Consider the following 72,089-nt stretch of genomic DNA (forward strand, 5'->3'; position numbering starts at 1 on the left):
CCAAAGCGCGAGTCTAACTATTTCTATCATAACTCTCAAAATACTTGGAGTTTTTCATCTCCGTTTCTTTCGTTTTAAACGACACTTCGATTCCTTCGAAATGAAACTAATTTCAATAAATTACGAGTTAAATTGGGTGAGTTATGGTCAATCAATCGGAGGTAGGTCAGTAAATTGCTAAACCAAAGCGCGAGTCTAACAATTTTCATCATAACTATCAAAATACTTGGAAATATTCATCTCCGTTTCTTTCGTTTTAAACAACACTTCGATTCCTTCGAAATGGAACTAATTTCAATGAATTACGAGTTAAATTGAGTGAGTTATGGTCAATCAATCGGAAGTATGTCAGTAAATTGCTAAACCAAAGCGCGAGTCTAACTATTTTCATCATAACTCTCAAAATACTTGTAAATTTTCATCTCCGTTTCTTTCGTTTTAAACTACACTTCGATTCCTTAGAAATGAAACTAATTTCAATGAATTACAAGTTAAATTTCGTGAGTTATGGTCAATCAATCGTAAGTATGTCAGCAAATTGCTAAACCAAAGCGCGAGTCTAACTATTTCCATCATAACTCTCAAAATACTTGGAATTTTTCATCTCTGTTTCTTTCGTTTTAAACTTTACTTCGATTCCTTCGAAATGAAACTAATTTCAATGAATTACGAGAAAAATTAAGTGAGTTATTGTCAATCAATCGGAGGTATGTCAGTAAATTGCTAAACCAAAGCGCGATTCTAACTATTTCCATCATAACTCTCAAAATACTTGGAGTTTTTCATCTCTGTTTCTTTCGTTTTAAACTAAACTTCGATTTCTTCGACATGGAACTAATTTTAATGAATTACGAGTAAAATTGAGTGAGTTATGGTCAATCAATCGGAGGTAGGTCAGTAAATTGCTAAACCAAAGCGCAAGTCTAACTATTTCAATCATAACTCTCAAAATACTTGGAGTTTTTCATCTCCGCTTCTTTCGTTTGAAACTACACTTCGATTCCTTTGAAATGAAACTAATTTCAATGAATTACGAGTTAAATTGAGTGAGTTATGGTCAATCAATCGGAGGTATGTCACACTTTTTTACTAAACCAAAGCGCGAGTCTAACTATTTCCATCATAACTCTCAAAATACTTGGAGTTTTTCATCTCCGTTTCTTTCGTTTTAAACGACACTTCGATTTCTTCGAAATGAAACTAATTTCAATAAATTACGAGTTAAATTGGGTGAGTTATGGTCAATCAATCGGAAGTAGGTCAGTAAATTGCTAAACCAAAGCGCGAGTCTAACAATTTTCATCATAACTATCAAAATACTTGGAAATTTTCATCTCCGTTTCTTTCGTTTTAAACAACACTTCGATTCCTTCGAAATGGAACTAATTTAAATGAATTACGAGTTAAATTGAGTGAGTTATGGTCAATCAATCAGAAGTATGTCAGTAAATTGCTAAACCAAAGCGCGAGTCTAACTATTTCCATCATAACTCTCAAAATACTTGGAGTTTTTCATCTCTGTTTCTTTCGTTTTAAACTACACTTCGATTCCTTCAAAATTGAACTAATTTCAATGAATTACGAGTAAAATTTAGTGAGTTATGGTCAATCAATCGGAGGTAGGTCAGTAAATTGCTAAACCAAAGCGCGAGTCTAACTATTTCCATCATAACTCTCAAAATACTTGGAGTTTTTCATCTCCGTTTCTTTCGTTTTAAACTACACTTTGATTCCTTCGAAATGGAACTAATTTCAATGAATTACGAGTCGAATTAACTGAGTTATGGTCAATCAATCGCTGGTAGGTCAATAAATTGCTAAACCAAAGCGCGAGTCTAACCACTTCCATCATAACTCTCAAAATACTTGTAGTTTTTCATCTCCGTTTCGTTCGTTTTAAACTACACTTCGATACCTTCGAAATGGAGCTAATTTCAATGAATTACGAGTTGAATTGAGTGAGTTATGGTCAATCAATCGGAGTTAGGTCAGTAAATTGCTAAACCACAGCGCGAGTCTAACTATTTCCATCATAACTCTCAAAATATTTGAAGTTTTTCATCTTCGCTTCTTTCGTTTTAAACTACACTTCGATTCCTTCGAAATGGAACTAATTTCAATGAATTACGAGTCGAATTGACTGAGTTATTGTCAATCAATCGAAGGTAGGTCAGTAAATTGCTAAACCAAAGCGCGATCTAACCACTTCCATCATAACTCTCAAAATACTTGGAGTTTTTCATCTCCGTTTCTTTCGTTTTAAACTACACTTCGATTTCTTCGAAATGGAACTAATTTCAATGAATTACGAGTTAAATTTCGTGGGTTATGGTCAATCAATCGTAAGTATGTCAGTAAATTGCTAAACCAAAGCGCGAGTCTAACTATTTCCATCATAACTCTCAAAATACTTGGAGTTTTTCATCTCCGTTTCTTTCGTTTTAAACTACACTTCGATTCCTTCGAAATGGAACTAATTTCAATGAATTACGAGTCGAATTGACTGAGTTATTGTCAATTAATCGAAGGTAGGTCAGTAAATTGCTAAACCAAAGCGCGAGTCTAACCACTTCCATCATAACTCTCAAAATACTTGGAGTTTTTCATCTCCGTTTCTTTCGTTTTAAACTATACTTCGATTTCTTCGAAATGGAACTAATTTCAATGAATTACGAGTTAAATTTCGTGGGTTATGGTCAATCAATCGTAAGTATGTCAGTAAATTGCTAAGCCAAAGCGCGAGTCTAACTATTTCTATCATAACTCTCAAAATACTTGGTGTTTTTCATCTCCGTTTCTTTCACTTTAAACTACACTTCGATTCCTTCGAAATAGAACTAATTTCAATGAATTACGAGTAAAATTGAGTGAGTTATGGTCAATCAATCGGACGTAGGTCAGTAAATTGCTAAACCAAAGCGCGAGTCTAACTATTTCCATCATAACTCTCAAAATACTTGGAGTTTTTCATCTCCGTTTCTTTCGTTTTAAACTACACTTTGATTCCTTCGAAATTAAACTAATTTCAATGAATTACGAGTTAAATTGAGTAAGTTATGGTCAATCAATCGGAGGTATGTCAGTAAATTGCCAAACCAAAGCGCGAGTCTAACTATTTCCATCATAACTCTAAAAAATACTTGGAGTTTTTCATCTCTGTTTCTTTCGTTTTAAACTAAACTTCGATTCCTTCGAAATGGAAGTAATTTCAATGAATTACGAGTAAAATTGAGTGAGTTATGGTCAATCAATCGGAAGTAGGTCAGTAAATTGCTAAACCAAAGCGCGAGTCTAACTATTTCCATCATAACTCTCAAAATACTTGGAGTTTTTCATCTCCGTTTCTTTCGTTTTAAACTACACTTTGATTCCTTCGAAATTGAACTAATTTCAATGAATTACGAGTAAAATTGAGTGAGTTATGGTCAATCAATCGGAGGTAGGTCAGTAAATTGCTAAACCAAAGCGCGAGTCTAACTATTTCCATCATAACTCTCAAAATACTTGGAGTTTTTCATCTCCGCTTCTTTCGTTTGAAACTACACTTCGATTCCTTTGAAATGAAACTAATTTCAATGAATTACGAGTTAAATTGAGTGAGTTATGGTCAATCAATCGGAGGTATGTCACTAAATTGCTAAACCAAAGCGCGAGTCTAACTATTTCTATCATAACTCTCAAAATACTTGGAGTTTTTCATCTCCGTTTCTTTCGTTTTAAACGACACTTCGATTCCTTCGAAATGAAACTAATTTCAATAAATTACGAGTTAAATTGGGTGAGTTATGGTCAATCAATCGGAGGTAGGTCAGTAAATTGCTAAACCAAAGCGCGAGTCTAACAATTTTCATCATAACTATCAAAATACTTGGAAATATTCATCTCCGTTTCTTTCGTTTTAAACAACACTTCGATTCCTTCGAAATGGAACTAATTTCAATGAATTACGAGTTAAATTGAGTGAGTTATGGTCAATCAATCGGAAGTATGTCAGTAAATTGCTAAACCAAAGCGCGAGTCTAACTATTTTCATCATAACTCTCAAAATACTTGTAAATTTTCATCTCCGTTTCTTTCGTTTTAAACTACACTTCGATTCCTTAGAAATGAAACTAATTTCAATGAATTACAAGTTAAATTTCGTGAGTTATGGTCAATCAATCGTAAGTATGTCAGTAAATTGCTAAACCAAAGCGCGAGTCTAACTATTTCCATCATAACTCTCAAAATACTTGGAATTTTTCATCTCTGTTTCTTTCGTTTTAAACTTTACTTCGATTCCTTCGAAATGAAACTAATTTCAATGAATTACGAGAAAAATTGAGTGAGTTATTGTCAATCAATCGGAGGTATGTCAGTAAATTGCTAAACCAAAGCGCGATTCTAACTATTTCCATCATAACTCTCAAAATACTTGGAGTTTTTCATCTCTGTTTCTTTCGTTTTAAACTAAACTTCGATTTCTTCGACATGGAACTAATTTTAATGAATTACGAGTAAAATTGAGTGAGTTATGGTCAATCAATCGGAGGTAGGTCAGTAAATTGCTAAACCAAAGCGCAAGTCTAACTATTTCCATCATAACTCTCAAAATACTTGGAGTTTTTCATCTCCGCTTCTTTCGTTTGAAACTACACTTCGATTCCTTTGAAATGAAACTAATTTCAATGAATTACGAGTTAAATTGAGTGAGTTATGTTCAATCAATCGGAGGTATGTCACACTTTTTTACTAAACCAAAGCGCGAGTCTAACTATTTCCATCATAACTCTCAAAATACTTGGAGTTTTTCATCTCCGTTTCTTTCGTTTTGAACGACACTTCGATTTCTTCGAAATGAAACTAATTTCAATAAATTACGAGTTAAATTGGGTGAGTTATGGTCAATCAATCGGAAGTAGGTCAGTAAATTGCTAAACCAAAGCGCGAGTCTAACAATTTTCATCATAACTATCAAAATACTTGGAAATTTTCATCTCCGTTTCTTTCGTTTTAAACAACACTTCGATTCCTTCGAAATGGAACTAATTTAAATGAATTACGAGTTAAATTGAGTGAGTTATGGTCAATCAATCAGAAGTATGTCAGTAAATTGCTTAACCAAAGCGCGAGTCTAACTATTTCCATCATAACTCTCAAAATACTTGGAGTTTTTCATCTCTGTTTCTTTCGTTTTAAACTACACTTCGATTCCTTCAAAATTGAACTAATTTCAATGAATTACGAGTAAAATTTAGTGAGTTATGGTCAATCAATCGGAGGTAGGTCAGTAAATTGCTAAACCAAAGCGCGAGTCTAACTATTTCCATCATAACTCTCAAAATACTTGGAGTTTTTCATCTCCGTTTCTTTCGTTTTAAACTACACTTCGATTCCTTCGAAATGGAACTAATTTCAATGAATTACGAGTCGAATTAACTGAGTTATGGTCAATCAATCGCTGGTAGGTCAGTAAATTGCTAAACCAAAGCGCGAGTCTAACCACTTCCATCATAACTCTCAAAATACTTGTAGTTTTTCATCTCCGTTTCGTTCGTTTTAAACTACACTTCGATACCTTCGAAATGGAGCTAATTTCAATGAATTACGAGTTGAATTGAGTGAGTTATGGTCAATCAATCGGAGTTAGGTCAGTAAATTGCTAAACCACAGCGCGAGTCTAACTATTTCTATCATAACTCTCAAAATATTTGAAGTTTTTCATCTTCGCTTCTTTCGTTTTAAACTACATTTCGATTCTTTCGAAATGGAACTAATTTCAATGAATTACGAGTCGAATTGACTGAGTTATTGTCAATCAATCGAAGGTAGGTCAGTAAATTGCTAAACCAAAGCGCGAGTCTAACCACTTCCATCATAACTCTCAAAATACTTGGAGTTTTTCATCTCCGTTTCTTTCGTTTTAAACTACACTTCGATTTCTTCGAAATGGAACTAATTTCAATGAATTACGAGTTAAATTTCGTGGGTTATGGTCAATCAATCGTAAGTATGTCAGTAAATTGCTAAACCAAAGCGCGAGTCTAACTATTTCCATCATAACTCTCAAAATACTTGGAGTTTTTCATCTCCGTTTCTTTCGTTTTAAACTACACTTCGATTCCTTCGAAATGGAACTAATTTCAATGAATTACGAGTCGAATTGACTGAGTTATTGTCAATTAATCGAAGGTAGGTCAGTAAATTGCTAAACCAAAGCGCGAGTCTAACCACTTCCATCATAACTCTCAAAATACTTGGAGTTTTTCATCTCCGTTTCTTTCGTTTTAAACTATACTTCGATTTCTTCGAAATGGAACTAATTTCAATGAATTACGAGTTAAATTTCGTGGGTTATGGTCAATCAATCGTAAGTATGTCAGTAAATTGCTAAGCCAAAGCGCGAGTCTAACTATTTCCATCATAACTCTCAAAATACTTGGTGTTTTTCATCTCCGTTTCTTTCACTTTAAACTACACTTCGATTCCTTCGAAATAGAACTAATTTCAATGAATTACGAGTAAAATTGAGTGAGTTATGGTCAATCAATCGGACGTAGGTCAGTAAATTGCTAAACCAAAGCGCGAGTCTAACTATTTCCATCATAACTCTCAAAAATACTTGGAGTTTTTCATCTCTGTTTCTTTCGTTTTAAACTAAACTTCGATTCCTTCGAAATGGAAGTAATTTCAATGAATTACGAGTAAAATTGAGTGAGTTATGGTCAATCAATCGGAAGTAGGTCAGTAAATTGCTAAACCAAAGCGCGAGTCTAACTATTTCCATCATAACTCTCAAAATACTTGGAGTTTTTCATCTCCGTTTCTTTCGTTTTAAACTACACTTTGATTCCTTCGAAATTGAACTAATTTCAATGAATTACGAGTAAAATTGAGTGAGTTATGGTCAATCAATCGGAGGTAGGTCAGTAAATTGCTAAACCAAAGCGCGAGTCTAACTATTTCCATCATAACTCTCAAAATACTTGGAGTTTTTCATCTCCGCTTCTTTCGTTTGAAACTACACTTCGATTCCTTTGAAATGAAACTAATTTCAATGAATTACGAGTTAAATTGAGTGAGTTATGGTCAATCAATCGGAGGTATGTCACTAAATTGCTAAACCAAAGCGCGAGTCTAACTATTTCTATCATAACTCTCAAAATACTTGGAGTTTTTCATCTCCGTTTCTTTCGTTTTAAACGACACTTCGATTCCTTCGAAATGAAACTAATTTCAATAAATTACGAGTTAAATTGGGTGAGTTATGGTCAATCAATCGGAGGTAGGTCAGTAAATTGCTAAACCAAAGCGCGAGTCTAACAATTTTCATCATAACTATCAAAATACTTGGAAATATTCATCTCCGTTTCTTTCGTTTTAAACAACACTTCGATTCCTTCGAAATGGAACTAATTTCAATGAATTACGAGTTAAATTGAGTGAGTTATGGTCAATCAATCGGAAGTATGTCAGTAAATTGCTAAACCAAAGCGCGAGTCTAACTATTTTCATCATAACTCTCAAAATACTTGTAAATTTTCATCTCCGTTTCTTTCGTTTTAAACTACACTTCGATTCCTTAGAAATGAAACTAATTTCAATGAATTACAAGTTAAATTTCGTGAGTTATGGTCAATCAATCGTAAGTATGTCAGTAAATTGCTAAACCAAAGCGCGAGTCTAACTATTTCCATCATAACTCTCAAAATACTTGGAATTTTTCATCTCTGTTTCTTTCGTTTTAAACTTTACTTCGATTCCTTCGAAATGAAACTAATTTCAATGAATTACGAGAAAAATTAAGTGAGTTATTGTCAATCAATCGGAGGTATGTCAGTAAATTGCTAAACCAAAGCGCGATTCTAACTATTTCCATCATAACTCTCAAAATACTTGGAGTTTTTCATCTCTGTTTCTTTCGTTTTAAACTAAACTTCGATTTCTTCGACATGGAACTAATTTTAATGAATTACGAGTAAAATTGAGTGAGTTATGGTCAATCAATCGGAGGTAGGTCAGTAAATTGCTAAACCAAAGCGCAAGTCTAACTATTTCCATCATAACTCTCAAAATACTTGGAGTTTTTCATCTCCGCTTCTTTCGTTTGAAACTACACTTCGATTCCTTTGAAATGAAACTAATTTCAATGAATTACGAGTTAAATTGAGTGAGTTATGGTCAATCAATCGGAGGTATGTCACACTTTTTTACTAAACCAAAGCGCGAGTCTAACTATTTCCATCATAACTCTCAAAATACTTGGAGTTTTTCATCTCCGTTTCTTTCGTTTTAAACGACACTTCGATTTCTTCGAAATGAAACTAATTTCAATAAATTACGAGTTAAATTGGGTGAGTTATGGTCAATCAATCGGAAGTAGGTCAGTAAATTGCTAAACCAAAGCGCGAGTCTAACAATTTTCATCATAACTATCAAAATACTTGGAAATTTTCATCTCCGTTTCTTTCGTTTTAAACAACACTTCGATTCCTTCGAAATGGAACTAATTTAAATGAATTACGAGTTAAATTGAGTGAGTTATGGTCAATCAATCAGAAGTATGTCAGTAAATTGCTAAACCAAAGCGCGAGTCTAACTATTTCCATCATAACTCTCAAAATACTTGGAGTTTTTCATCTCTGTTTCTTTCGTTTTAAACTACACTTCGATTCCTTCAAAATTGAACTAATTTCAATGAATTACGAGTAAAATTTAGTGAGTTATGGTCAATCAATCGGAGGTAGGTCAGTAAATTGCTAAACCAAAGCGCGAGTCTAACTATTTCCATCATAACTCTCAAAATACTTGGAGTTTTTCATCTCCGTTTCTTTCGTTTTAAACTACACTTCGATTCCTTCGAAATGGAACTAATTTCAATGAATTACGAGTCGAATTAACTGAGTTATGGTCAATCAATCGCTGGTAGGTCAATAAATTGCTAAACCAAAGCGCGAGTCTAACCACTTCCATCATAACTCTCAAAATACTTGTAGTTTTTCATCTCCGTTTCGTTCGTTTTAAACTACACTTCGATACCTTCGAAATGGAGCTAATTTCAATGAATTACGAGTTGAATTGAGTGAGTTATGGTCAATCAATCGGAGTTAGGTCAGTAAATTGCTAAACCACAGCGCGAGTCTAACTATTTCCATCATAACTCTCAAAATATTTGAAGTTTTTCATCTTCGCTTCTTTCGTTTTAAACTACACTTCGATTCCTTCGAAATGGAACTAATTTCAATGAATTACGAGTCGAATTGACTGAGTTATTGTCAATCAATCGAAGGTAGGTCAGTAAATTGCTAAACCAAAGCGCGATCTAACCACTTCCATCATAACTCTCAAAATACTTGGAGTTTTTCATCTCCGTTTCTTTCGTTTTAAACTACACTTCGATTTCTTCGAAATGGAACTAATTTCAATGAATTACGAGTTAAATTTCGTGGGTTATGGTCAATCAATCGTAAGTATGTCAGTAAATTGCTAAACCAAAGCGCGAGTCTAACTATTTCCATCATAACTCTCAAAATACTTGGAGTTTTTCATCTCCGTTTCTTTCGTTTTAAACTACACTTCGATTCCTTCGAAATGGAACTAATTTCAATGAATTACGAGTCGAATTGACTGAGTTATTGTCAATTAATCGAAGGTAGGTCAGTAAATTGCTAAACCAAAGCGCGAGTCTAACCACTTCCATCATAACTCTCAAAATACTTGGAGTTTTTCATCTCCGTTTCTTTCGTTTTAAACTATACTTCGATTTCTTCGAAATGGAACTAATTTCAATGAATTACGAGTTAAATTTCGTGGGTTATGGTCAATCAATCGTAAGTATGTCAGTAAATTGCTAAGCCAAAGCGCGAGTCTAACTATTTCTATCATAACTCTCAAAATACTTGGTGTTTTTCATCTCCGTTTCTTTCACTTTAAACTACACTTCGATTCCTTCGAAATAGAACTAATTTCAATGAATTACGAGTAAAATTGAGTGAGTTATGGTCAATCAATCGGACGTAGGTCAGTAAATTGCTAAACCAAAGCGCGAGTCTAACTATTTCCATCATAACTCTCAAAATACTTGGAGTTTTTCATCTCCGTTTCTTTCGTTTTAAACTACACTTTGATTCCTTCGAAATTAAACTAATTTCAATGAATTACGAGTTAAATTGAGTAAGTTATGGTCAATCAATCGGAGGTATGTCAGTAAATTGCCAAACCAAAGCGCGAGTCTAACTATTTCCATCATAACTCTAAAAAATACTTGGAGTTTTTCATCTCTGTTTCTTTCGTTTTAAACTAAACTTCGATTCCTTCGAAATGGAAGTAATTTCAATGAATTACGAGTAAAATTGAGTGAGTTATGGTCAATCAATCGGAAGTAGGTCAGTAAATTGCTAAACCAAAGCGCGAGTCTAACTATTTCCATCATAACTCTCAAAATACTTGGAGTTTTTCATCTCCGTTTCTTTCGTTTTAAACTACACTTTGATTCCTTCGAAATTGAACTAATTTCAATGAATTACGAGTAAAATTGAGTGAGTTATGGTCAATCAATCGGAGGTAGGTCAGTAAATTGCTAAACCAAAGCGCGAGTCTAACTATTTCCATCATAACTCTCAAAATACTTGGAGTTTTTCATCTCCGCTTCTTTCGTTTGAAACTACACTTCGATTCCTTTGAAATGAAACTAATTTCAATGAATTACGAGTTAAATTGAGTGAGTTATGGTCAATCAATCGGAGGTATGTCACTAAATTGCTAAACCAAAGCGCGAGTCTAACTATTTCTATCATAACTCTCAAAATACTTGGAGTTTTTCATCTCCGTTTCTTTCGTTTTAAACGACACTTCGATTCCTTCGAAATGAAACTAATTTCAATAAATTACGAGTTAAATTGGGTGAGTTATGGTCAATCAATCGGAGGTAGGTCAGTAAATTGCTAAACCAAAGCGCGAGTCTAACAATTTTCATCATAACTATCAAAATACTTGGAAATATTCATCTCCGTTTCTTTCGTTTTAAACAACACTTCGATTCCTTCGAAATGGAACTAATTTCAATGAATTACGAGTTAAATTGAGTGAGTTATGGTCAATCAATCGGAAGTATGTCAGTAAATTGCTAAACCAAAGCGCGAGTCTAACTATTTTCATCATAACTCTCAAAATACTTGTAAATTTTCATCTCCGTTTCTTTCGTTTTAAACTACACTTCGATTCCTTAGAAATGAAACTAATTTCAATGAATTACAAGTTAAATTTCGTGAGTTATGGTCAATCAATCGTAAGTATGTCAGTAAATTGCTAAACCAAAGCGCGAGTCTAACTATTTCCATCATAACTCTCAAAATACTTGGAATTTTTCATCTCTGTTTCTTTCGTTTTAAACTTTACTTCGATTCCTTCGAAATGAAACTAATTTCAATGAATTACGAGAAAAATTGAGTGAGTTATTGTCAATCAATCGGAGGTATGTCAGTAAATTGCTAAACCAAAGCGCGATTCTAACTATTTCCATCATAACTCTCAAAATACTTGGAGTTTTTCATCTCTGTTTCTTTCGTTTTAAACTAAACTTCGATTTCTTCGACATGAAACTAATTTTAATGAATTACGAGTAAAATTGAGTGAGTTATGGTCAATCAATCGGAGGTAGGTCAGTAAATTGCTAAACCAAAGCGCAAGTCTAACTATTTCCATCATAACTCTCAAAATACTTGGAGTTTTTCATCTCCGCTTCTTTCGTTTGAAACTACACTTCGATTCCTTTGAAATGAAACTAATTTCAATGAATTACGAGTTAAATTGAGTGAGTTATGGTCAATCAATCGGAGGTATGTCACACTTTTTTACTAAACCAAAGCGCGAGTCTAACTATTTCCATCATAACTCTCAAAATACTTGGAGTTTTTCATCTCCGTTTCTTTCGTTTTGAACGACACTTCGATTTCTTCGAAATGAAACTAATTTCAATAAATTACGAGTTAAATTGGGTGAGTTATGGTCAATCAATCGGAAGTAGGTCAGTAAATTGCTAAACCAAAGCGCGAGTCTAACAATTTTCATCATAACTATCAAAATACTTGGAAATTTTCATCTCCGTTTCTTTCGTTTTAAACAACACTTCGATTCCTTCGAAATGGAACTAATTTAAATGAATTACGAGTTAAATTGAGTGAGTTATGGTCAATCAATCAGAAGTATGTCAGTAAATTGCTAAACCAAAGCGCGAGTCTAACTATTTCCATCATAACTCTCAAAATACTTGGAGTTTTTCATCTCTGTTTCTTTCGTTTTAAACTACACTTCGATTCCTTCAAAATTGAACTAATTTCAATGAATTACGAGTAAAATTTAGTGAGTTATGGTCAATCAATCGGAGGTAGGTCAGTAAATTGCTAAACCAAAGCGCGAGTCTAACTATTTCCATCATAACTCTCAAAATACTTGGAGTTTTTCATCTCCGTTTCTTTCGTTTTAAACTACACTTCGATTCCTTCGAAATGGAACTAATTTCAATGAATTACGAGTCGAATTAACTGAGTTATGGTCAATCAATCGCTGGTAGGTCAGTAAATTGCTAAACCAAAGCGCGAGTCTAACCACTTCCATCATAACTCTCAAAATACTTGTAGTTTTTCATCTCCGTTTCGTTCGTTTTAAACTACACTTCGATACCTTCGAAATGGAGCTAATTTCAATGAATTACGAGTTGAATTGAGTGAGTTATGGTCAATCAATCGGAGTTAGGTCAGTAAATTGCTAAACCACAGCGCGACTCTAACTATTTCCATCATAACTCTCAAAATATTTGAAGTTTTTCATCTTCGCTTCTTTCGTTTTAAACTACCCTTCGATTCCTTCGAAATGGAACTAATTTCAATGAATTACGAGTCGAATTGACTGAGTTATTGTCAATCAATCGAAGGTAGGTCAGTAAATTGCTAAACCAAAGCGCGAGTCTAACCACTTCCATCATAACTCTCAAAATACTTGGAGTTTTTCATCTCCGTTTCTTTCGTTTTAAACTACACTTCGATTTCTTCGAAATGGAACTAATTTCAATGAATTACGAGTTAAATTTCGTGGGTTATGGTCAATCAATCGTAAGTATGTCAGTAAATTGCTAAACCAAAGCGCGAGTCTAACTATTTCCATCATAACTCTCAAAATACTTGGAGTTTTTCATCTCCGTTTCTTTCGTTTTAAACTACACTTCGATTCCTTCGAAATGGAACTAATTTCAATGAATTACGAGTCGAATTGACTGAGTTATTGTCAATTAATCGAAGGTAGGTCAGTAAATTGCTAAACCAAAGCGCGAGTCTAACCACTTCCATCATAACTCTCAAAATACTTGGAGTTTTTCATCTCCGTTTCTTTCGTTTTAAACTATACTTCGATTTCTTCGAAATGGAACTAATTTCAATGAATTACGAGTTAAATTTCGTGGGTTATGGTCAATCAATCGTAAGTATGTCAGTAAATTGCTAAGCCAAAGCGCGAGTCTAACTATTTCTATCATAACTCTCAAAATACTTGGTGTTTTTCATCTCCGTTTCTTTCACTTTAAACTACACTTCGATTCCTTCGAAATAGAACTAATTTCAATGAATTACGAGTAAAATTGAGTGAGTTATGGTCAATCAATCGGACGTAGGTCAGTAAATTGCTAAACCAAAGCGCGAGTCTAACTATTTCCATCATAACTCTCAAAATACTTGGAGTTTTTCATCTCCGTTTCTTTCGTTTTAAACTACACTTTGATTCCTTCGAAATTAAACTAATTTCAATGAATTACGAGTTAAATTGAGTAAGTTATGGTCAATCAATCGGAGGTATGTCAGTAAATTGCCAAACCAAAGCGCGAGTCTAACTATTTCCATCATAACTCTAAAAAATACTTGGAGTTTTTCATCTCTGTTTCTTTCGTTTTAAACTAAACTTCGATTCCTTCGAAATGGAAGTAATTTCAATGAATTACGAGTAAAATTGAGTGAGTTATGGTCAATCAATCGGAAGTAGGTCAGTAAATTGCTAAACCAAAGCGCGAGTCTAACTATTTCCATCATAACTCTCAAAATACTTGGAGTTTTTCATCTCCGTTTCTTTCGTTTTAAACTACACTTTGATTCCTTCGAAATTGAACTAATTTCAATGAATTACGAGTAAAATTGAGTGAGTTATGGTCAATCAATCGGAGGTAGGTCAGTAAATTGCTAAACCAAAGCGCGAGTCTAACTATTTCCATCATAACTCTCAAAATACTTGGAGTTTTTCATCTCCGCTTCTTTCGTTTGAAACTACACTTCGATTCCTTTGAAATGAAACTAATTTCAATGAATTACGAGTTAAATTGAGTGAGTTATGGTCAATCAATCGGAGGTATGTCACTAAATTGCTAAACCAAAGCGCGAGTCTAACTATTTCTATCATAACTCTCAAAATACTTGGAGTTTTTCATCTCCGTTTCTTTCGTTTTAAACGACACTTCGATTCCTTCGAAATGAAACTAATTTCAATAAATTACGAGTTAAATTGGGTGAGTTATGGTCAATCAATCGGAGGTAGGTCAGTAAATTGCTAAACCAAAGCGCGAGTCTAACAATTTTCATCATAACTATCAAAATACTTGGAAATATTCATCTCCGTTTCTTTCGTTTTAAACAACACTTCGATTCCTTCGAAATGGAACTAATTTCAATGAATTACGAGTTAAATTGAGTGAGTTATGGTCAATCAATCGGAAGTATGTCAGTAAATTGCTAAACCAAAGCGCGAGTCTAACTATTTTCATCATAACTCTCAAAATACTTGTAAATTTTCATCTCCGTTTCTTTCGTTTTAAACTACACTTCGATTCCTTAGAAATGAAACTAATTTCAATGAATTACAAGTTAAATTTCGTGAGTTATGGTCAATCAATCGTAAGTATGTCAGTAAATTGCTAAACCAAAGCGCGAGTCTAACTATTTCCATCATAACTCTCAAAATACTTGGAATTTTTCATCTCTGTTTCTTTCGTTTTAAACTTTACTTCGATTCCTTCGAAATGAAACTAATTTCAATGAATTACGAGAAAAATTGAGTGAGTTATTGTCAATCAATCGGAGGTATGTCAGTAAATTGCTAAACCAAAGCGCGATTCTAACTATTTCCATCATAACTCTCAAAATACTTGGAGTTTTTCATCTCTGTTTCTTTCGTTTTAAACTAAACTTCGATTTCTTCGACATGGAACTAATTTTAATGAATTACGAGTAAAATTGAGTGAGTTATGGTCAATCAATCGGAGGTAGGTCAGTAAATTGCTAAACCAAAGCGCAAGTCTAACTATTTCCATCATAACTCTCAAAATACTTGGAGTTTTTCATCTCCGCTTCTTTCGTTTGAAACTACACTTCGATTCCTTTGAAATGAAACTAATTTCAATGAATTACGAGTTAAATTGAGTGAGTTATGGTCAATCAATCGGAGGTATGTCACACTTTTTTACTAAACCAAAGCGCGAGTCTAACTATTTCCATCATAACTCTCAAAATACTTGGAGTTTTTCATCTCCGTTTCTTTCGTTTTGAACGACACTTCGATTTCTTCGAAATGAAACTAATTTCAATAAATTACGAGTTAAATTGGGTGAGTTATGGTCAATCAATCGGAAGTAGGTCAGTAAATTGCTAAACCAAAGCGCGAGTCTAACAATTTTCATCATAACTATCAAAATACTTGGAAATTTTCATCTCCGTTTCTTTCGTTTTAAACAACACTTCGATTCCTTCGAAATGGAACTAATTTAAATGAATTACGAGTTAAATTGAGTGAGTTATGGTCAATCAATCAGAAGCATGTCAGTAAATTGCTTAACCAAAGCGCGAGTCTAACTATTTCCATCATAACTCTCAAAATACTTGGAGTTTTTCATCTCTGTTTCTTTCGTTTTAAACTACACTTCGATTCCTTCAAAATTGAACTAATTTCAATGAATTACGAGTAAAATTTAGTGAGTTATGGTCAATCAATCGGAGGTAGGTCAGTAAATTGCTAAACCAAAGCGCGAGTCTAACTATTTCCATCATAACTCTCAAAATACTTGGAGTTTTTCATCTCCGTTTCTTTCGTTTTAAACTACACTTCGATTCCTTCGAAATGGAACTAATTTCAATGAATTACGAGTCGAATTAACTGAGTTATGGTCAATCAATCGCTGGTAGGTCAGTAAATTGCTAAACCAAAGCGCGAGTCTAACCACTTCCATCATAACTCTCAAAATACTTGTAGTTTTTCATCTCCGTTTCGTTCGTTTTAAACTACACTTCGATACCTTCGAAATGGAGCTAATTTCAATGAATTACGAGTTGAATTGAGTGAGTTATGGTCAATCAATCGGAGTTAGGTCAGTAAATTGCTAAACCACAGCGCGACTCTAACTATTTCCATCATAACTCTCAAAATATTTGAAGTTTTTCATCTTCGCTTCTTTCGTTTTAAACTACCCTTCGATTCCTTCGAAATGGAACTAATTTCAATGAATTACGAGTCGAATTGACTGAGTTATTGTCAATCAATCGAAGGTAGGTCAGTAAATTGCTAAACCAAAGCGCGAGTCTAACCACTTCCATCATAACTCTCAAAATACTTGGAGTTTTTCATCTCCGTTTCTTTCGTTTTAAACTACACTTCGATTTCTTCGAAATGGAACTAATTTCAATGAATTACGAGTTAAATTTCGTGGGTTATGGTCAATCAATCGTAAGTATGTCAGTAAATTGCTAAACCAAAGCGCGAGTCTAACTATTTCCATCATAACTCTCAAAATACTTGGAGTTTTTCATCTCCGTTTCTTTCGTTTTAAACTACACTTCGATTCCTTCGAAATGGAACTAATTTCAATGAATTACGAGTCGAATTGACTGAGTTATTGTCAATTAATCGAAGGTAGGTCAGTAAATTGCTAAACCAAAGCGCGAGTCTAACCACTTCCATCATAACTCTCAAAATACTTGGAGTTTTTCATCTCCGTTTCTTTCGTTTTAAACTATACTTCGATTTCTTCGAAATGGAACTAATTTCAATGAATTACGAGTTAAATTTCGTGGGTTATGGTCAATCAATCGTAAGTATGTCAGTAAATTGCTAAGCCAAAGCGCGAGTCTAACTATTTCTATCATAACTCTCAAAATACTTGGTGTTTTTCATCTCCGTTTCTTTCACTTTAAACTACACTTCGATTCCTTCGAAATAGAACTAATTTCAATGAATTACGAGTAAAATTGAGTGAGTTATGGTCAATCAATCGGACGTAGGTCAGTAAATTGCTAAACCAAAGCGCGAGTCTAACTATTTCCATCATAACTCTCAAAATACTTGGAGTTTTTCATCTCCGTTTCTTTCGTTTTAAACTACACTTTGATTCCTTCGAAATTAAACTAATTTCAATGAATTACGAGTTAAATTGAGTAAGTTATGGTCAATCAATCGGAGGTATGTCAGTAAATTGCCAAACCAAAGCGCGAGTCTAACTATTTCCATCATAACTCTAAAAAATACTTGGAGTTTTTCATCTCTGTTTCTTTCGTTTTAAACTAAACTTCGATTCCTTCGAAATGGAAGTAATTTCAATGAATTACGAGTAAAATTGAGTGAGTTATGGTCAATCAATCGGAAGTAGGTCAGTAAATTGCTAAACCAAAGCGCGAGTCTAACTATTTCCATCATAACTCTCAAAATACTTGGAGTTTTTCATCTCCGTTTCTTTCGTTTTAAACTACACTTTGATTCCTTCGAAATTGAACTAATTTCAATGAATTACGAGTAAAATTGAGTGAGTTATGGTCAATCAATCGGAGGTAGGTCAGTAAATTGCTAAACCAAAGCGCGAGTCTAACTATTTCCATCATAACTCTCAAAATACTTGGAGTTTTTCATCTCCGCTTCTTTCGTTTGAAACTACACTTCGATTCCTTTGAAATGAAACTAATTTCAATGAATTACGAGTTAAATTGAGTGAGTTATGGTCAATCAATCGGAGGTATGTCACTAAATTGCTAAACCAAAGCGCGAGTCTAACTATTTCTATCATAACTCTCAAAATACTTGGAGTTTTTCATCTCCGTTTCTTTCGTTTTAAACGACACTTCGATTCCTTCGAAATGAAACTAATTTCAATAAATTACGAGTTAAATTGGGTGAGTTATGGTCAATCAATCGGAGGTAGGTCAGTAAATTGCTAAACCAAAGCGCGAGTCTAACAATTTTCATCATAACTATCAAAATACTTGGAAATATTCATCTCCGTTTCTTTCGTTTTAAACAACACTTCGATTCCTTCGAAATGGAACTAATTTCAATGAATTACGAGTTAAATTGAGTGAGTTATGGTCAATCAATCGGAAGTATGTCAGTAAATTGCTAAACCAAAGCGCGAGTCTAACTATTTTCATCATAACTCTCAAAATACTTGTAAATTTTCATCTCCGTTTCTTTCGTTTTAAACTACACTTCGATTCCTTAGAAATGAAACTAATTTCAATGAATTACAAGTTAAATTTCGTGAGTTATGGTCAATCAATCGTAAGTATGTCAGTAAATTGCTAAACCAAAGCGCGAGTCTAACTATTTCCATCATAACTCTCAAAATACTTGGAATTTTTCATCTCTGTTTCTTTCGTTTTAAACTTTACTTCGATTCCTTCGAAATGAAACTAATTTCAATGAATTACGAGAAAAATTGAGTGAGTTATTGTCAATCAATCGGAGGTATGTCAGTAAATTGCTAAACCAAAGCGCGATTCTAACTATTTCCATCATAACTCTCAAAATACTTGGAGTTTTTCATCTCTGTTTCTTTCGTTTTAAACTAAACTTCGATTTCTTCGACATGGAACTAATTTTAATGAATTACGAGTAAAATTGAGTGAGTTATGGTCAATCAATCGGAGGTAGGTCAGTAAATTGCTAAACCAAAGCGCAAGTCTAACTATTTCCATCATAACTCTCAAAATACTTGGAGTTTTTCATCTCCGCTTCTTTCGTTTGAAACTACACTTCGATTCCTTTGAAATGAAACTAATTTCAATGAATTACGAGTTAAATTGAGTGAGTTATGGTCAATCAATCGGAGGTATGTCACACTTTTTTACTAAACCAAAGCGCGAGTCTAACTATTTCCATCATAACTCTCAAAATACTTGGAGTTTTTCATCTCCGTTTCTTTCGTTTTGAACGACACTTCGATTTCTTCGAAATGAAACTAATTTCAATAAATTACGAGTTAAATTGGGTGAGTTATGGTCAATCAATCGTAAGTATGTCAGTAAATTGCTAAACCAAAGCGCGAGTCTAACTATTTCCATCATAACTCTCAAAATACTTGGAGTTTTTCATCTCCGTTTCTTTCGTTTTAAACTACACTTCGATTCCTTCGAAATGGAACTAATTTCAATGAATTACGAGTCGAATTGACTGAGTTATTGTCAATTAATCGAAGGTAGGTCAGTAAATTGCTAAACCAAAGCGCGAGTCTAACCACTTCCATCATAACTCTCAAAATACTTGGAGTTTTTCATCTCCGTTTCTTTCGTTTTAAACTATACTTCGATTTCTTCGAAATGGAACTAATTTCAATGAATTACGAGTTAAATTTCGTGGGTTATGGTCAATCAATCGTAAGTATGTCAGTAAATTGCTAAGCCAAAGCGCGAGTCTAACTATTTCTATCATAACTCTCAAAATACTTGGTGTTTTTCATCTCCGTTTCTTTCGTTTTAAACTACACTTCGATTCCTTCGAAATTGAACTAATTTCAATGAATTACGAGTCGAATTAACTAAGTTATGGTCAATCAATCGCTGGTAGGTCAGTAAATTGCTAAACCAAAGCGCGAGTCTAACCACTTCCATCATAACTCTCAAAATACTTGTAGTTTTTCATCTCCGTTTCGTTCGTTTTAAACTACACTTCGATACCTTCGAAATGGAGCTAATTTCAATGAATTACGAGTTGAATTGAGTGAGTTATGGTCAATCAATCGGAGGTAGGTCAGTAAATTGCTAAACCAAAGCGCGAGTCTAACTATTTCCATCATAACTCTCAAAATATTTGAAGTTTTTCATCTTCGCTTCTTTCGTTTTAAACTACACTTCGATTCCTTCGAAATGGAACTAATTTCAATGAATTACGAGTCGAATTGACTGAGTTATTGTCAATCAATCGAAGGTAGGTCAGTAAATTGCTAAACCAAAGCGCGAGTCTAACCACTTCCATCATAACTCTCAAAATACTTGGAGTTTTTCATCTCCGTTTCTTTCGTTTTAAACTACACTTCGATTTCTTCGAAATGGAACTAATTTCAATGAATTACGAGTTAAATTTCGTGGGTTATGGTCAATCAATCGTAAGTATGTCAGTAAATTGCTAAACCAAAGCGCGAGTCTAACTATTTCCATCATAACTCTCAAAATACTTGGAGTTTTTCATCTCCGTTTCTTTCGTTTTAAACTACACTTCGATTCCTTCGAAATGGAACTAATTTCAATGAATTACGAGTCGAATTGACTGAGTTATTGTCAATTAATCGAAGGTAGGTCAGTAAATTGCTAAACCAAAGCGCGAGTCTAACCACTTCCATCATAACTCTCAAAATACTTGGAGTTTTTCATCTCCGTTTCTTTCGTTTTAAACTATACTTCGATTTCTTCGAAATTGAACTAATTTCAATGAATTACGAGTTAAATTTCGTGGGTTATGGTCAATCAATCGTAAGTATGTCAGTAAATTGCTAAGCCACAGCGCGAGTCTAACTATTTCCATCATAACTCTAAAAAATACTTGGAGTTTTTCATCTCTGTTTCTTTCGTTTTAAACTAAACTTCGATTCCTTCGAAATGGAAGTAATTTCAATGAATTACGAGTAAAATTGAGTGAGTTATGTTCAATCAATCGGAAGTAGGTCAGTAAATTGCTAAACCAAAGCGCGAGTCTAACTATTTCCATCATAACTCTCAAAATACTTGTAGTTTTTCATCTCCGTTTCTTTCGTTTTAAACTACACTTTGATTCCTTCGAAATTGAATTAATTTCAATGAATTACGAGTAAAATTGAGTGAGTTATGGTCAATCAATCGGAGGTAGGTCAGTAAATTGCTAAACCAAAGCGCGAGTCTAACTATTTCCATCATAACTCTCAAAATACTTGGAGTTTTTCATCTCCGCTTCTTTCGTTTGAAACTACACTTTGATTCCTTTGAAATGAAACTAATTTCAATGAATTACGAGTTAAATTGAGTGAGTTATGGTCAATCAATCGGAGGTATGTCACTAAATTGCTAAACCAAAGCGCGAGTCTAACTATTTCTATCATAACTCTCAAAATACTTGGAGTTTTTCATCTCCGTTTCTTTCGTTTTAAACGACACTTCGATTCCTTCGAAATGAAACTAATTTCAATAAATTACGAGTTAAATTGGGTGAGTTATGGTCAATCAATCGGAGGTAGGTCAGTAAATTGCTAAACCAAAGCGCGAGTCTAACAATTTTCATCATAACTATCAAAATACTTGGAAATATTCATCTCCGTTTCTTTCGTTTTAAACAACACTTCGATTCCTTCGAAATGGAACTAATTTCAATGAATTACGAGTTAAATTGAGTGAGTTATGGTCAATCAATCGGAAGTATGTCAGTAAATTGCTAAACCAAAGCGCGAGTCTAACTATTTTCATCATAACTCTCAAAATACTTGTAAATTTTCATCTCCGTTTCTTTTGTATTAAACTACACTTCGATTCCTTAGAAATGAAACTAATTTCAATGAATTACAAGTTAAATTTCGTGAGTTATGGTCAATCAATCGTAAGTATGTCAGTAAATTGCTAAACCAAAGCGCGAGTCTAACTATTTCCATCATAACTCTCAAAATACTTGGAATTTTTCATCTCTGTTTCTTTCGTTTTAAACTTTACTTCGATTCCTTCGAAATGAAACTAATTTCAATGAATTACGAGAAAAATTTAGTGAGTTATTGTCAATCAATCGGAGGTATGTCAGTAAATTGCTAAACTAAAGCGCGATTCTAACTATTTCCATCATAACTCTCAAAATACTTGGAGTTTTTCATCTCTGTTTCTTTCGTTTTAAACTGAAGTTCGATTTCTTCGACATGGAACTAATTTTAATGAATTACGAGTAAAATTGAGTGAGTTATGGTCAATCAATCGGAGGTAGGTCAGTAAATTGCTAAACCAAAGCGCAAGTCTAACTATTTCCATCATAACTCTCAAAATACTTGGAGTTTTTCATCTCCGCTTCTTTCGTTTGAAACTACACTTCGATTCCTTTGAAATGAAACTAATTTCAATGAATTACGAGTTAAATTGAGTGAGTTATGGTCAATCAATCGGAGGTATGTCACACTTTTTTACTAAACCAAAGCGCGAGTCTAACTATTTCCATCATAACTCTCAAAATACTTGGAGTTTTTCATCTCCGTTTCTTTCGTTTTAAACGACACTTCGATTTCTTCGAAATGAAACTAATTTCAATAAATTACGAGTTAAATTGGGTGAGTTATGGTCAATCAATCGGAGGTAGGTCAGTAAATTGCTAAACCAAAGCGCGAGACTAACAATTTTCATCATAACTATCAAAATACTTGGAAATATTCATCTCCGTTTCTTTCGTTTTAAACAACACTTCGATTCCTTCGAAATGGAACTAATTTAAATGAATTACGAGTTAAATTGAGTGAGTTATGGTCAATCAATCGTAAGTATGTCAGTAAATTGCTAAACCAAAGCGCGAGTCTAACTATTTCCATCATAACTCTCAAAATACTTGGAATTTTTCATCTCTGTTTCTTTCGTTTTAAACTTTACTTCGATTCCTTCGAAATGAAACTAATTTCAATGAATTACGAGAAAAATTGAGTGAGTTATTGTCAATCAATCGGAGGTATGTCAGTAAATTGCTAAACCAAAGCGCGATTCTAACTATTTCCATCATAACTCTCAAAATACTTGGAGTTTTTCATCTCTGTTTCTTTCGTTTTAAACTAAACTTCGATTTCTTCGACATGGAACTAATTTTAATGAATTACGAGTAAAATTGAGTGAGTTATGATCAATCAATCGGAGGTAGGTCAGTAAATTGCTAAACCAAAGCGCAAGTCTAACTATTTCCATCATAACTCTCAAAATACTTGGAGTTTTTCATCTCCGCTTCTTTCGTTTGAAACTACACTTCGATTCCTTTGAAATGAAACTAATTTCAATGAATTACGAGTTAAATTGAGTGAGTTATTGTAGACACCCCATTTTGACCGGACCCAAGTTCGCTATGCTTGGACGTGTAGACACCCCATTTTGCTCTGCCTTAAGAAATTAGGGTTTTTCCATCGGTTTTCCAATGTCTTTCCTTTCCGCGTCCGTTTGTTACATTTCTAAATATTTTTGGTCGTTTCCGCCATGTTTCGTATTTTTCTGTTGAATATTGAGAAGGGTTATTCATGAGAATCCGAGCAAAAGAGAATGTGGGACCCACTGGTGTGGGACCCGTTTGTGTGGGACCCGCTAGTGTGGGACCCGTTTGTGTGGGACCCGCTGATATGGGACCCGCTGGTGTGGGACCCGTTTGTGTGGGACCCGCTTGTGTGGGACCCGCTGATGTGGGACCCGCTTGTGCGGAACCCACAAAGTGGGACTCACCATTAGCATGACTTAACTTTCTCTACCATTTCCACCAACTTCATTTTTCCCTTTAAAATAACACCATTATCTCCATTACCATTATATATTCCATTATTCCCACCACCATTCCCACCATTACCATTATATATTCCATTATTCCCACCACCATTCCCACCATTACCATTATATATTCCATTATCCCCACCACCATTCCCACCATTACCATTATACATTCCATTATCCCCACCACCATTCCCACCATTACCATTATATATTCCATTATCCCCACCACCATTCTCACCATTACCATTATATATTCCATTATTCCCACCACCATTCCCACCATTACCATTATATATTCCATTATCCCCACCACCATTCCCACCATTACCATTATATATTCCATTATTCCCACCACCATTCCCACCATTACCATTATATATTCCATTATTCTCCACCACACCCACCATTCTCATTATTTATTTCCACCTCTCCACTAAGTTTTTCACTATATAAAGAGAGGTGATGAGAGAAAAAAAAGAGGAGAGAAGGAAGAGGGAAAAAAAAAGAAGAAAAAAAAGAAAAGAGGAGAATAAAAAAAAAAAAGAAGAGAGGGAGAGAAAATAAGAGAGAAAGAGAGAGAGGAAAATATAAAAACAAAGAAGGAAGCGGAGCGGATCGCACGTCGGCCGGATTTTTGGATTTCTTTGGCTCTTGGATTCGGCGAGGAACTCATCACAGGTAGGTACACTGTTTTCGGAATTTTTTAGAATTATTTGGTATATTTTCGGATTTTTGCATGATTTTTAACAAAGAAAACTAAAAGATATACTAAACAGATTCCACAAATAATGAAATTTCGTGGGAAAATAATATGATAATGATACATTCTACCATGAATTTGTGAGAATTTTTGGATTTTGTTTGGTATATTATTTTATGCATTCTTTGAAAATTATCAGATTTTGGGAGAATTGTTACTGATGTCAAATCACAGATACAATTCTCCAAATTTTTACAGTAGTCTTAAATTCTATACTTCTTGCTTCTGTAAAATTTTCAAGTGATTTTGATCTTGTTTCATATGAGCTGTAGTGTTAATTCATAATCTGGTTTGAAATTTAAAAAATCCGAAACTGATAGTAAATAGTTTTCTAAATTCATGGAAATCTTACAGCATGCTATTTTCACTTATATCTTACTAATGTAGAAATTTCATGGAATTTAGATTTCTATTTCTAGTAGTTTCTGTGTTATTTTTGCAATCTGGTCTTATTGTTGTTAAATCAAAATTAAATATGAGCTTAATGTACAAATCCACAAAATTCATCCCGTAAGCTGCATGGATACCCATCTTACTGCTGTAGAAATTTTGATTCATTTCGAATTCGTTTGCTACAGTTTCACTTGTAAAAACACTCATATGTTTAAAATTGATAAAATCCATTGAAAATCCGAAATTAATTGAAAATCATCTGAAAATTTCTAAAGAACCTTAAATCTCTGTCACATGTTAACTCATTAATCCATTGAAACAGAAATCTTAGGGTCTTTAGATTTCCCTCGAAAAATGGCCAGTGCATCCATAATCGTATCCCAATTGCAACCAATCTTTGACAATTTAGATATTTAAGCTATAACATGTTATTGGCTCCGAGGTTACTGTCCACGGAAATCCTGAGATCTGCCAGGCAATAAGATGCTATAACCTAAGTATTAAATTGCGCAAGGAAAGAGCGCACGATTCCCTCCCTTGGATGCCATTCTGGGCCGAAATTGGTGTACCCATAGGAGGCATGCTTTGCCTCATATAAGAGTCTTTGACTCATTTGTTTGTGTGATGTTGTTGTCAGTGAGTCTTTGACTTGTGTTTCCATCTCTTTTAGGGAGTCTTTGACTCGTCTATCCTTTAGTTGTTATCAGTGGAGTCTTTGACTCGTTTTTCCACCGCTATTAGAGAGTCATTGACTCATTTGCTCATTTGTACCCTTCTTTAATATTTTTAGTTAGGAGTTTCTCCTTTAGAGTTGTTGATTACTTCGTTTTAATTAGAGGCTAACTCAGTCTTATTAGAGCTTTGCTTGCTTGGGATCTTGGATCGTTTTCTCTCTTCTTGGGACGCTATCTTTCTTGTTATGGTTCGTCTCTTTGAGACGTTAGTTGTTTGTTCGGGGTTTCCCCTTTTGGATTTAGGGCTTTGCCCTAGTTTGTGGTTGTTCTTGCGTGTTCCCTTTAAGATTGAAAACATCTAAAGGTCCTGAGCATTGAAAAAGCTTTAAAATCCAAAAACATTAGAAATTTAAAACTCAAAAACATTTGAAAACTTTAAAAATATCAAAAACATTTGAAAATATAAAAAAACCTTAAAAAATCTGAAGTGTGAGTGTTTCTTTTAGAAGCGTAGTTTGAGAGTTCGTTTTCGAACTACGTTGGCTTGATCCTCTTCCGAGGTACGTAGTGCAGCTTGGGATTTACATCCCAAGTCCAGCCAAACTTTTTTTGTAAATAAACGTTTTAAACCTTCTTCAAAAACCTTTAAAATATTGTTTTCAAAAGACCTTCCTCTAGAGTTAGGAGTTTCTCCTCGATAGAGAATTTTAGAGTTAGGGTTTTTCTTTTGATAGGTTGTTTGATTGATTGTTTGCTGTGTGCTTGTTTTAGAGTTAGAGGTCTGTCCTAGAGTTATAGGAGCGCCTTCGTCCGGTCAGTTGGCGATCCACATCGCCGAGTGATGACTAGAGTAGGATACGCTAGTCCACCCTTGGTTTTCCTTAGGAAATACAGCCTAGTCACACATAGGTTGTAAGAACCACCTGCATCAGCGTAGGGCTAATCTGCATTTAGTTAGGGCATATAGGGTGTCCTAAAATTCACAATTCACTGGAATTTAAATAATTGTACAATAAACTTTAATAATTGGTCCGGTCTTTTAGATCGAGTTTAGGATAGAGGGCTAGGTGTCTTAGGCATCATAACTTAGAATAGGCGCGAAGAACTACGTTGCCTTGATTCTCGTGGAGGCGGGGATACGTAGGCTTCTTTGGATGAATACCAGACCATCTGAGGACTCGGGCTAATCACTTTTAAAACTGTTGAAACAATCAAATCACTTAGGATTTTCCATGAAATTAGAATTTTAGGAGAACTTTCACTTAGATTGAATCCAAACCAATTAAGAAATCAAGATACACATTTAGGATTCACATTGAAATTAGATCATAGGATGCATGTCACATAGATAGCACATTAACAAGAGAGTTGAATGAGCCATTAAAAATGAGTTTAAAAGAGTTAACTTTTGGAATTGAAGACCGATTATCGGGCAGGAATGGTGCATGTGGTGGATAAATCCCCATACCTTCCATTCTTGTAACCAGGTAGTGAGTCTAGATTTCTGGTTAATTATGGGTCCTAGATCCCACATCTAGGTGGCGACTCTGTCAGTCTCTTTTGTGTGGAATTCGGATTGCCTTAGTGATCCCAAGTTCACATAAAAGATGAATTAAAATTAATAATAAAAGGCACACGCCAATCGCGTGGGTACGAGAGACCAAGAGATAGTGCGTGGCGACTCTCGCGCCACCACCCCTCTCGCGGGATCGGGTCCCACAGACTGGCGACTCTGCTGGGGACCACCTAACTTCATTACAATTCCAAAGGATAACTCATTTGAATCTATTTCAACTGGCTCATGAAAACTCTATCTCTTTTATGCTTGTTAGATTAGTTTGTATGCTTTATTTTCTCATCACATTTACTCAAACTTAATCTAACAAAACCTGAAGGCATCATAGATTGCGCGAACTTATTGCACACACTTACATCACTTTCATCTAAACCCCTGCATCTCACATGCACACACGTCCTATTTTAGGAACCCGGAGTGTTATCTAGCATGGTTGACTGGGATTTCATCACCTGGTGCCTCTGTGCTAGAGAAGCATTCCACCCTTAGCCTAGTACCTTTATGGTACGTAAACGGATCTCTTGTTCACGTACTGATACGCCGGACACTGGTACAGTATATCGAACATGGATTCGCGCTAAGGGAACTCTTGGCCTTACCCCTAGATTAACCCACACATGCATGTAGTATACGAACACATGTGCATCACGTGTGTGAGCCTAGTTTAGGATATCTTACCCAATTGTGTGTGTGAGCCTAGTTTAGGATATCCTACCCATTTGTGTCTAGATTAGGCCGTAGTCCATCTTTCAATGGCTACGATCGGTCCTAGGTACACAAACAAAGTCATGAGTCGAGATCCTCTCTCCACTCCGCTAGATTAGGGTTAGGGTTGATGCCTTCAGGTAACACTGATAAAATGTGCGAAAATTAAAAAACTTTTCCTTTGGGGTTAGGATGTAAATCCCATTCATTTCCAAAGATCTCATAGGATTAGTCATTCATGATCCATCTGTTGAAAGCAATCTTATGCTATCTCATCTCATCTTGATCTCATCTTGTTGTTGATATCCATCATTCAGATTTTAGATCTGGTCCTTGACCCGACTTTTGTCATTCTTATGGCCATGGTCTATTATCTGAGCCATTGATTTTTCATTGATCAATGTTTACCTATCATATATCTTTTACCTCTGGATCATATCGAAATCATTGATGAAAAAGTTTGATCTCACCTGTATTCTTTGAGTGCATGATCGTTGCTGAGATCGAAACTTATTTTGATTAGGGATGTTTATCGTTCCTGACTCTTTCATTCCCAAAAGAAGAACGGTTATACCCTTAAGGAATAGATTGAGGATTCTTTCCAAATTAACATACCCGTTGATGTATTTCAAGATTACTCTTTTCTCTATTTGTTCAGAATCTTTATCTCATGATTATTGATCTAGTATGTTAACTTCCAATCAGGATTCTGAAAGATAGCAACCATCGCTTCAAAAAAGGGCACCCAAGCTAAACCTACCTGGTCTAGACCTACCTCAATATCTAGACTTGTTCGTCACTTTGATCCCACTGTGTCACCAACAGCACCTTTACCATCTTCACCAGAGTTGTCAGGTTCTTTTGAAGTCAACCAAATGGCTAATGATCCAGTGGACCCCATGATAACTATACAGGAAATGTTGAGAAATATGTGTCGAGATATAGCAGGGTTGAAAGATGAGGTGACTCATCTAAAAGACCAGAGTACTCAAAAGGTCTCTACTTCTAAAGATCCCGCCATTCAGCCTCCTCCGGCCACATCTCCTAACCTCACCAGACCAGTCATCTCTCCCGTAGAGATCGATCTAAAAGATGAGCAATATGCTGGGGAATACTTTGTCCCTCCGGTTAACAAGGAGAATGAGTTGTTCGATAAGTATGAGAAGATGGCTCGTGACATTGAGAGCATGAAGGTTCAAGCGTCCAAGGGATTCGATATTTCTGAATTTCTGATGTCCCCTAATGCCATATTCCCGCCTAAGTTCAAGGCACCAGACTATGACAAATATGATGGAACTGGGTGTCCGAGAAACCACGTCAGATGGTTCATCACTCTTTCCCAGCAGCATGGCTTAAGTCGAGAGCAGATGGCTCATTTGTTTCCTATGTCTCTTATAGGGGTAGCCAAAAGATGGTTTTTGAGGTTGAAACCAGAAGAGATTAGGACATTAGAAGAAATCTCTAACCGATTCGTAGAACAATTCTCCATGGAGGAAGGGATCGAGGTCACTAAAAGAGATCTGAAGCTGTTGAAGCAGAATCCTCAGGAGACATTCACATCTTTCATTAGGCGCTGGAGGCGCAAGTCTGCCCAACTGAGCCATAGAATGTCAGAGGAAGACCAGATAAAGTTGGTCCTCAAGAGCTTGTCCCCGCAGTACTTTCACTTCATGGCGCCGCAGCACTATCAGAATTTCGATCATTTGATTAAGACCGGCACCCAGATCGAGGATGCTATTGCTAAGGGCCTCCGAGCCAAAACGCTATCTGATGTCCGAGAGGGGAAGAGGCCTATGATCCAACCGAAGGAAGTACAAGCAGTCAGTTATACCAGACCAGTGACCAAGCCTGTTGATGAAGTTGTTAGACCAATGGTGACGAAGCAGTTCAGGCAGTTTGACCCATTACCATTTCCACTGCCCATGATACTTAAGAAGTTGATCAGAGACAAGAAGATCAGACTTCCGGATGTCAAACCTGTACCTAATCCGCTGCCCGGAAACTGGAGAAGGGATCAATACTGTGAATATCACAGGGGCCCGGGACACATGACTGAGAACTGTTTGGCCTTGAAGCACGCGATTCAGAACATGATCGATAAAGATGAGCTTGCAGTTGAAAGGCCGAATATCACTCAGAATCCTCTCCCCAACCACCGTGCTGTTGCTCCTCCCACTACAAACGCTATCTTTGTAGATGAGCCCATCCTTGATCCCTCTGCTCTCATTTGCGCTATTACATCTGATAAAACATATGTTTTGAACTTTGACGATGAAGAGCTCAGAGAATTCAGAGAAAAAGAACCTTATGTGCTGTCGTTTGACGATGCTGAACTCGCTGAGTCATCTTCAGCCCAGTCATATGCGCTTCAGAATGTTGGTCTGGAAGAAGCAAAGGAAGCCACCTATGTTCTAAGGATGGAGGACTTTGAAGAGGATGTCAGTAATGCACCTTATGTTTTCAGAACGGACGAAGACGAACTGCTATTGCTGGATGATCAGTGTAACGAGATGCGTCACATGACCCGAGGTGGGCGAGTGTTCAAACCACCAGAATTGAGTGTAGAAAACCCGGCAGGGGTTGCAAGAAACTCAGAAAATCAGAGGCAGAATAAAGTGAGCGCAGACGAAGAAGATGAGAGCCTGTTAAAGCAGCTGAAGAAGACTCAGGCTAATATCTCGGTATGGGGTTTACTAATGGCCTCATCGAAGCACAGAAAGCTAGTCCTTCAAGAGCTTAATGCAGCACAAGTTTCTGTTAATACCTCACCTGACGAGCTTGTCAGTCTCGTAGCCATGGCCAGAGCTGCGAAAACATTGTCATTCGCTGATGACGATTTACCTCCTGAGGGCCGAGACCATACTAAGCCTCTTAAAATCACAGTCTTCTGTAACAAGAAGAAGGTGCCAGAGGTGTTGGTTGACAACGGCTCTGCACTGAATGTTTGCCCATTAAGCACCGCAGCAACCCTGGGGTTCAGTCCTGAGAATTTTATTCCATCCGAGCAGGGTATTCTAGCATATGATGGCACTCGCCGAGATGTAATCGGGACTTTGGTCACTGAGATACAGATTGGCGGAGAAGACTTTGAGGTAGAATTTCAAGTCTTAGATATTAAGGCTTCATTCTTACTGTTGCTTGGCCGTCCTTGGATGCACAAGGTCGGGGTTGTTCCGTCTACTCTCCACCAAAAACTGAAGTTCATTCGCAGGAACAGAGTGATAACAGTAAAGGGGGATCCTGATCTCGAGATAGGGCAGATCACTCCGGACATAACTGGGGAAAGATCCAAAGATGTCAATTTGACGGGGTTTTCACTAGAGGTAACTACGATCACTTTCAAAGAGGCTTTGAATGAGGAAATTTGTTTCCTGACCAGTACAAATTCGAATGTCATCAGAATGATTCGCCGACAGGGCTATATGCCAGGCGCCGGGTTAGGCAAATATCATCAAGGTTTGACCGAGTTTCCTGTGTTCAAAACATTCAATGGTTTGTTCGGACTGGGTTACAAGCCTACAAAGAAGGAAATTGTAGAGATGAAGCAGTTGATGCTGAAATGGGCAGAAAACCGTCGTCGGGGCTTGGGGCTACCAATGGCACCCATTGATTTGAAAATGAACGGTCGATTCCGAAAAGAAGGCGCAGCCTTTCCTTTCTGTGGCTTTGCAGAGTTTTGGTTGGATGAGAGCACAGGTCAGATGCTTCCGGGGTTTGAGATTTTCTTCGATCTTGAGCTAGAAGATGAGCCAGTGGGTATGCAGATTGTAGAGACAGAGTCTGAGGCTGATTGGACAGAGCACATAGAGCCGAGTCTTCTGAATTCACTTTTCCAAGAAGGGTCACAGACTGTGGCCGTGATTGGCAGGAGCCCGCTGATACTTGACCCAACTCGTCTTATCACCCCGGCTGAGGAACCTCTGACTAACTGGACTTCTCAAGTCCTACCCCAGGTTATTTTCCAGTACAAACGAATCCCTTCAGAAGAGTCAGTCGTCCATAAATACGTGTCAGTCTCCGGGTTTGATTCAGAGTCTATATCTTCTAATGAGTCTTTTGATGCAGGTACCATAGAGGACCATTCACCTAAGATCGGCGACGTTTCTTCCTTTTCAAGCGAGATTGAGTTGGAGTCTGTTCATAATAAAGCATCTGTTGCTGTTTCCTTTTATAGTTCTGAGTCAGTTGACGCAGGTGTCAACATTTCCATCGAGTCTGTAAAAATGAGTCCAAAGTTCATTGTACCCCCCGATGAGGGTAATTCGTCTGTTGATGTATATGATTCAAATTTCAATGAAATGAAGGATTCTTCTTTTGAGTACATTCCTGTCTCTATTTCATCTGCTGAATCTGCTATAAAATCTGATAATCTTAATAATAACAATCAAGACTCCCCCTCTGATGAGGATGCCGACAAAACTCCCCCTGAAATCAGACATATGATCCAACAGGAGGAGAGTCGCCGAGCAAAACCACTTGATGAGGAAGTTGAAACTGTGAATATTGGTGATGAAACCTCAATTAAGGAAATAAAGATTGGCAAAACTTTATCCCCTGAAGAACGCAAGGAATTGATCACCCTGCTTAAAGAGTTCAAAGAAGTTTTTGCTTGGTCTTACGATGATATGCCAGGATTAAGTGAGGAAATCGTCCAGCACAGATTACCCTTAATCCTTGGTGCTAAGCCAAAGAAGCAAAAACTCCGAAAGCTCAAAACAGAATGGGAGTTGAAAGTCTATGAAGAAGTGAAGAAATTGTTAGAAGTAAAATTCATCCAGGTGGTGGAATATCCTGAATGGCTCGCTAACATAGTACCGGTGCCCAAAAAGGACGGGAAAGTCAGAATGTGTGTTGATTTTAGAGATTTAAACAAAGCAAGTCCTAAAGATGACTTTCCTCTTCCAAGCATTGATCTCCTGGTGGATAACACTGCTGGGCATGCTCTTTTATCCTTTATGGATGGATTCTCAGGGTACAATCAGATTAAAATGGCACCTGAAGACATGTTGAAGACAGCGTTCATCACTCAGTGGGGTACATATTGCTACAGAGTGATGCCGTTTGGCTTGAAAAATGCTGGTGCTACATATCAGAGAGCCGCCACGACTCTTCTTCATGATATGATTCACAAAGAGGTTGAAGTTTACGTTGATGACATGATCGTAAAAGGGAAGACTCGGCCTGAGCACACTGTTGCCCTGAGAAAGTTTTTTGAGCGGATCAGGAAGTATCAGCTTCGTCTGAACCCGAGTAAATGTGTATTTGGCGTTACGTCAGGGAAACTCTTGGGGTTTATGGTCAGCGAAAGAGGGATCGAAGTGGACCCGCAGAAGATCAAGGCGATTCAAGAAATGCAGCCGCCGAAGACAGAAAGGCAGATCAGAGGTTTCCTTGGCAAAGTTCAGTATCTGAGACGGTTCATAGCACATCTGACGATGACATGTGAACCCATTTTCAAGCTTCTGAAGAAGAATTCCTCGAAGAAGTGGAATGAAGAGTGTCAGGAGGCTTTTGAAAAGGTTAAGCAATGCCTATCCTTGCCCCCTGTTCTTTCACCAGTTATTCCAGGCCAGCCGTTGCTGTTGTACTTATCTATCACGGATACAGCGATGGGTTGCATGCTTGCTCAGCAGGATCTTGAGTCTAAGAAAGAAAGACCCATTTACTACATCAGCAAGAAGATGCTAGAGTATGAATTAAAATACACTGTTTTGGAGAAGACTTGTCTCGCATTAGTTTGGGCAACCCAGAGGCTTAGACATTATTTGCTTTCAAACAAGGTTCTTCTGCTTTCACGAATGGACCCTCTAAAGTACTTGTTTGAGAAACCTGCCCTTACAGGAAGGACTGCAAGGTGGTTATTGTTATTGTCTGAGTTCGACATCAGTTATGTCACTCAGAAATCAGTTAAGGGGCGGGTTATAGCTGAACAATTGGCCGATGCTCCAGTTGAGGAGAATGCTGTTCTAAGAGCCGAATTCCCTGATGAAGAAATTATGGATATCGAAGAAGAAGAGGTTCTCAGTACCAAGTGGTTAATGTACTTTGATGGAGCCGTAAACAGTCGTGGGCAAGGAGTAGGTGCAGTCTTGGTCTCTCCGAAGAAAGAATACATTCCTATCTCCATCAAGTTGCAGTTCGAGTGCACCAACAACATGGCAGAGTACGAAGCCTGTATTGCCGGACTTGAAGCAGCCTTAGCATTGCAGATTCAAGATATTGATGTGTTCGGGGATTCCATCCTGATCATTTACCAGATTAATGGGCAATGGAAAACTCGAGAAGATAGATTGATCCCTTATAATATGTATTTGGAATCTCTAGTCCAAAAATTCAAGAGCGTCACATTTACTCACTTATCAAGGACCAGAAATCATTTTGCTGATGCTTTGGCCACTTTGGCCTCGATGTTAGATATCTCCGCTACAATGGAAGTTCAACCGTTAGCCATCAGACTGCAATGGGCCCCTGCGCACGTAAATGCTATAGAGATTTCAGCTAGATGTCCAGATGGGAAGCCTTGGTACACAGATATCAGAAACCTCATTTCAGGCAAGGGTCATCCTCCGGAAGCTTCAAGCAAGGAAAGGAAAACTCTCCAGAAGTTATCTGCGAATTTCATCATTTGCGGTGAAGAGCTATATAGAAGGTCATTTGATGGCATACAACTCCTTTGTGTTGATGAAGATAAAGCTGCAGAACTTATTGAGCAGACTCATGAGGGTGTTTGTGGACCTCATATGAACGGGAAGATGCTATCTAGAAAGATCCTTAGACTTGGATTCTATTGGCCTACAATGGAAACAGACTGCTTCGCATTTGTAAGAAAATGCCATAAGTGTCAAGTCTATGCGAATCTTATTCATGTTCCTCCTTCGGAGTTGCACTCCCTGACTTCGCCGTGGCCGTTTTCGGTATGGGGAATAGACATCATTGGGAAGATTTATCCGAGATCCTCGAGCGGACATGAGTACATTCTGGTGGCTATTGATTATTTCACAAAGTGGATAGAGGCTGCATCTTATGCTTCCATCACTTCGAACACAGTTGCGAAGTTCATCCGTACCAATATAATTTGCAGATACGGAGTACCTCACGAGTTGATTTCAGATAATGGATCACATTTCAAGAAAGAAGTGTTACACCTGTGTGAAGAGTTCAGGATAAGGCATCACAAGTCGTCTCCTTACAGGCCGCAGACGAATGGGGCCGTTGAAGCAGCAAATAAGAACATCAAAGTCATTATCAGTAAGATGACTGAGACATATAAGGACTGGTCGAACAAACTTCCTTATGCCTTATGGGCTTATAGAACATCGATCAGGTCTTCAACAGGCGTGACTCCGTATTCTTTGGTGTACGGAATGGAGGCTGTTCTCCCTGTTGAGTTAAGAATCCCCTCTTTGAGAGTGATGGTGGAGGCCGATCTGCCAGAGTCAGAATGGGCGAAGGCCAGACACAATGAGCTACAGATGATAGATGAGAAGAGGCTGAGAGCCTTATATCATATCCAAGGATATCAGAGACGGATTGAGAGAGCTTTCAATAAGAAGGTTCGTGTCCGAGATTTGAAGCCTGGAGATCTTGTATTGAAGTCCTACAGGGCACCGGTATTTGACCCAAGAGGAAAGTTCAGGCCAAACTGGTCTGGTCCTTACATTGTTGATGAAGTCCTGCCTGGAAAAGCCGTAAGACTGCTCAATGAAAATGGAGAAAAATTAAATGAACCTACAAACCTGGATCAATTAAAAAAATATTATGCTTAAGTACACCAGGAGGCCATCCTTGGACGATTTGAGCTTCAAGCCAATACCCAAATGTTTTAAACTATTTGCAAACCCGTTGGGCCTAGAAAAAAATGAATAATGAAACCCCTTTCCGCTAAAAGAACCTGTGAGCCAAAAGCAAAATCAAAATTTCTTTGTTAAACTTAAACCAGGGGCATCTTTTATGACTTTCGTCATAAAAGATTTTAAACCCGAACTACGCGTGACCTGATTCCCAATTTCTTTAAGGATACGTAGGCAGTCTGGAGGATCCAGATTCGGTCCAGATACATGCAAACATACCAAAGTCTAACCGGTTTGAACCTAAGCCCACCCGAAAGTCCTTCTGGTGTACTCAGGCCCAGGTTTGTAGAGAAACAAAAAGAAAGAAAAATGATGGAGTCTTAGACCCGCTAGACTGAAAACCCGCAAGGGCTGTCTAGGCAAAAGTTAGGGTCATTCACCCGCTAAGCTGAAAACCCGAAAGGGCGGCTTAGGCAAAAATCAGGGTGCTGAGCCTGCTGGATGGAAAATCTGCAAGGGCAGACAGTCCAGGCAAAAATTAAGGCATATGGTCCGCCGAATCGAAAACCTGAAAAGGCGATTTGGTCATGGCAGTGACTTCATGGAGAGAGGACAAGGCTTTAAAAAGCCAGCTAAACTTTCGATTTTCTCTGGCACCTTCTCAAAGTCTAAGTAAGCACCATCAAGACTTCTTTTGGTACTCTTTGAGCCAGAGAAGTTGAAATCGAGCAATCTGAAGGGAGGATAACCATGGCAGAAATCCTGAAAAGAGGGTTGAAACACCTTTAAACACGGTATTCAAAAGACTCTAAGAGAGTGGCTTTTACCATTTTTTTTGTTTAAAAAAAAAAAAAAAAAAAAAAACCCTATCAGACTAAGAAGCAGATTTCAGTCTATCTTGGTATTTGAGTCAGGTGTCCGTCAATGTCCTCGTTCGTTGTTTGTCAAAGTCTTTCCTTTGTCAAGTCGAGTTCAATTCTTCAGAGTCCTGTTCCTCCCCAAGCCGGGGTGGCAAAAAAAAAAAAAAAAAAAAAAAGAGAGAGGAGGGAAAGCAGAACTCTCAGAGAAGCAGAGAATTTATGGCCCCTGTGAACAAGTGCAAAGCAGAGCAATTCAGAGGTTGATAGGCTTTCAGCCCAATTCCAGCATTAGCAGATGGTAGTGATGAAGCAGGATTTTGAGCAGAACCATGTTCTTGTATTTTTAAGAGCCTTATAAGCCCAAGTGTTCATCAGAAAAGTTTGTAACCCCAAGTGTACATTAATGAAAGCCTTTGGCCCATTTTTCTTGTGTTGCTCTCCAAATGAATTTTGTTATGGAAGTAATCATACTAGGGACATCTTTTATGACTCACGTCATAAAAGATGTCAAATACACATTGATATTTGAAATGGACATTCTCCTCAAATAAGACTAGAGAGTTTGAACACGCTCTTTTTGTTCAAGCTCTCCTGTCGAGTATTTGGCTCGTGTTGCTTTGGTAAAGCTTCAATCTCTAAAAATAAAAAAAAAATAAAAATAATAAAAAAAATAATAATAAGAATGACTCTTTGAGTGTGGAATTTGGGACTTTTTAAGTGTCCGCAGCGTGTCCCTACCTAACAAGTTGGGAGTCAGGCATACCTGCGAGGGGGTTTGTATGGATCCGTGTTGCATGACGGGCATACAAATCTGGATTTATATGGAACCGTGTTACACCACGGGCATATAAATCTGGGGTCTTATGAGATAATTTAGCAATTCCTTTGTTGATGTGAGACTCTTTGAGTAGTTGAGACCCTTCGAGTGTTACAGACTCTTCGGGTAGTTGAGACTCTTTGAGTATAAATGTTTTGGTGTATTTAAGACTCTTTGAGTAGTTGAGACCCTTTGAGTGTTACAGACTCTTCGGGTAGTTGAGACTCTTTGAGTATAAATGTTTTTGTGTTGGTTTGAGACTCTTTGAGTAGTTGAGACCCTTTGAGTGTTACAGACTCTTCGGGTAGTTGAGACTCTTTGAGTATAAATATTTTCGTGTCGGTTTGAGACTCTTTGAGTAGTTAAGACCCTTTGAGTGTTACAGACTCTTCGGGTAGTTGAGACTTTTTTGAGTATAAAGGTTTTTTGTGTGTATTTGAGACTCTTTGAGTAGTTGAGACCCTTTGAGTGTTACAGACTCTTCGGGTAGTTGAGACTCTTTGAGTATAAATGTTTTTGTGTTGATTTGAGACTCTTTGAGTAGTTGAGACCCTTTGAGTGTTATAGACTCTTCGGGTAGTTGAGACTCCTTGAGTATAAATGTTTTGTGTTGGTTTGAGACTCTTTGAGTAGTTGAGACCCTTTGAGTGTTACAGACTCTTCGGGTAGTTGAGACTCTTTGAGTATAAATAGTTTCTTTGATGTGTTTGAGACTCTTTGAGTAGTTGAGACCCTTTGAGTGTTACAGACTCTTCGGGTAGTTGAGGCTCTTTGAGTATAAAGGTTTCTCTATGTAGTTGAGACTCTTTCGAGTATAAAGGTTTTTGCATGTGTTTGAGACTCTTTGAGTAGTTGAGACCCTTTGAGTGTTACAGACTCTTCGGGTGGTTGAGGCTCTTTGAGTATAAAGATTTCTATGTGTTTGAAGCTCTCTGAGTGTTTGATTTGAGACTCTATGAGTGTTACATACTCTTTGAGTAATTTGATTTGATATTCTTTGAAGGGTTGATTTACGTCTGCATCGATAGTGGTCTGCTTTCTTTGAGGTAATTTTATTGGGTTCGTTTTCTTAAAAGCTTTGTTTTAACAGAGTATGTTTGTGTTTGCTTTAATAGAGTCTTTGCGTATTGATTTAAACAGTTGAGTCATGAGTATTAGGGAGAGACTATCTCTTTGAGTTGTCGTTGCCGAGTTAAGAGTCGGTGAGAGGCTATCTCCCTATTGTTGGTAGAGTTTTATCTCTGTGAATATCGTTTTAAAACTAAAAACCCAAAAATTTGCTTTGCTTTCGGGTCAGTCAAAATGTGTCGTCTGTTCAGCTTTGCCATTCGCGTGTTACACACGCTTTGCCAAAGAGGGGCATCTGTAGACACCCCATTTTGACCGGACCCAAGTTCGCTATGCTTGGACGTGTAGACACCCCATTTTGCTCTGCCTTAAGAAATTAGGGTTTTTCCATCGGTTTTCCAATGTCTTTCCTTTCCGCGTCCGTTTGTTACATTTCTAAATATTTTTGGTCGTTTCCGCCATGTTTCGTATTTTTCTGTTGAATATTGAGAAGGGTTATTCATGAGAATCCGAGCAAAAGAGAATGTGGGACCCACTGGTGTGGGACCCGTTTGTGTGGGACCCGCTAGTGTGGGACCCGTTTGTGTGGGACCCGCTGATATGGGACCCGCTGGTGTGGGACCCGTTTGTGTGGGACCCGCTTGTGTGGGACCCGCTGATGTGGGACCCGCTTGTGCGGAACCCACAAAGTGGGACTCACCATTAGCATGACTTAACTTTCTCTACCATTTCCACCAACTTCATTTTTCCCTTTAAAATAACACCATTATCTCCATTACCATTATATATTCCATTATTCCCACCACCATTCCCACCATTACCATTATATATTCCATTATTCCCACCACCATTCCCACCATTACCATTATATATTCCATTATCCCCACCACCATTCCCACCATTACCATTATACATTCCATTATCCCCACCACCATTCCCACCATTACCATTATATATTCCATTATCCCCACCACCATTCTCACCATTACCATTATATATTCCATTATTCCCACCACCATTCCCACCATTACCATTATATATTCCATTATCCCCACCACCATTCCCACCATTACCATTATATATTCCATTATTCCCACCACCATTCCCACCATTACCATTATATATTCCATTATTCTCCACCACACCCACCATTCTCATTATTTATTTCCACCTCTCCACTAAGTTTTTCACTATATAAAGAGAGGTGATGAGAGAAAAAAAAGAGGAGAGAAGGAAGAGGGAAAAAAAAAGAAGAAAAAAAAGAAAAGAGGAGAATAAAAAAAAAAAAGAAGAGAGGGAGAGAAAATAAGAGAGAAAGAGAGAGAGGAAAATATAAAAACAAAGAAGGAAGCGGAGCGGATCGCACGTCGGCCGGATTTTTGGATTTCTTTGGCTCTTGGATTCGGCGAGGAACTCATCACAGGTAGGTACACTGTTTTCGGAATTTTTTAGAATTATTTGGTATATTTTCGGATTTTTGCATGATTTTTAACAAAGAAAACTAAAAGATATACTAAACAGATTCCACAAATAATGAAATTTCGTGGGAAAATAATATGATAATGATACATTCTACCATGAATTTGTGAGAATTTTTGGATTTTGTTTGGTATATTATTTTATGCATTCTTTGAAAATTATCAGATTTTGGGAGAATTGTTACTGATGTCAAATCACAGATACAATTCTCCAAATTTTTACAGTAGTCTTAAATTCTATACTTCTTGCTTCTGTAAAATTTTCAAGTGATTTTGATCTTGTTTCATATGAGCTGTAGTGTTAATTCATAATCTGGTTTGAAATTTAAAAAATCCGAAACTGATAGTAAATAGTTTTCTAAATTCATGGAAATCTTACAGCATGCTATTTTCACTTATATCTTACTAATGTAGAAATTTCATGGAATTTAGATTTCTATTTCTAGTAGTTTCTGTGTTATTTTTGCAATCTGGTCTTATTGTTGTTAAATCAAAATTAAATATGAGCTTAATGTACAAATCCACAAAATTCATCCCGTAAGCTGCATGGATACCCATCTTACTGCTGTAGAAATTTTGATTCATTTCGAATTCGTTTGCTACAGTTTCACTTGTAAAAACACTCATATGTTTAAAATTGATAAAATCCATTGAAAATCCGAAATTAATTGAAAATCATCTGAAAATTTCTAAAGAACCTTAAATCTCTGTCACATGTTAACTCATTAATCCATTGAAACAGAAATCTTAGGGTCTTTAGATTTCCCTCGAAAAATGGCCAGTGCATCCATAATCGTATCCCAATTGCAACCAATCTTTGACAATTTAGATATTTAAGCTATAACATGTTATTGGCTCCGAGGTTACTGTCCACGGAAATCCTGAGATCTGCCAGGCAATAAGATGCTATAACCTAAGTATTAAATTGCGCAAGGAAAGAGCGCACGATTCCCTCCCTTGGATGCCATTCTGGGCCGAAATTGGTGTACCCATAGGAGGCATGCTTTGCCTCATATAAGAGTCTTTGACTCATTTGTTTGTGTGATGTTGTTGTCAGTGAGTCTTTGACTTGTGTTTCCATCTCTTTTAGGGAGTCTTTGACTCGTCTATCCTTTAGTTGTTATCAGTGGAGTCTTTGACTCGTTTTTCCACCGCTATTAGAGAGTCATTGACTCATTTGCTCATTTGTACCCTTCTTTAATATTTTTAGTTAGGAGTTTCTCCTTTAGAGTTGTTGATTACTTCGTTTTAATTAGAGGCTAACTCAGTCTTATTAGAGCTTTGCTTGCTTGGGATCTTGGATCGTTTTCTCTCTTCTTGGGACGCTATCTTTCTTGTTATGGTTCGTCTCTTTGAGACGTTAGTTGTTTGTTCGGGGTTTCCCCTTTTGGATTTAGGGCTTTGCCCTAGTTTGTGGTTGTTCTTGCGTGTTCCCTTTAAGATTGAAAACATCTAAAGGTCCTGAGCATTGAAAAAGCTTTAAAATCCAAAAACATTAGAAATTTAAAACTCAAAAACATTTGAAAACTTTAAAAATATCAAAAACATTTGAAAATATAAAAAAACCTTAAAAAATCTGAAGTGTGAGTGTTTCTTTTAGAAGCGTAGTTTGAGAGTTCGTTTTCGAACTACGTTGGCTTGATCCTCTTCCGAGGTACGTAGTGCAGCTTGGGATTTACATCCCAAGTCCAGCCAAACTTTTTTTGTAAATAAACGTTTTAAACCTTCTTCAAAAACCTTTAAAATATTGTTTTCAAAAGACCTTCCTCTAGAGTTAGGAGTTTCTCCTCGATAGAGAATTTTAGAGTTAGGGTTTTTCTTTTGATAGGTTGTTTGATTGATTGTTTGCTGTGTGCTTGTTTTAGAGTTAGAGGTCTGTCCTAGAGTTATAGGAGCGCCTTCGTCCGGTCAGTTGGCGATCCACATCGCCGAGTGATGACTAGAGTAGGATACGCTAGTCCACCCTTGGTTTTCCTTAGGAAATACAGCCTAGTCACACATAGGTTGTAAGAACCACCTGCATCAGCGTAGGGCTAATCTGCATTTAGTTAGGGCATATAGGGTGTCCTAAAATTCACAATTCACTGGAATTTAAATAATTGTACAATAAACTTTAATAATTGGTCCGGTCTTTTAGATCGAGTTTAGGATAGAGGGCTAGGTGTCTTAGGCATCATAACTTAGAATAGGCGCGAAGAACTACGTTGCCTTGATTCTCGTGGAGGCGGGGATACGTAGGCTTCTTTGGATGAATACCAGACCATCTGAGGACTCGGGCTAATCACTTTTAAAACTGTTGAAACAATCAAATCACTTAGGATTTTCCATGAAATTAGAATTTTAGGAGAACTTTCACTTAGATTGAATCCAAACCAATTAAGAAATCAAGATACACATTTAGGATTCACATTGAAATTAGATCATAGGATGCATGTCACATAGATAGCACATTAACAAGAGAGTTGAATGAGCCATTAAAAATGAGTTTAAAAGAGTTAACTTTTGGAATTGAAGACCGATTATCGGGCAGGAATGGTGCATGTGGTGGATAAATCCCCATACCTTCCATTCTTGTAACCAGGTAGTGAGTCTAGATTTCTGGTTAATTATGGGTCCTAGATCCCACATCTAGGTGGCGACTCTGTCAGTCTCTTTTGTGTGGAATTCGGATTGCCTTAGTGATCCCAAGTTCACATAAAAGATGAATTAAAATTAATAATAAAAGGCACACGCCAATCGCGTGGGTACGAGAGACCAAGAGATAGTGCGTGGCGACTCTCGCGCCACCACCCCTCTCGCGGGATCGGGTCCCACAGTTATGGTCAATCAATCGGAGGTATGTCACACTTTTTTACTAAACCAAAGCGCGAGTCTAACTATTTCCATCATAACTCTCAAAATACTTGGAGTTTTTCGTCTCCGTTTCTTTCGTTTTGAACGACATTTCGATTTCTTCGAAATGAAACTAATTTCAATAAATTACGAGTTAAATTGGGTGAGTTATGGTCAATCAATCGGAAGTAGGTCAGTAAATTGCTAAACCAAAGCGCGAGTCTAACAATTTTCATCATAACTATCAAAATACTTGGAAATTTTCATCTCCGTTTCTTTCGTTTTAAACAACACTTCGATTCCTTCGAAATGGAACTAATTTCAATGAATTACGAGTTAAATTGAGTGAGTTATGGTCAATCAATCGGAAGTATGTCAGTAAATTGCTAAACCAAAGCGCGAGTCTAACTATTTCCATCATAACTCTCAAAATACTTGGAGTTTTTCATCTCTGTTTCTTTCGTTTTAAACTACACTTCGATTCCTTCAAAATTGAACTAATTTCAATGAATTACGAGTAAAATTTAGTGAGTTATGGTCAATCAATCGGAGGTAGGTCAGTAAATTGCTAAACCAAAGCGCGAGTCTAACCACTTCCATCATAACTCTCAAAATACTTGTAGTTTTTCATCTCCGTTTCGTTCGTTTTAAACTACACTTCGATACCTTCGAAATGGAGCTAATTTCAATGAATTACGAGTTGAATTGAGTGAGTTATGGTCAATCAATCGGAGTTACGTCAGTAAATTGCTAAACCACAGCGCGAGTCTAACTATTTCCATCATAACTCTCAAAATATTTGAAGTTTTTCATCTTCGCTTCTTTCGTTTTAAACTACACTTCGATTCCTTCGAAATGGAACTAATTTCAATGAATTACGAGTCGAATTGACTGAGTTATTGTCAATCAATCGAAGGTAGGTCAGTAAATTGCTAAACCAAAGCGCGAGTCTAACCACTTCCATCATAACTCTCAAAATACTTGGAGTTTTTCATCTCCGTTTCTTTCGTTTTAAACTACACTTCGATTTCTTCGAAATGGAACTAATTTCAATGAATTACGAGTTAAATTTCGTGGGTTATGGTCAATCAATCGTAAGTATGTCAGTAAATTGCTAAACCAAAGCGCGAGTCTAACTATTTCCATCATAACTCTCAAAATACTTGGAATTTTTCATCTCTGTTTCTTTCGTTTTAAACTTTACTTCGATTCCTTCGAAATGAAACTAATTTCAATGAATTACGAGAAAAATTTAGTGAGTTATTGTCAATCAATCGGAGGTATGTCAGTAAATTGCTAAACTAAAGCGCGATTCTAACTATTTCCATCATAACTCTCAAAATACTTGGAGTTTTTCATCTCTGTTTCTTTCGTTTTAAACTAAAGTTCGATTTCTTCGACATGGAACTAATTTTAATGAATTACGAGTAAAATTGAGTGAGTTATGATCAATCAATCGGAGGTAGGTCAGTAAATTGCTAAACCAAAGCGCAAGTCTAACTATTTCCATCATAACTCTCAAAATACTTGGAGTTTTTCATCTCCGCTTCTTTCGTTTGAAACTACACTTCGATTCCTTTGAAATGAAACTAATTTCAATGAATTACGAGTTAAATTGAGTGAGTTATGGTCAATCAATCGGAGGTATGTCACACTTTTTTACTAAACCAAAGCGCGAGTCTAACTATTTCCATCATAACTCTCAAAATACTTGGAGTTTTTCATCTCCGTTTCTTTCGTTTTAAACGACACTTCGATTTCTTCGAAATGAAACTAATTTCAATAAATTACGAGTTAAATTGGGTGAGTTATGGTCAATCAATCGGAGGTAGGTCAGTAAATTGCTAAACCAAAGCGCGAGACTAACAATTTTCATCATAACTATCAAAATACTTGGAAATATTCATCTCCGTTTCTTTCGTTTTAAACAACACTTCGATTCCTTCGAAATGGAACTAATTTAAATGAATTACGAGTTAAATTGAGTGAGTTATGGTCAATCAATCGGAAGTATGTCAGTAAATTGCTAAACCAAAGCGCGAGTCTAACTATTTTCATCATAACTCTCAAAATACTTGTAAATTTTCATCTCCGTTTCTTTCGTTTTAAACTACACTTCGATTCCTTAGAAATGAAACTAATTTCAATGAATTACAAGTTAAATTTCGTGAGTTATGGTCAATCAATCGTAAGTATGTCAGTAAATTGCTAAACCAAAGCGCGAGTCTAACTATTTCCATCATAACTCTCAAAATACTTGGAATTTTTCATCTCTGTTTCTTTCGTTTTAAACTTTACTTCGATTCCTTCGAAATGAAACTAATTTCAATGAATTACGAGAAAAATTGAGTGAGTTATTGTCAATCAATCGGAGGTATGTCAGTAAATTGCTAAACCAAAGCGCGATTCTAACTATTTCCATCATAACTCTCAAAATACTTGGAGTTTTTCATCTCTGTTTCTTTCGTTTTAAACTAAACTTCGATTTCTTCGACATGGAACTAATTTTAATGAATTACGAGTAAAATTGAGTGAGTTATGGTCAATCAATCGGAGGTAGGTCAGTAAATTGCTAAACCAAAGCGCAAGTCTAACTATTTCCATCATAACTCTCAAAATACTTAGAGTTTTTCATCTCCGCTTCTTTCGTTTGAAACTACACTTCGATTCCTTTGAAATGAAACTAATTTCAATGAATTACGAGTTAAATTGAGTGAGTTATGGTCAATCAATCGGAGGTATGTCACACTTTTTTACTAAACCAAAGCGCGAGTCTAACTATTTCCATCATAACTCTCAAAATACTTGGAGTTTTTCATCTCCGTTTCTTTCGTTTTGAACGACACTTCGATTTCTTCGAAATGAAACTAATTTCAATAAATTACGAGTTAAATTGGGTGAGTTATGGTCAATCAATCGTAAGTATGTCAGTAAATTGCTAAACCAAAGCGCGAGTCTAACTATTTCCATCATAACTCTCAAAATACTTGGAGTTTTTCATCTCCGTTTCTTTCGTTTTAAACTACACTTTGATTCCTTCGAAATGGAACTAATTTCAATGAATTACGAGTCGAATTGACTGAGTTATTGTCAATTAATCGAAGGTAGGTCAGTAAATTGCTAAACCAAAGCGCGAGTCTAACCACTTCCATCATAACTCTCAAAATACTTGGAGTTTTTCATCTCCGTTTCTTTCGTTTTAAACTATACTTCGATTTCTTCGAAATGGAACTAATTTCAATGAATTACGAGTTAAATTTCGTGGGTTATGGTCAATCAATCGTAAGTATGTCAGTAAATTGCTAAGCCAAAGCGCGAGTCTAACTATTTCTATCATAACTCTCAAAATACTTGGTGTTTTTCATCTCCGTTTCTTTCGTTTTAAACTACACTTCGATACCTTCGAAATGGAGCTAATTTCAATGAATTACGAGTTGAATTGAGTGAGTTATGGTCAATCAATCGGAGTTAGGTCAGTAAATTGCTAAACCACAGCGCGAGTCTAACTATTTCCATCATAACTCTCAAAATATTTGAAGTTTTTCATCTTCGCTTCTTTCGTTTTAAACTACACTTCGATTCCTTCGAAATGGAACTAATTTCAATGAATTACGAGTCGAATTGACTGAGTTATTGTCAATCGATCGAAGGTAGGTCAGTAAATTGCTAAACCAAAGCGCGAGTCTAACCACTTCCATCATAACTCTCAAAATACTTGGAGTTTTTCATCTCCGTTTCTTTCGTTTTAAACTACACTTCGATTTCTTCGAAATGGAACTAATTTCAATGAATTACGAGTTAAATTTCGTGGGTTATGGTCAATCAATCGTAAGTATGTCAGTAAATTGCTAAACCAAAGCGCGAGTCTAACTATTTCCATCATAACTCTCAAAATACTTGGAGTTTTTCATCTCCGTTTCTTTCGTTTTAAACTACACTTCGATTCCTTCGAAATGGAACTAATTTCAATGAATTACGAGTCGAATTGACTGAGTTATTGTCAATTAATCGAAGGTAGGTCAGTAAATTGCTAAACCAAAGCGCGAGACTAACAATTTTCATCATAACTATCAAAATACTTGGAAATATTCATCTCCGTTTCTTTCGTTTTAAACAACACTTCGATTCCTTCGAAATGGAACTAATTTAAATGAATTACGAGTTAAATTGAGTGAGTTATGGTCAATCAATCGGAAGTATGTCAGTAAATTGCTAAACCAAAGCGCGAGTCTAACTATTTTCATCATAACTCTCAAAATACTTGTAAATTTTCATCTCCGTTTCTTTCGTTTTAAACTACACTTCGATTCCTTAGAAATGAAACTAATTTCAATGAATTACAAGTTAAATTTCGTGAGTTATGGTCAATCAATCGTAAGTATGTCAGTAAATTGCTAAACCAAAGCGCGAGTCTAACTATTTCCATCATAACTCTCAAAATACTTGGAATTTTTCATCTCTGTTTCTTTCGTTTTAAACTTTACTTCGATTCCTTCGAAATGAAACTAATTTCAATGAATTACGAGAAAAATTGAGTGAGTTATTGTCAATCAATCGGAGGTATGTCAGTAAATTGCTAAACCAAAGCGCGATTCTAACTATTTCCATCATAACTCTCAAAATACTTGGAGTTTTTCATCTCTGTTTCTTTCGTTTTAAACTAAACTTCGATTTCTTCGACATGGAACTAATTTTAATGAATTACGAGTAAAATTGAGTGAGTTATGGTCAATCAATCGGAGGTAGGTCAGTAAATTGCTAAACCAAAGCGCAAGTCTAACTATTTCCATCATAACTCTCAAAATACTTGGAGTTTTTCATCTCCGCTTCTTTCGTTTGAAACTACACTTCGATTCCTTTGAAATGAAACTAATTTCAATGAATTACGAGTTAAATTGAGTGAGTTATGGTCAATCAATCGGAGGTATGTCACACTTTTTTACTAAACCAAAGCGCGAGTCTAACTATTTCCATCATAACTCTCAAAATACTTGGAGTTTTTAATCTCCGTTTCTTTCGTTTTGAACGACATTTCGATTTCTTCGAAATGAAACTAATTTCAATAAATTACGAGTTAAATTGGGTGAGTTATGGTCAATCAATCGGAAGTAGGTCAGTAAATTGCTAAACCAAAGCGCGAGTCTAACAATTTTCATCATAACTATCAAAATACTTGGAAATTTTCATCTCCGTTTCTTTCGTTTTAAACAACACTTCGATTCCTTCGAAATGGAACTAATTTCAATGAATTACGAGTTAAATTGAGTGAGTTATGGTCAATCAATCGGAAGTATGTCAGTAAATTGCTAAACCAAAGCGCGAGTCTAACTATTTCCATCATAACTCTCAAAATACTTGGAGTTTTTCATCTCTGTTTCTTTCGTTTTAAACTACACTTCGATTCCTTCAAAATTGAACTAATTTCAATGAATTACGAGTAAAATTTAGTGAGTTATGGTCAATCAATCGGAGGTAGGTCAGTAAATTGCTAAACCAAAGCGCGAGTCTAACCACTTCCATCATAACTCTCAAAATACTTGTAGTTTTTCATCTCCGTTTCGTTCGTTTTAAACTACACTTCGATACCTTCGAAATGGAGCTAATTTCAATGAATTACGAGTTGAATTGAGTGAGTTATGGTCAATCAATCGGAGTTACGTCAGTAAATTGCTAAACCACAGCGCGAGTCTAACTATTTCCATCATAACTCTCAAAATATTTGAAGTTTTTCATCTTCGCTTCTTTCGTTTTAAACTACACTTCGATTCCTTCGAAATGGAACTAATTTCAATGAATTACGAGTCGAATTGACTGAGTTATTGTCAATCAATCGAAGGTAGGTCAGTAAATTGCTAAACCAAAGCGCGAGTCTAACCACTTCCATCATAACTCTCAAAATACTTGGAGTTTTTCATCTCCGTTTCTTTCGTTTTAAACTACACTTCGATTTCTTCGAAATGGAACTAATTTCAATGAATTACGAGTTAAATTTCGTGGGTTATGGTCAATCAATCGTAAGTATGTCAGTAAATTGCTAAACCAAAGCGCGAGTCTAACTATTTCCATCATAACTCTCAAAATACTTGGAATTTTTCATCTCTGTTTCTTTCGTTTTAAACTTTACTTCGATTCCTTCGAAATGAAACTAATTTCAATGAATTACGAGAAAAATTTAGTGAGTTATTGTCAATCAATCGGAGGTATGTCAGTAAATTGCTAAACTAAAGCGCGATTCTAACTATTTCCATCATAACTCTCAAAATACTTGGAGTTTTTCATCTCTGTTTCTTTCGTTTTAAACTAAAGTTCGATTTCTTCGACATGGAACTAATTTTAATGAATTACGAGTAAAATTGAGTGAGTTATGATCAATCAATCGGAGGTAGGTCAGTAAATTGCTAAACCAAAGCGCAAGTCTAACTATTTCCATCATAACTCTCAAAATACTTGGAGTTTTTCATCTCCGCTTCTTTCGTTTGAAACTACACTTCGATTCCTTTGAAATGAAACTAATTTCAATGAATTACGAGTTAAATTGAGTGAGTTATGGTCAATCAATCGGAGGTATGTCACACTTTTTTACTAAACCAAAGCGCGAGTCTAACTATTTCCATCATAACTCTCAAAATACTTGGAGTTTTTCATCTCCGTTTCTTTCGTTTTAAACGACACTTCGATTTCTTCGAAATGAAACTAATTTCAATAAATTACGAGTTAAATTGGGTGAGTTATGGTCAATCAATCGGAGGTAGGTCAGTAAATTGCTAAACCAAAGCGCGAGACTAACAATTTTCATCATAACTATCAAAATACTTGGAAATATTCATCTCCGTTTCTTTCGTTTTAAACAACACTTCGATTCCTTCGAAATGGAACTAATTTAAATGAATTACGAGTTAAATTGAGTGAGTTATGGTCAATCAATCGGAAGTATGTCAGTAAATTGCTAAACCAAAGCGCGAGTCTAACTATTTTCATCATAACTCTCAAAATACTTGTAAATTTTCATCTCCGTTTCTTTCGTTTTAAACTACACTTCGATTCCTTAGAAATGAAACTAATTTCAATGAATTACAAGTTAAATTTCGTGAGTTATGGTCAATCAATCGTAAGTATGTCAGTAAATTGCTAAACCAAAGCGCGAGTCTAACTATTTCCATCATAACTCTCAAAATACTTGGAATTTTTCATCTCTGTTTCTTTCGTTTTAAACTTTACTTCGATTCCTTCGAAATGAAACTAATTTCAATGAATTACGAGAAAAATTGAGTGAGTTATTGTCAATCAATCGGAGGTATGTCAGTAAATTGCTAAACCAAAGCGCGATTCTAACTATTTCCATCATAACTCTCAAAATACTTGGAGTTTTTCATCTCTGTTTCTTTCGTTTTAAACTAAACTTCGATTTCTTCGACATGGAACTAATTTTAATGAATTACGAGTAAAATTGAGTGAGTTATGGTCAATCAATCGGAGGTAGGTCAGTAAATTGCTAAACCAAAGCGCAAGTCTAACTATTTCCATCATAACTCTCAAAATACTTGGAGTTTTTCATCTCCGCTTCTTTCGTTTGAAACTACACTTCGATTCCTTTGAAATGAAACTAATTTCAATGAATTACGAGTTAAATTGAGTGAGTTATGGTCAATCAATCGGAGGTATGTCACACTTTTTTACTAAACCAAAGCGCGAGTCTAACTATTTCCATCATAACTCTCAAAATACTTGGAGTTTTTAATCTCCGTTTCTTTCGTTTTGAACGACATTTCGATTTCTTCGAAATGAAACTAATTTCAATAAATTACGAGTTAAATTGGGTGAGTTATGGTCAATCAATCGGAAGTAGGTCAGTAAATTGCTAAACCAAAGCGCGAGTCTAACAATTTTCATCATAACTATCAAAATACTTGGAAATTTTCATCTCCGTTTCTTTCGTTTTAAACAACACTTCGATTCCTTCGAAATGGAACTAATTTCAATGAATTACGAGTTAAATTGAGTGAGTTATGGTCAATCAATCGGAAGTATGTCAGTAAATTGCTAAACCAAAGCGCGAGTCTAACTATTTCCATCATAACTCTCAAAATACTTGGAGTTTTTCATCTCTGTTTCTTTCGTTTTAAACTACACTTCGATTCCTTCAAAATTGAACTAATTTCAATGAATTACGAGTAAAATTTAGTGAGTTATGGTCAATCAATCGGAGGTAGGTCAGTAAATTGCTAAACCAAAGCGCGAGTCTAACCACTTCCATCATAACTCTCAAAATACTTGTAGTTTTTCATCTCCGTTTCGTTCGTTTTAAACTACACTTCGATACCTTCGAAATGGAGCTAATTTCAATGAATTACGAGTTGAATTGAGTGAGTTATGGTCAATCAATCGGAGTTAGGTCAGTAAATTGCTAAACCACAGCGCGAGTCTAACTATTTCCATCATAACTCTCAAAATATTTGAAGTTTTTCATCTTCGCTTCTTTCGTTTTAAACTACACTTCGATTCCTTCGAAATGGAACTAATTTCAATGAATTACGAGTCGAATTGACTGAGTTATTGTCAATCGATCGAAGGTAGGTCAGTAAATTGCTAAACCAAAGCGCGAGTCTAACCACTTCCATCATAACTCTCAAAATACTTGGAGTTTTTCATCTCCGTTTCTTTCGTTTTAAACTACACTTCGATTTCTTCGAAATGGAACTAATTTCAATGAATTACGAGTTAAATTTCGTGGGTTATGGTCAATCAATCGTAAGTATGTCAGTAAATTGCTAAACCAAAGCGCGAGTCTAACTATTTCCATCATAACTCTCAAAATACTTGGAGTTTTTCATCTCCGTTTCTTTCGTTTTAAACTACACTTCGATTCCTTCGAAATGGAACTAATTTCAATGAATTACGAGTCGAATTGACTGAGTTATTGTCAATTAATCGAAGGTAGGTCAGTAAATTGCTAAACCAAAGCGCGAGTCTAACCACTTCCATCATAACTCTCAAAATACTTGGAGTTTTTCATCTCCGTTTCTTTCGTTTTAAACTATACTTCGATTTCTTCGAAATGGAACTAATTTCAATGAATTACGAGTTAAATTTCGTGGGTTATGGTCAATCAATCGTAAGTATGTCAGTAAATTGCTAAGCCAAAGCGCGAGTCTAACTATTTCTATCATAACTCTCAAAATACTTGGTGTTTTTCATCTCCGTTTCTTTCATTTTAAACTACACTTCGATTCCTTCGAAATAGAACTAATTTCAATGAATTACGAGTCGAATTAACTGAGTTATGGTCAATCAATCGCTGGTAGGTCAGTAAATTGCTAAACCAAAGCGCGAGTCTAACCACTTCCATCATAACTCTCAAAATACTTGTAGTTTTTCATCTCCGTTTCGTTCGTTTTAAACTACACTTCGATATCTTCGAAATGGAGCTAATTTCAATGAATTACGAGTTGAATTGAGTGAGTTATGGTCAATCAATCGGAGTTAGGTCAGTAAATTGCTAAACCACAGCGCGAGTCTAACTATTTCCATCATAACTCTCAAAATATTTGAAGTTTTTCATCTTCGCTTCTTTCGTTTTAAACTATACTTCGATTCCTTCGAAATGAAACTAATTTCAATGAATTACGAGTCGAATTTACTGAGTTATTGTCAATCAATCGAAGGTAGGTCAGTAAATTGCTAAACCAAAGCGCGAGTCTAACCACTTCCATCATAACTCTCAAAATACTTGGAGTTTTTCATCTCCGTTTCTTTCGTTTTAAACTACACTTCGATTTCTTCGAAATGGAACTAATTTCAATGAATTACGAGTTAAATTTCGTGGGTTATGGTCAATCAATCGTAAGTATGTCAGTAAATTGCTAAACCAAAGCGCGAGTCTAACTATTTCCATCATAACTCTCAAAATACTTGGAGTTTTTCATCTCCGTTTCTTTCGTTTTAAACTACACTTCGATTCCTTCGAAATGGAACTAATTTCAATGAATTACGAGTCGAATTGACTGGGTTATTGTCAATTAATCGAAGGTAGGTCAGTAAATTGCTAAACCAAAGCGCGAGTCTAACCACTTCCATCATAACTCTCAAAATACTTGGAGTTTTTCATCTCCGTTTCTTTCGTTTTAAACTATACTTCGATTTCTTCGAAATGGAACTAATTTCAATGAATTACGAGTTAAATTTCGTGGGTTATGGTCAATCAATCGTAAGTATGTCAGTAAATTGCTAAACCAAAGCGCGAGTCTAACTATTTCCATCATAACTCTCAAAATACTTGGAATTTTTCATCTCTGTTTCTTTCGTTTTAAACTTTACTTCGATTCCTTCGAAATGAAACTAATTTCAATGAATTACGAGAAAAATTTAGTGAGTTATTGTCAATCAATCGGAGGTATGTCAGTAAATTGCTAAACCAAAGCGCGATTCTAACTATTTCCATCATAACTCTCAAAATACTTGGAGTTTTTCATCTCTGTTTCTTTCGTTTTAAACTAAAGTTCGATTTCTTCGACATGGAACTAATTTTAATGAATTACGAGTAAAATTGAGTGAGTTATGATCAATCAATCGGAGGTAGGTCAGTAAATTGCTAAACCAAAGCGCAAGTCTAACTATTTCCATCATAACTCTCAAAATACTTGGAGTTTTTCATCTCCGCTTCTTTCGTTTGAAACTACACTTCGATTCCTTTGAAATGAAACTAATTTCAATGAATTACGAGTTAAATTGAGTGAGTTATGGTCAATCAATCGGAGGTATGTCACACTTTTTTACTAAACCAAAGCGCGAGTCTAACTATTTCCATCATAACTCTCAAAATACTTGGAGTTTTTCATCTCCGTTTCTTTCGTTTTAAACGACACTTCGATTTCTTCGAAATGAAACTAATTTCAATAAATTACGAGTTAAATTGGGTGAGTTATGGTCAATCAATCGGAGGTAGGTCAGTAAATTGCTAAACCAAAGCGCGAGACTAACAATTTTCATCATAACTATCAAAATACTTGGAAATATTCATCTCCGTTTCTTTCGTTTTAAACAACACTTCGATTCCTTCGAAATGGAACTAATTTAAATGAATTACGAGTTAAATTGAGTGAGTTATGGTCAATCAATCGGAAGTATGTCAGTAAATTGCTAAACCAAAGCGCGAGTCTAACTATTTTCATCATAACTCTCAAAATACTTGTAAATTTTCATCTCCGTTTCTTTCGTTTTAAACTACACTTCGATTCCTTAGAAATGAAACTAATTTCAATGAATTACAAGTTAAATTTCGTGAGTTATGGTCAATCAATCGTAAGTATGTCAGTAAATTGCTAAACCAAAGCGCGAGTCTAACTATTTCCATCATAACTCTCAAAATACTTGGAATTTTTCATCTCTGTTTCTTTCGTTTTAAACTTTACTTCGATTCCTTCGAAATGAAACTAATTTCAATGAATTACGAGAAAAATTGAGTGAGTTATTGTCAATCAATCGGAGGTATGTCAGTAAATTGCTAAACCAAAGCGCGATTCTAACTATTTCCATCATAACTCTCAAAATACTTGGAGTTTTTCATCTCTGTTTCTTTCGTTTTAAACTAAACTTCGATTTCTTCGATATGGAACTAATTTTAATGAATTACGAGTAAAATTGAGTGAGTTATGGTCAATCAATCGGAGGTAGGTCAGTAAATTGCTAAACCAAAGCGCAAGTCTAACTATTTCCATCATAACTCTCAAAATACTTGGAGTTTTTCATCTCCGCTTCTTTCGTTTGAAACTACACTTCGATTCCTTTGAAATGAAACTAATTTCAATGAATTACGAGTTAAATTGAGTGAGTTATGGTCAATCAATCGGAGGTATGTCACACTTTTTTACTAAACCAAAGCGCGAGTCTAACTATTTCCATCATAACTCTCAAAATACTTGGAGTTTTTCATCTCCGTTTCTTTCGTTTTAAACGACACTTCGATTTCTTCGAAATGAAACTAATTTCAATAAATTACGAGTTAAATTGGGTGAGTTATGGTCAATCAATCGGAGGTAGGTCAGTAAATTGCTAAACCAAAGCGCGAGACTAACAATTTTCATCATAACTATCAAAATACTTGGAAATATTCATCTCCGTTTCTTTCGTTTTAAACAACACTTCGATTCCTTCGAAATGGAACTAATTTAAATGAATTACGAGTTAAATTGAGTGAGTTATGGTCAATCAATCGTAAGTATGTCAGTAAATTGCTAAACCAAAGCGCGAGTCTAACTATTTCCATCATAACTCTCAAAATACTTGGAATTTTTCATCTCTGTTTCTTTCGTTTTAAACTTTACTTCGATTCCTTCGAAATGAAACTAATTTCAATGAATTACGAGAAAAATTGAGTGAGTTATTGTCAATCAATCGGAGGTATGTCAGTAAATTGCTAAACCAAAGCGCGATTCTAACTATTTCCATCATAACTCTCAAAATACTTGGAGTTTTTCATCTCTGTTTCTTTCGTTTTAAACTAAACTTCGATTTCTTCGACATGGAACTAATTTTAATGAATTACGAGTAAAATTGAGTGAGTTATGATCAATCAATCGGAGGTAGGTCAGTAAATTGCTAAACCAAAGCGCAAGTCTAACTATTTCCATCATAACTCTCAAAATACTTGGAGTTTTTCATCTCCGCTTCTTTCGTTTGAAACTACACTTCGATTCCTTTGAAATGAAACTAATTTCAATGAATTACGAGTTAAATTGAGTGAGTTATGGTCAATCAATCGGAGGTATGTCACACTTTTTTACTAAACCAAAGCGCGAGTCTAACTATTTCCATCATAACTCTCAAAATACTTGGAGTTTTTCATCTCCGTTTCTTTCGTTTTAAACGACACTTCGATTTCTTCGAAATGAAACTAATTTCAATAAATTACGAGTTAAATTGGGTGAGTTATGGTCAATCAATCGGAGGTAGGTCAGTAAATTGCTAAACCAAAGCGCGAGACTAACAATTTTCATCATAACTATCAAAATACTTGGAAATATTCATCTCCGTTTCTTTCGTTTTAAACAACACTTCGATTCCTTCGAAATGGAACTAATTTAAATGAATTACGAGTTAAATTGAGTGAGTTATGGTCAATCAATCGTAAGTATGTCAGTAAATTGCTAAACCAAAGCGCGAGTCTAACTATTTCCATCATAACTCTCAAAATACTTGGAATTTTTCATCTCTGTTTCTTTCGTTTTAAACTTTACTTCGATTCCTTCGAAATGAAACTAATTTCAATGAATTACGAGAAAAATTGAGTGAGTTATTGTCAATCAATCGGAGGTATGTCAGTAAATTGCTAAACCAAAGCGCGATTCTAACTATTTCCATCATAACTCTCAAAATACTTGGAGTTTTTCATCTCTGTTTCTTTCGTTTTAAACTAAACTTCGATTTCTTCGACATGGAACTAATTTTAATGAATTACGAGTAAAATTGAGTGAGTTATGATCAATCAATCGGAGGTAGGTCAGTAAATTGCTAAACCAAAGCGCAAGTCTAACTATTTCCATCATAACTCTCAAAATACTTGGAGTTTTTCATCTCCGCTTCTTTCGTTTGAAACTACACTTCGATTCCTTTGAAATGAAACTAATTTCAATGAATTACGAGTTAAATTGAGTGAGTTATGGTCAATCAATCGGAGGTATGTCACACTTTTTTACTAAACCAAAGCGCGAGTCTAACTATTTCCATCATAACTCTCAAAATACTTGGAGTTTTTCGTCTCCGTTTCTTTCGTTTTGAACGACATTTCGATTTCTTCGAAATGAAACTAATTTCAATAAATTACGAGTTAAATTGGGTGAGTTATGGTCAATCAATCGGAAGTAGGTCAGTAAATTGCTAAACCAAAGCGCGAGTCTAACAATTTTCATCATAACTATCAAAATACTTGGAAATTTTCATCTCCGTTTCTTTCGTTTTAAACAACACTTCGATTCCTTCGAAATGGAACTAATTTCAATGAATTACGAGTTAAATTGAGTGAGTTATGGTCAATCAATCGGAAGTATGTCAGTAAATTGCTAAACCAAAGCGCGAGTCTAACTATTTCCATCATAACTCTCAAAATACTTGGAGTTTTTCATCTCTGTTTCTTTCGTTTTAAACTACACTTCGATTCCTTCAAAATTGAACTAATTTCAATGAATTACGAGTAAAATTTAGTGAGTTATGGTCAATCAATCGGAGGTAGGTCAGTAAATTGCTAAACCAAAGCGCGAGTCTAACCACTTCCATCATAACTCTCAAAATACTTGTAGTTTTTCATCTCCGTTTCGTTCGTTTTAAACTACACTTCGATACCTTCGAAATGGAGCTAATTTCAATGAATTACGAGTTGAATTGAGTGAGTTATGGTCAATCAATCGGAGTTACGTCAGTAAATTGCTAAACCACAGCGCGAGTCTAACTATTTCCATCATAACTCTCAAAATATTTGAAGTTTTTCATCTTCGCTTCTTTCGTTTTAAACTACACTTCGATTCCTTCGAAATGGAACTAATTTCAATGAATTACGAGTCGAATTGACTGAGTTATTGTCAATCAATCGAAGGTAGGTCAGTAAATTGCTAAACCAAAGCGCGAGTCTAACCACTTCCATCATAACTCTCAAAATACTTGGAGTTTTTCATCTCCGTTTCTTTCGTTTTAAACTACACTTCGATTTCTTCGAAATGGAACTAATTTCAATGAATTACGAGTTAAATTTCGTGGGTTATGGTCAATCAATCGTAAGTATGTCAGTAAATTGCTAAACCAAAGCGCGAGTCTAACTATTTCCATCATAACTCTCAAAATACTTGGAATTTTTCATCTCTGTTTCTTTCGTTTTAAACTTTACTTCGATTCCTTCGAAATGAAACTAATTTCAATGAATTACGAGAAAAATTTAGTGAGTTATTGTCAATCAATCGGAGGTATGTCAGTAAATTGCTAAACTAAAGCGCGATTCTAACTATTTCCATCATAACTCTCAAAATACTTAGAGTTTTTCATCTCTGTTTCTTTCGTTTTAAACTAAAGTTCGATTTCTTCGACATGGAACTAATTTTAATGAATTACGAGTAAAATTGAGTGAGTTATGATCAATCAATCGGAGGTAGGTCAGTAAATTGCTAAACCAAAGCGCAAGTCTAACTATTTCCATCATAACTCTCAAAATACTTGGAGTTTTTCATCTCCGCTTCTTTCGTTTGAAACTACACTTCGATTCCTTTGAAATGAAACTAATTTCAATGAATTACGAGTTAAATTGAGTGAGTTATGGTCAATCAATCGGAGGTATGTCACACTTTTTTACTAAACCAAAGCGCGAGTCTAACTATTTCCATCATAACTCTCAAAATACTTGGAGTTTTTCATCTCCGTTTCTTTCGTTTTAAACGACACTTCGATTTCTTCGAAATGAAACTAATTTCAATAAATTACGAGTTAAATTGGGTGAGTTATGGTCAATCAATCGGAGGTAGGTCAGTAAATTGCTAAACCAAAGCGCGAGACTAACAATTTTCATCATAACTATCAAAATACTTGGAAATATTCATCTCCGTTTCTTTCGTTTTAAACAACACTTCGATTCCTTCGAAATGGAACTAATTTAAATGAATTACGAGTTAAATTGAGTGAGTTATGGTCAATCAATCGGAAGTATGTCAGTAAATTGCTAAACCAAAGCGCGAGTCTAACTATTTTCATCATAACTCTCAAAATACTTGTAAATTTTCATCTCCGTTTCTTTCGTTTTAAACTACACTTCGATTCCTTAGAAATGAAACTAATTTCAATGAATTACAAGTTAAATTTCGTGAGTTATGGTCAATCAATCGTAAGTATGTCAGTAAATTGCTAAACCAAAGCGCGAGTCTAACTATTTCCATCATAACTCTCAAAATACTTGGAATTTTTCATCTCTGTTTCTTTCGTTTTAAACTTTACTTCGATTCCTTCGAAATGAAACTAATTTCAATGAATTACGAGAAAAATTGAGTGAGTTATTGTCAATCAATCGGAGGTATGTCAGTAAATTGCTAAACCAAAGCGCGATTCTAACTATTTCCATCATAACTCTCAAAATACTTGGAGTTTTTCATCTCTGTTTCTTTCGTTTTAAACTAAACTTCGATTTCTTCGACATGGAACTAATTTTAATGAATTACGAGTAAAATTGAGTGAGTTATGGTCAATCAATCGGAGGTAGGTCAGTAAATTGCTAAACCAAAGCGCAAGTCTAACTATTTCCATCATAACTCTCAAAATACTTGGAGTTTTTCATCTCCGCTTCTTTCGTTTGAAACTACACTTCGATTCCTTTGAAATGAAACTAATTTCAATGAATTACGAGTTAAATTGAGTGAGTTATGGTCAATCAATCGGAGGTATGTCACACTTTTTTACTAAACCAAAGCGCGAGTCTAACTATTTCCATCATAACTCTCAAAATACTTGGAGTTTTTAATCTCCGTTTCTTTCGTTTTGAACGACATTTCGATTTCTTCGAAATAAAACTAATTTCAATAAATTACGAGTTAAATTGGGTGAGTTATGGTCAATCAATCGGAAGTAGGTCAGTAAATTGCTAAACCAAAGCGCGAGTCTAACAATTTTCATCATAACTATCAAAATACTTGGAAATTTTCATCTCCGTTTCTTTCGTTTTAAACAACACTTCGATTCCTTCGAAATGGAACTAATTTCAATGAATTACGAGTTAAATTGAGTGAGTTATGGTCAATCAATCGGAAGTATGTCAGTAAATTGCTAAACCAAAGCGCGAGTCTAACTATTTCCATCATAACTCTCAAAATACTTGGAGTTTTTCATCTCTGTTTCTTTCGTTTTAAACTACACTTCGATTCCTTCAAAATTGAACTAATTTCAATGAATTACGAGTAAAATTTAGTGAGTTATGGTCAATCAATCGGAGGTAGGTCAGTAAATTGCTAAACCAAAGCGCGAGTCTAACCACTTCCATCATAACTCTCAAAATACTTGTAGTTTTTCATCTCCGTTTCGTTCGTTTTAAACTACACTTCGATACCTTCGAAATGGAGCTAATTTCAATGAATTACGAGTTGAATTGAGTGAGTTATGGTCAATCAATCGGAGTTAGGTCAGTAAATTGCTAAACCACAGCGCGAGTCTAACTATTTCCATCATAACTCTCAAAATATTTGAAGTTTTTCATCTTCGCTTCTTTCGTTTTAAACTACACTTCGATTCCTTCGAAATGGAACTAATTTCAATGAATTACGAGTCGAATTGACTGAGTTATTGTCAATCGATCGAAGGTAGGTCAGTAAATTGCTAAACCAAAGCGCGAGTCTAACCACTTCCATCATAATTCTCAAAATACTTGGAGTTTTTCATCTCCGTTTCTTTCGTTTTAAACTACACTTCGATTTCTTCGAAATGGAACTAATTTCAATGAATTACGAGTTAAATTTCGTGGGTTATGGTCAATCAATCGTAAGTATGTCAGTAAATTGCTAAACCAAAGCGCGAGTCTAACTATTTCCATCATAACTCTCAAAATACTTGGAGTTTTTCATCTCCGTTTCTTTCGTTTTAAACTACACTTCGATTCCTTCGAAATGGAACTAATTTCAATGAATTACGAGTCGAATTGACTGAGTTATTGTCAATTAATCGAAGGTAGGTCAGTAAATTGCTAAACCAAAGCGCGAGTCTAACCACTTCCATCATAACTCTCAAAATACTTGGAGTTTTTCATCTCCGTTTCTTTCGTTTTAAACTATACTTCGATTTCTTCGAAATGGAACTAATTTCAATGAATTACGAGTTAAATTTCGTGGGTTATGGTCAATCAATCGTAAGTATGTCAGTAAATTGCTAAGCCAAAGCGCGAGTCTAACTATTTCTATCATAACTCTCAAAATACTTGGTGTTTTTCATCTCCGTTTCTTTCATTTTAAACTACACTTCGATTCCTTCGAAATAGAACTAATTTCAATGAATTACGAGTCGAATTAACTGAGTTATGGTCAATCAATCGCTGGTAGGTCAGTAAATTGCTAAACCAAAGCGCGAGTCTAACCACTTCCATCATAACTCTCAAAATACTTGTAGTTTTTCATCTCCGTTTCGTTCGTTTTAAACTACACTTCGATATCTTCGAAATGGAGCTAATTTCAATGAATTACGAGTTGAATTGAGTGAGTTATGGTCAATCAATCGGAGTTAGGTCAGTAAATTGCTAAACCACAGCGCGAGTCTAACTATTTCCATCATAACTATCAAAATATTTGAAGTTTTTCATCTTCGCTTCTTTCGTTTTAAACTATACTTCGATTCCTTCGAAATGAAACTAATTTCAATGAATTACGAGTCGAATTTACTGAGTTATTGTCAATCAATCGAAGGTAGGTCAGTAAATTGCTAAACCAAAGCGCGAGTCTAACCACTTCCATCATAACTCTCAAAATACTTGGAGTTTTTCATCTCCGTTTCTTTCGTTTTAAACTACACTTCGATTTCTTCGAAATGGAACTAATTTCAATGAATTACGAGTTAAATTTCGTGGGTTATGGTCAATCAATCGTAAGTATGTCAGTAAATTGCTAAACCAAAGCGCGAGTCTAACTATTTCCATCATAACTCTCAAAATACTTGGAGTTTTTCATCTCCGTTTCTTTCGTTTTAAACTACACTTCGATTCCTTCGAAATGGAACTAATTTCAATGAATTACGAGTCGAATTGACTGGGTTATTGTCAATTAATCGAAGGTAGGTCAGTAAATTGCTAAACCAAAGCGCGAGTCTAACCACTTCCATCATAACTCTCAAAATACTTGGAGTTTTTCATCTCCGTTTCTTTCGTTTTAAACTATACTTCGATTTCTTCGAAATGGAACTAATTTCAATGAATTACGAGTTAAATTTCGTGGGTTATGGTCAATCAATCGTAAGTATGGCAGTAAATTGCTAAGCTAAAGCGCGAGTCTAACTATTTCCATCATAACTCTCAAAATACTTGGTGTTTTTCATCTCCGTTTCTTTCATTTTAAACTACACTTCGATTCCTTCGAAATAGAGCTAATTTCAATGAATTACGAGTAAAATTGAGTGAGTTATGGTCAATCAATCGGACGTAGGTCAGTAAATTGCTAAACCAAAGCGCGATTCTAACTATTTCCATCATAACTCTCAAAATACTTGGAGTTTTTCATCTCCGTTTCTTTCGTTTTAAACTACACTTTGATTCCTTCGAAATTAAACTAATTTCAATGAATTACGAGTTAAATTGAGTAAGTTATGGTCAATCAATCGGAGGTATGTCAGTAAATTGCCAAACCAAAGCGCGAGTCTAACTATTTCCATCATAACTCTAAAAAATACTTGGAGTTTTTCATCTCTGTTTCTTTCGTTTTAAACTAAACTTCGATTCCTTCGAAATGGAAGTAATTTCAATGAATTACGAGTAAAATTGAGTGAGTTATGGTCAATCAATCGGAAGTAGGTCAGTAAATTGCTAAACCAAAGCGCGAGTCTAACTATTTCCATCATAACTCTCAAAATACTTGGAGTTTTTCATCTCCGTTTCTTTCGTTTTAAACTACACTTTGATTCCTTCGAAATTGAATTAATTTCAATGAATTACGAGTAAAATTGAGTGAGTTATGGTCAATCAATCGGAGGTAGGTCAGTAAATTGCTAAACCAAAGCGCGAGTCTAACTATTTCCATCATAACTCTCAAAATACTTGGAATTTTTCATCTCTGTTTCTTTCGTTTTAAACTTTACTTCGATTCCTTCGAAATGAAACTAATTTCAATGAATTACGAGAAAAATTTAGTGAGTTATTGTCAATCAATCGGAGGTATGTCAGTAAATTGCTAAACTAAAGCGCGATTCTAACTATTTCCATCATAACTCTCAAAATACTTGGAGTTTTTCATCTCTGTTTCTTTCGTTTTAAACTAAACTTCGATTTCTTCGACATGGAACTAATTTTAATGAATTACGAGTAAAATTGAGTGAGTTATGGTCAATCAATCGGAGGTAGGTCAGTAAATTGCTAAACCAAAGCGCAAGTATAACTATTTCCATCATAACTCTCAAAATACTTGGAGTTTTTCATCTCCGCTTCTTTCGTTTGAAACTACACTTCGATTCCTTTGAAATGAAACTAATTTCAATGAATTACGAGTTAAATTGAGTGAGTTATGGTCAATCAATCGGAGGTATGTCACACTTTTTTACTAAACCAAAGCGCGAGTCTAACTATTTCCATCATAACTCTCAAAATACTTGGAGTTTTTCATCTCCGTTTCTTTCGTTTTGAACGACACTTCGATTTCTTCGAAATGAAACTAATTTCAATAAATTACGAGTTAAATTGGGTGAGTTATGGTCAATCAATCGTAAGTATGTCAGTAAATTGCTAAACCAAAGCGCGAGTCTAACTATTTCCATCATAACTCTCAAAATACTTGGAGTTTTTCATCTCCGTTTCTTTCGTTTTAAACTACACTTCGATTCCTTCGAAATGGAACTAATTTCAATGAATTACGAGTCGAATTGACTGAGTTATTGTCAATTAATCGAAGGTAGGTCAGTAAATTGCTAAACCAAAGCGCGAGTCTAACCACTTCCATCATAACTCTCAAAATACTTGGAGTTTTTCATCTCCGTTTCTTTCGTTTTAAACTATACTTCGATTTCTTCGAAATGGAACTAATTTCAATGAATTACGAGTTAAATTTCGTGGGTTATGGTCAATCAATCGTAAGTATGTCAGTAAATTGCTAAGCCAAAGCGCGAGTCTAACTATTTCTATCATAACTCTCAAAATACTTGGTGTTTTTCATCTCCGTTTCTTTCGTTTTAAACTACACTTCGATTCCTTCGAAATTGAACTAATTTCAATGAATTACGAGTCGAATTAACTAAGTTATGGTCAATCAATCGCTGGTAGGTCAGTAAATTGCTAAAGCAAAGCGCGAGTCTAACCACTTCCATCATAACTCTCAAAATACTTGTAGTTTTTCATCTCCGTTTCGTTCGTTTTAAACTACACTTCGATACCTTCGAAATGGAGCTAATTTCAATGAATTACGAGTTGAATTGAGTGAGTTATGGTCAATCAATCGGAGGTAGGTCAGTAAATTGCTAAACCAAAGCGCGAGTCTAACTATTTCCATCATAACTCTCAAAATATTTGAAGTTTTTCATCTTCGCTTCTTTCGTTTTAAACTACACTTCGATTCCTTCGAAATGGAACTAATTTCAATGAATTACGAGTCGAATTGACTGAGTTATTGTCAATCAATCGAAGGTAGGTCAGTAAATTGCTAAACCAAAGCGCGAGTCTAACCACTTCCATCATAACTCTCAAAATACTTGGAGTTTTTCATCTCCGTTTCTTTCGTTTTAAACTACACTTCGATTTCTTCGAAATGGAACTAATTTCAATGAATTACGAGTTAAATTTCGTGGGTTATGGTCAATCAATCGTAAGTATGTCAGTAAATTGCTAAACCAAAGCGCGAGTCTAACTATTTCCATCATAACTCTCAAAATACTTGGAGTTTTTCATCTCCGTTTCTTTCGTTTTAAACTACACTTCGATTCCTTCGAAATGGAACTAATTTCAATGAATTACGAGTCGAATTGACTGAGTTATTGTCAATTAATCGAAGGTAGGTCAGTAAATTGCTAAACCAAAGCGCGAGTCTAACCACTTCAATCATAACTCTCAAAATACTTGGAGTTTTTCATCTCCGTTTCTTTCGTTTTAAACTATACTTCGATTTCTTCGAAATTGAACTAATTTCAATGAATTACGAGTTAAATTTCGTGGGTTATGGTCAATCAATCGTAAGTATGTCAGTAAATTGCTAAGCCACAGCGCGAGTCTAACTATTTCCATCATAACTCTCAAAATACTTGGTGTTTTTCATCTCCGTTTCTTTCATTTTAAACTACACTTCGATTCCTTCGAAATAGAACTAATTTCAATGAATTACGAGTAAAATTGAGTGAGTTATGGTCAATCAATCGGACGTAGGTCAGTAAATTGCTAAACGAAAGCGCGAGTCTAACTATTTCCATCATAACTCTCAAAATACTTGGAGTTTTTCATCTCCGTTTCTTTCGTTTTAAACTACACTTTGATTCCTTCGAAATTAAACTAATTTCAATGAATTACGAGTTAAATTGAGTAAGTTATGGTCAATCAATCGGAGGTATGTCAGTAAATTGCTAAACCAAAGCGCGAGTCTAACTATTTCCATCATAACTCTAAAAAATACTTGGAGTTTTTCATCTCTGTTTCTTTCGTTTTAAACTAAACTTCGATTCCTTCGAAATGGAAGTAATTTCAATGAATTACGAGTAAAATTGAGTGAGTTATGTTCAATCAATCGGAAGTAGGTCAGTAAATTGCTAAACCAAAGCGCGAGTCTAACTATTTCCATCATAACTCTCAAAATACTTGTAGTTTTTCATCTCCGTTTCTTTCGTTTTAAACTACACTTTGATTCCTTCGAAATTGAATTAATTTCAATGAATTACGAGTAAAATTGAGTGAGTTATGGTCAATCAATCGGAGGTAGGTCAGTAAATTGCTAAACCAAAGCGCGAGTCTAACTATTTCCATCATAACTCTCAAAATACTTGGAGTTTTTCATCTCCGCTTCTTTCGTTTGAAACTACACTTTGATTCCTTTGAAATGAAACTAATTTCAATGAATTACGAGTTAAATTGAGTGAGTTATGGTCAATCAATCGGAGGTATGTCACTAAATTGCTAAACCAAAGCGCGAGTCTAACTATTTCTATCATAACTCTCAAAATACTTGGAGTTTTTCATCTCCGTTTCTTTCGTTTTAAACGACACTTCGATTCCTTCGAAATGAAACTAATTTCAATAAATTACGAGTTAAATTGGGTGAGTTATGGTCAATCAATCGGAGGTAGGTCAGTAAATTGCTAAACCAAAGCGCGAGTCTAACAATTTTCATCATAACTATCAAAATACTTGGAAATATTCATCTCCGTTTCTTTCGTTTTAAACAACACTTCGATTCCTTCGAAATGGAACTAATTTCAATGAATTACGAGTTAAATTGAGTGAGTTATGGTCAATCAATCGGAAGTATGTCAGTAAATTGCTAAACCAAAGCGCGAGTCTAACTATTTTCATCATAACTCTCAAAATACTTGTAAATTTTCATCTCCGTTTCTTTTGTATTAAACTACACTTCGATTCCTTAGAAATGAAACTAATTTCAACGAATTACAAGTTAAATTTCGTGAGTTATGGTCAATCAATCGTAAGTATGTCAGTAAATTGCTAAACCAAAGCGCGAGTCTAACTATTTCCATCATAACTCTCAAAATACTTGGAATTTTTCATCTCTGTTTCTTTCGTTTTAAACTTTACTTCGATTCCTTCGAAATGAAACTAATTTCAATGAATTACGAGAAAAATTTAGTGAGTTATTGTCAATCAATCGGAGGTATGTCAGTAAATTGCTAAACTAAAGCGCGATTCTAACTATTTCCATCATAACTCTCAAAATACTTGGAGTTTTTCATCTCTGTTTCTTTCGTTTTAAACTGAAGTTCGATTTCTTCGACATGGAACTAATTTTAATGAATTACGAGTAAAATTGAGTGAGTTATGGTCAATCAATCGGAGGTAGGTCAGTAAATTGCTAAACCAAAGCGCAAGTCTAACTATTTCCATCATAACTCTCAAAATACTTGGAGTTTTTCATCTCCGCTTCTTTCGTTTGAAACTACACTTCGATTCCTTTGAAATGAAACTAATTTCAATGAATTACGAGTTAAATTGAGTGAGTTATGGTCAATCAATCGGAGGTATGTCACACTTTTTTACTAAACCAAAGCGCGAGTCTAACTATTTCCATCATAACTCTCAAAATACTTGGAGTTTTTCATCTCCGTTTCTTTCGTTTTAAACGACACTTCGATTTCTTCGAAATGAAACTAATTTCAATAAATTACGAGTTAAATTGGGTGAGTTATGGTCAATCAATCGGAGGTAGGTCAGTAAATTGCTAAACCAAAGCGCGAGACTAACAATTTTCATCATAACTATCAAAATACTTGGAAATATTCATCTCCGTTTCTTTCGTTTTAAACAACACTTCGATTCCTTCGAAATGGAACTAATTTAAATGAATTACGAGTTAAATTGAGTGAGTTATGGTCAATCAATCGTAAGTATGTCAGTAAATTGCTAAACCAAAGCGCGAGTCTAACTATTTCCATCATAACTCTCAAAATACTTGGAATTTTTCATCTCTGTTTCTTTCGTTTTAAACTTTACTTCGATTCCTTCGAAATGAAACTAATTTCAATGAATTACGAGAAAAATTGAGTGAGTTATTGTCAATCAATCGGAGGTATGTCAGTAAATTGCTAAACCAAAGCGCGATTCTAACTATTTCCATCATAACTCTCAAAATACTTGGAGTTTTTCATCTCTGTTTCTTTCGTTTTAAACTAAACTTCGATTTCTTCGACATGGAACTAATTTTAATGAATTACGAGTAAAATTGAGTGAGTTATGATCAATCAATCGGAGGTAGGTCAGTAAATTGCTAAACCAAAGCGCAAGTCTAACTATTTCCATCATAACTCTCAAAATACTTGGAGTTTTTCATCTCCGCTTCTTTCGTTTGAAACTACACTTCGATTCCTTTGAAATGAAACTAATTTCAATGAATTACGAGTTAAATTGAGTGAGTTATGGTCAATCAATCGGAGGTATGTCACACTTTTTTACTAAACCAAAGCGCGAGTCTAACTATTTCCATCATAACTCTCAAAATACTTGGAGTTTTTCGTCTCCGTTTCTTTCGTTTTGAACGACATTTCGATTTCTTCGAAATGAAACTAATTTCAATAAATTACGAGTTAAATTGGGTGAGTTATGGTCAATCAATCGGAAGTAGGTCAGTAAATTGCTAAACCAAAGCGCGAGTCTAACAATTTTCATCATAACTATCAAAATACTTGGAAATTTTCATCTCCGTTTCTTTCGTTTTAAACAACACTTCGATTCCTTCGAAATGGAACTAATTTCAATGAATTACGAGTTAAATTGAGTGAGTTATGGTCAATCAATCGGAAGTATGTCAGTAAATTGCTAAACCAAAGCGCGAGTCTAACTATTTCCATCATAACTCTCAAAATACTTGGAGTTTTTCATCTCTGTTTCTTTCGTTTTAAACTACACTTCGATTCCTTCAAAATTGAACTAATTTCAATGAATTACGAGTAAAATTTAGTGAGTTATGGTCAATCAATCGGAGGTAGGTCAGTAAATTGCTAAACCAAAGCGCGAGTCTAACCACTTCCATCATAACTCTCAAAATACTTGTAGTTTTTCATCTCCGTTTCGTTCGTTTTAAACTACACTTCGATACCTTCGAAATGGAGCTAATTTCAATGAATTACGAGTTGAATTGAGTGAGTTATGGTCAATCAATCGGAGTTACGTCAGTAAATTGCTAAACCACAGCGCGAGTCTAACTATTTCCATCATAACTCTCAAAATATTTGAAGTTTTTCATCTTCGCTTCTTTCGTTTTAAACTACACTTCGATTCCTTCGAAATGGAACTAATTTCAATGAATTACGAGTCGAATTGACTGAGTTATTGTCAATCAATCGAAGGTAGGTCAGTAAATTGCTAAACCAAAGCGCGAGTCTAACCACTTCCATCATAACTCTCAAAATACTTGGAGTTTTTCATCTCCGTTTCTTTCGTTTTAAACTACACTTCGATTTCTTCGAAATGGAACTAATTTCAATGAATTACGAGTTAAATTTCGTGGGTTATGGTCAATCAATCGTAAGTATGTCAGTAAATTGCTAAACCAAAGCGCGAGTCTAACTATTTCCATCATAACTCTCAAAATACTTGGAATTTTTCATCTCTGTTTCTTTCGTTTTAAACTTTACTTCGATTCCTTCGAAATGAAACTAATTTCAATGAATTACGAGAAAAATTTAGTGAGTTATTGTCAATCAATCGGAGGTATGTCAGTAAATTGCTAAACTAAAGCGCGATTCTAACTATTTCCATCATAACTCTCAAAATACTTGGAGTTTTTCATCTCTGTTTCTTTCGTTTTAAACTAAAGTTCGATTTCTTCGACATGGAACTAATTTTAATGAATTACGAGTAAAATTGAGTGAGTTATGATCAATCAATCGGAGGTAGGTCAGTAAATTGCTAAACCAAAGCGCAAGTCTAACTATTTCCATCATAACTCTCAAAATACTTGGAGTTTTTCATCTCCGCTTCTTTCGTTTGAAACTACACTTCGATTCCTTTGAAATGAAACTAATTTCAATGAATTACGAGTTAAATTGAGTGAGTTATGGTCAATCAATCGGAGGTATGTCACACTTTTTTACTAAACCAAAGCGCGAGTCTAACTATTTCCATCATAACTCTCAAAATACTTGGAGTTTTTCATCTCCGTTTCTTTCGTTTTAAACGACACTTCGATTTCTTCGAAATGAAACTAATTTCAATAAATTACGAGTTAAATTGGGTGAGTTATGGTCAATCAATCGGAGGTAGGTCAGTAAATTGCTAAACCAAAGCGCGAGACTAACAATTTTCATCATAACTATCAAAATACTTGGAAATATTCATCTCCGTTTCTTTCGTTTTAAACAACACTTCGATTCCTTCGAAATGGAACTAATTTAAATGAATTACGAGTTAAATTGAGTGAGTTATGGTCAATCAATCGGAAGTATGTCAGTAAATTGCTAAACCAAAGCGCGAGTCTAACTATTTTCATCATAACTCTCAAAATACTTGTAAATTTTCATCTCCGTTTCTTTCGTTTTAAACTACACTTCGATTCCTTAGAAATGAAACTAATTTCAATGAATTACAAGTTAAATTTCGTGAGTTATGGTCAATCAATCGTAAGTATGTCAGTAAATTGCTAAACCAAAGCGCGAGTCTAACTATTTCCATCATAACTCTCAAAATACTTGGAATTTTTCATCTCTGTTTCTTTCGTTTTAAACTTTACTTCGATTCCTTCGAAATGAAACTAATTTCAATGAATTACGAGAAAAATTGAGTGAGTTATTGTCAATCAATCGGAGGTATGTCAGTAAATTGCTAAACCAAAGCGCGATTCTAACTATTTCCATCATAACTCTCAAAATACTTGGAGTTTTTCATCTCTGTTTCTTTCGTTTTAAACTAAACTTCGATTTCTTCGACATGGAACTAATTTTAATGAATTACGAGTAAAATTGAGTGAGTTATGGTCAATCAATCGGAGGTAGGTCAGTAAATTGCTAAACCAAAGCGCAAGTCTAACTATTTCCATCATAACTCACAAAATACTTGGAGTTTTTCATCTCCGCTTCTTTCGTTTGAAACTACACTTCGATTCCTTTGAAATGAAACTAATTTCAATGAATTACGAGTTAAATTGAGTGAGTTATGGTCAATCAATCGGAGGTATGTCACACTTTTTTACTAAACCAAAGCGCGAGTCTAACTATTTCCATCATAACTCTCAAAATACTTGGAGTTTTTAATCTCCGTTTCTTTCGTTTTGAACGACATTTCGATTTCTTCGAAATGAAACTAATTTCAATAAATTACGAGTTAAATTGGGTGAGTTATGGTCAATCAATCGGAAGTAGGTCAGTAAATTGCTAAACCAAAGCGCGAGTCTAACAATTTTCATCATAACTATCAAAATACTTGGAAATTTTCATCTCCGTTTCTTTCGTTTTAAACAACACTTCGATTCCTTCGAAATGGAACTAATTTCAATGAATTACGAGTTAAATTGAGTGAGTTATGGTCAATCAATCGGAAGTATGTCAGTAAATTGCTAAACCAAAGCGCGAGTCTAACTATTTCCATCATAACTCTCAAAATACTTGGAGTTTTTCATCTCTGTTTCTTTCGTTTTAAACTACACTTCGATTCCTTCAAAATTGAACTAATTTCAATGAATTACGAGTAAAATTTAGTGAGTTATGGTCAATCAATCGGAGGTAGGTCAGTAAATTGCTAAACCAAAGCGCGAGTCTAACCACTTCCATCATAACTCTCAAAATACTTGTAGTTTTTCATCTCCGTTTCGTTCGTTTTAAACTACACTTCGATACCTTCGAAATGGAGCTAATTTCAATGAATTACGAGTTGAATTGAGTGAGTTATGGTCAATCAATCGGAGTTAGGTCAGTAAATTGCTAAACCACAGCGCGAGTCTAACTATTTCCATCATAACTCTCAAAATATTTGAAGTTTTTCATCTTCGCTTCTTTCGTTTTAAACTACACTTCGATTCCTTCGAAATGGAACTAATTTCAATGAATTACGAGTCGAATTGACTGAGTTATTGTCAATCGATCGAAGGTAGGTCAGTAAATTGCTAAACCAAAGCGCGAGTCTAACCACTTCCATCATAACTCTCAAAATACTTGGAGTTTTTCATCTCCGTTTCTTTCGTTTTAAACTACACTTCGATTTCTTCGAAATGGAACTAATTTCAATGAATTACGAGTTAAATTTCGTGGGTTATGGTCAATCAATCGTAAGTATGTCAGTAAATTGCTAAACCAAAGCGCGAGTCTAACTATTTCCATCATAACTCTCAAAATACTTGGAGTTTTTCATCTCCGTTTCTTTCGTTTTAAACTACACTTCGATTCCTTCGAAATGGAACTAATTTCAATGAATTACGAGTCGAATTGACTGGGTTATTGTCAATTAATCGAAGGTAGGTCAGTAAATTGCTAAACCAAAGCGCGAGTCTAACCACTTCCATCATAACTCTCAAAATACTTGGAGTTTTTCATCTCCGTTTCTTTCGTTTTAAACTATACTTCGATTTCTTCGAAATGGAACTAATTTCAATGAATTACGAGTTAAATTTCGTGGGTTATGGTCAATCAATCGTAAGTATGGCAGTAAATTGCTAAGCTAAAGCGCGAGTCTAACTATTTCCATCATAACTCTCAAAATACTTGGTGTTTTTCATCTCCGTTTCTTTCATTTTAAACTACACTTCGATTCCTTCGAAATAGAGCTAATTTCAATGAATTACGAGTAAAATTGAGTGAGTTATGGTCAATCAATCGGACGTAGGTCAGTAAATTGCTAAACCAAAGCGCGATTCTAACTATTTCCATCATAACTCTCAAAATACTTGGAGTTTTTCATCTCCGTTTCTTTCGTTTTAAACTACACTTTGATTCCTTCGAAATTAAACTAATTTCAATGAATTACGAGTTAAATTGAGTAAGTTATGGTCAATCAATCGGAGGTATGTCAGTAAATTGCCAAACCAAAGCGCGAGTCTAACTATTTCCATCATAACTCTAAAAAATACTT

The 72,089-nt window shown here is 35.4% G+C and overlaps 1 protein-coding gene across 1 annotated transcript; it reads left to right on the plus strand.

Annotated features, from left to right (window-relative positions):
* The first annotated feature begins 24,276 nt into the window (after positions 1–24,276).
* LOC143850452 (uncharacterized) lies at positions 24,277–32,119 on the plus strand. Its single transcript, XM_077359875.1, has 3 exons — positions 24,277–24,404; positions 28,540–31,787; positions 31,900–32,119. Exons 2-3 carry the CDS (start codon positions 28,710–28,712, stop codon positions 31,906–31,908), a joined length of 3,087 nt encoding a protein of 1,028 aa, XP_077215990.1. The 5' UTR covers positions 24,277–24,404; positions 28,540–28,709; the 3' UTR covers positions 31,909–32,119.
* The last annotated feature ends 39,970 nt before the right edge of the window (positions 32,120–72,089 follow it).

Source organism: Tasmannia lanceolata, unplaced genomic scaffold (genome assembly GCF_043159265.1).
Source record: "Tasmannia lanceolata isolate RefF3 unplaced genomic scaffold, GAP_Taslan_0.1 ptg000001l, whole genome shotgun sequence".
NCBI classification, from domain to species: domain Eukaryota; kingdom Viridiplantae; phylum Streptophyta; class Magnoliopsida; order Canellales; family Winteraceae; genus Tasmannia; species Tasmannia lanceolata.

Bases quoted from the DNA above. Each gene is read 5' to 3' on its own strand.
- LOC143850452 (XM_077359875.1), top strand. From the start codon at position 28,710: ATGGCTAATGATCCAGTGGACCCCATGATAACTATACAGGAAATGTTG.